Source organism: Neltuma alba, unplaced genomic scaffold (assembly GCF_004799145.2).
Source record: "Neltuma alba isolate B1F8T4 unplaced genomic scaffold, ASM479914v2 tig00012850_pilon, whole genome shotgun sequence".
Classification (NCBI taxonomy): Eukaryota; Viridiplantae; Streptophyta; class Magnoliopsida; order Fabales; family Fabaceae; genus Neltuma; species Neltuma alba.
This window is the reverse complement of record NW_021637236.1, coordinates 1-72089: the sequence shown is the minus strand read 5'-3', so window position 1 is coordinate 72089 and position 72089 is coordinate 1. Positions and strand designations below refer to the sequence as shown.

General features: G+C 31.3%; 2 protein-coding genes and 3 pseudogenes across 2 annotated transcripts; all 5 read right to left on the bottom strand.

Moving 5' to 3' along the window:
* Positions 1–1198: 1198 nt before the first annotated feature.
* Positions 1199–7964, bottom strand: LOC114731848 (GDSL esterase/lipase At1g28600-like). The gene is made up of 5 exons (XM_028919092.1): positions 7555–7964; positions 6930–7160; positions 4407–4555; positions 2330–2603; positions 1199–1611 (listed from the first exon to the last, which is right to left on the bottom strand). Exons 1-5 carry the CDS (start codon positions 7637–7639, stop codon positions 1349–1351), a joined length of 1002 nt encoding a protein of 333 aa, XP_028774925.1. The 5' UTR covers positions 7640–7964; the 3' UTR covers positions 1199–1348.
* Positions 7965–24966: 17002 nt separating this feature from the next.
* LOC114731846 (uncharacterized) lies at positions 24967–27027 on the bottom strand. The gene is made up of 3 exons (XM_028919091.1): positions 26923–27027; positions 25909–26784; positions 24967–25113 (listed from the first exon to the last, which is right to left on the bottom strand). The coding sequence occupies exons 1-3, from the start codon at positions 27025–27027 to the stop codon at positions 24967–24969; spliced, it is 1128 nt and encodes a 375-aa protein (XP_028774924.1).
* An 8347-nt stretch (positions 27028–35374) lies between these two features.
* LOC114731844 (GDSL esterase/lipase At1g31550-like) lies at positions 35375–37421 on the bottom strand (annotated as a pseudogene).
* Positions 37422–39897: 2476 nt separating this feature from the next.
* Positions 39898–47373, bottom strand: LOC114731843 (GDSL esterase/lipase At1g28610-like; annotated as a pseudogene).
* Positions 47374–51566: 4193 nt separating this feature from the next.
* LOC114731847 (GDSL esterase/lipase At1g28570-like) lies at positions 51567–59511 on the bottom strand (annotated as a pseudogene).
* Positions 59512–72089: the final 12578 nt, after the last annotated feature.

Genomic DNA, 72089 nt, shown 5'->3' with positions numbered 1-72089 from the left:
CAATATTTGTTTATTAATTACTCCAGATTCTTTCATTTCCATGTCACGATTATTTCTCTCCCGAGTATTATGAAAAATATATACTAATAAAAAGCCAACAGTAATAATTTAAAAATTCCACTTGTAACTCAAGGAAACTGGAAAATAACTTCACAAGAACAATTTACAAGTATTTTCACTAATTCATGAAATAAAATTAAAGTTCTCCAATCTGAACATAATTCGAATTTTCTATATATGTTTCATTCCAAGCTTTACGAGATAATGATCATTACAGTTGATTATTTTATTCAATAGGTAGACTTGATCAATATCGCAATTACTATATTATAACAGCCTTTTAGAAACTTTTATTTTGAAGAGATAATACGTGATTATTTAAAATAGGCCATAAAACCAAAAAAAAAAAGAACAAAGAAAAAGAAAAGATAGTGTCGGGCATAGTGCTGCGTGCCACATATAGGATTAATCAAACGGTCCATAATTGATGCGAATGCATAGATACAAATAAGATTAACTAGTGCATCACAATATGATATGAATCAAACATATAACCGTGCAATGCAAGAAATCATATATGTGTGTGGGGCAAGAGCGTATTTTTTATCCTTCAATTTTATATAAGATTTTATTTTGATCTCTTAATTTTACAAAATATTTTTCAGTACTCTAACCCCTAATAGAATTAGTTTTTTAAACAAAAAATGCTGATATTAAAATTTCAAATGTTGATAAAATATCCTTAAATACTAATATATTAAATTTGATTTTTTTTAAATAACAATGAGTACAAAGAAAAATCATCATTTGGGATCAATGTTAGCATTATAGGAATGAAAAATATTTTATAAAACTAAAGTATCAAAATAAAATACTCCTCCGGTCCTTAATATAGGACCCAATTCTTGAGTTGGTTTTGGTCCTAAATATAAGATCCATTTATCATATTTATCAATTTTCTTTAAATTACCCCTATAAATACTCTCTCAACCATAATCAAGTAAAAGAGGGAGATGAGGTATTAAGAAAGATGATTGTGGTGTTTTAGGAAAAATGTGTCATATTTCTTATAATTAACTAACTTATCTAACTTCCTTAATCTAATCAAATTAGTTAAATGAGTCTTATATTTAAGGACCGGAGGAGTATTATATAAAGTTAAAGGATGAAAAAGTGCACTATTATCTTTATATATATATATATATATATATATATATATATATAAGCATTTAAAATACAAAGAGCTAAGTGAATTCACTCCCCAATGGGGTTTTTTGCACCCTTTCCCAACGGCACCACTTCACTATTGGTCACCCAAGAGTATTTAGCCTTACAAGGTAGTCAAAAACTAAGCAGATTGATCCATATAGGAAGAACCAGTAGTGATATGATTGTTGAAGTGCAAGGCATCAAATTTAGGAGTAGTCAGGAGTCCATTTACTAAAGCTTTGGCGATGAATCTATATGCGGCTTCAGTCAAATGAACACCATCCCAGCTTATGTACTTAGAAGGATCCTCACAAGCTTTTACTCCTTCATCTCCGCATACTATTGAAGTTTTGAAATTGTATGCACCTCCAATTCCACAACAAGCTTTCAGACTTGTAAAACCTATCATTATTCAATTTATTCCATGAAACTAAACATATGTTAGTGCCAAATTATTCATACGATTTAGATAATGAGTGCTTGGAAAATATGTTTTTTCAATGCATAATATGTAGAGAATCTATAGTAATTAAGTCGTACTATACATAGAAATCATAAATAGATTCTTTTATTACTCAAATTCTATGCAATAAACGGAACCCCTTTAGTTAGAGATCATGTATTTATCAAACTAGACATATATAGACATGGGTCTCTTGTATTGCTCAAAATTCAAAAGTAAATCTCACTATTCATTGTTTGTGAAAAGCAGAGCTTGTAAGAAGTCTTATGTTTTATACTGAGATTGATTATTGATTATTAATTATATTAGTGCCTTAATTACATATTTTTAATGTAAAACTATATATTAAAAAGAGTTAAGTTGTATCCAACACCCTAAAGTATTGTTTTTAATATAGCATTATTCATAACTAATTTTTGGTGTATTTAGCATTATAAAAGATTTTCTCAGTAGCAAAGAGTAATCTAAACTTAGAATACTGAATGTTATTAGAAAAACATTTTAGAATATGGGATGTTACTAAAAGAATACTTTAGGGTTTCGGATTGTCAAAAGTTAGTTTACAACAACGAGTGCTACTAGAAAAATATTTCAAGACGATGGATGCTACTTAATCCTGTAAAAAAGTTGTGAGTAATTTAAAGTGATAAATATTACCAAATTTGCTGGGAGAATGATAGAGTGGCACTGCAGCGTTGTAGTAATCAGCATAAATGATATTGGCATGAGGATAAAGCTGTTGAAGGCGATTCACTTCAGATTGGAGCCTCTTGTTGTAAAACGCTACAAACTTGTTTAACCAAACCAAACAACCTGCTTTGTCATAGTCATTCTTATGATTGCTCTGAAACCTTGTTAAGTAGGATGCACTGCACCCAATTGGAAAATTTCCAGGAACAATAAGCGTTTGAGCTCCTAGATGTATCAACTCCTACAATTTAAAACAACAAATTAATTTACGAAAGAATATATATATCTATATATGTGTATAAACAATGTAAAAGAAAACTGAGTACCATATACAAACTTTTCAAATACTACCTCCACTCCTTAATATAAGATCTAGTTGATTAATTTTGAGTAGATAAAGAAAGTTTGTTAAGTTAGTTACTTATAATAAACCTGTGTTTTCTTTTCTAAAATACCCTTACTAATAATTTGTATTAGCTAGAATTACTATTTGATGAAACTTTTAATATGTTCAACTACTACAATGACTAAGTTTGAAAAAAATAGATAAATATAAGAGATAAAGTGGATTGAGATCTTATGTCTAGAATCAAATTGAAAATCAAACTAACTCTTATATTAATGATCGAAGGTAGTATAAACAATAAGATGTGTTCATAACAAGAAACTGATGAAATTAAAATAAAACAAATCATCATCAGAAGTGATGACTTCTAAATCAAGTTCAATCCATATTGTCATATGCACTCTTATAGATCGATATATTACTACATTTATCGACAAATTATATTCCTGAATTGTTTTTGGAGCATCTTGAAAACGTCCTAGTGAGTTTCAAACCGTAGGCCATCTTGTAGAAGATAGTGCTGAAGTTAGGATTTAATTATATACAACAATGTCTTCATTTTCTAACATAAAAGTTAGATAACTAATTTAAGAATATTAAACAAATTAGTTAAGTTAATTATTTATAATAAATGAGTGTTGTTTTTTCTAAATATACTTATTAATCATGTGTAATGAAACTATTTCTTGATAAAACCTTTTAACACATGTAATTAATAGGAATATTTTGAACTAAAAATTATAAATTTGAGAAAGAAAATGAATTAAAATTTTATATTTAGAACTAAAATAAACTTCTTGTTTAGTTTTTATATTAATGACAGGAGGCAGTATGGAGTTTGCATAAATTGGGAGGGTAAAATTTAGTTTCAATGACAGAAGATAGTGCTGAAGTTAGGATTTAATTATATACAGCAATGTCTTCATTTTCTAACATAAAAGTTAGATAACTAATTTAAGAATATTAAACAAATTAGTTAAGTTAATTATTTATAATAAATGAGTGTTGTTTTTTCTAAATATACTTATTAATCATGTGTATTGAAACTATTTCTTGATAAAACCTTTTAACACATGTAATTAATAGGAATATTTTGAACTAAAAATTATAAATTTGAGAAAGAAAATGAATTAAAATTTTATATTTAGAACTAAAATAAACTTCTTGTTTAGTTTTTATATTAATGACAGGAGGCAGTATGGAGTTTGCATAAAATTTGGGAGGGTAAAAAATATTTAGAACGGGGAGAGCAAATGACATTTAAGGACCTTCTTAGGAATATTAATGACAGTTAAAGAATCTTAAAAAAAAGAAAAAGAAAAGAAAAGACCACAGTTTACAACGTTCAAACATAACAATGAGTAAAGTGAGGCACTCTATAATGTCCAATTGTCCACCAATGAAATTAAGGAACCAAACTTAATTTATTAAAAATTAACATTATTTGTAAAATTATTATAGTTATCAAGAATTAAAAGCTAGCACAGCTTAAAGTTTAGACTTCATGAGTTCATTTTTTCTTTGTTTGGGGGGCAATCATCAGCAGAATAAGGTACGAATTAATGAAGAGTTTATAGTTAATGTAGTACTTTTTTTTTTTTTTAGATGTCAGGGATATTACATGTAACTGAATCATAGTTCATGGGAGTTTTATATAGTTTAGCTTCTTTTTTTTTTCATAAAAGGAAGAAAAATTACCTTGATTGTTGAAGATATCACACTAATCACTGGGCCCACGTAGACTTCCACCTCAGACAGCTTCATTCTTAAAGCAAAAGGATGATTAAAGTCATTCCCTCCTATTTCTCCCACAAGGAATAATGATTTTCCTAAGACTTTCTTGCAACCTGCAACATTATAATTAAGATAATTTTATATTATCAAAGTGAAATTGACAGACTAAGAATATTTTTCTTAAGAAATTTAGATAGTCATTGAAATTTACAACAAAGGGATGCTAAGTGTTTATATCAACGGTTTCACTATTTTAACATTCATGAAAACGTAATTTCGTATGCGAGGATATACTAGAAAAGTGTATTATCCAATTAATAATAGTACCACAATAATAATAAAAAAACAGTTTAGAGTATTTCAGGGAGAATTTTTTTGTGCGTCAAAACATAAATAGTTATGATTATCTTTTTGTAAATAGAAATAAATATATTAACTAAGAAAAAAAACTATTTTATGTAACAACATATCAAAAGGTTTTGTGCTATTTCCACAAAATTATACTCATGAAGCAGATGGGGAGAAAAATATGGCAATGTTGGGAGAATATGAAAATAAGGGAGTAGGGAAAAAAAGAAGAAGATATTAATGGGAAAGGGTGTTAAAGGGAAAGAAGAATGATATAGAAGCTCTTTTTTATTTTTTAATTAAAATCTTATCTAAGTAAAGAGCAATTAAAAAATAGAAAGAAATGAAAATGAAAATGAAAATAAAAATAAAATCATAGAATATATACGACTAGGACTAATAAGGGTTTAAATTAAAATGGAGGCATAACATAGACATTTTCTATGATATCCACACAAATTTTAAAGGCAAAAATGACAAATGGGTTCCGTATAAAAATCTTAATAACAAATAAGTCCCATCATTAATTCTTTCTAGGAGCAAAGTTCTTTGTCTTTTTCCCTTTTCCCCTCCTCTTTTAAATAATTGAGGGGGCCACCTTCAACCAGACCTATACGTAGCTACGTCCAGCGTCCACCCCTGGCCCTCAAAGGGGACCACCTTCCTTTAAGGAACGAAACAAAAGGACAACAGAAAAGTTAAACAATAGACTCCATTCACATCGAGCCAATTAAATAATTCGTAAATGTCAGCAAAATTGTAAAACGTGCGTCAATATGATAAGTAATATAATAGCTAGTATTTGTAAAGTAAATAACAAAAATATAAAAGCATCTCATTAATCAAAGGGAAAATTTCACTGTAGGACCACACAAGACAATTAATCTCAAAGAGCCCCCAAAACTTTCTGAAATATCACTGCAGGACCAAGGGGCCAATTTGATATTAATTCCACAAACGAAATGACGCCACTACCCTTAGCATCAGGTGAACCAGTCCACATGTGAACGGACTAATTCCACGTGTGAATATATGTATTTATTTTGCAAATTGGCTAGTTCCCCTTGCAAATGCGCTCTCCCGCACTTGTTTCCTCACGAACGCATGCATCAGGTGAAGCAGTCCACATGTGAACGGACTGATTCCACATGTGAATATATGTATTTATTCTGCAAATTAGTTAGTTCCCCTTGCAAATGCATTCTCCCGCACTTGTTTCCTCACGGACGCATGCATCAGGTGAACCAGTCCACATGTGAACGGACTGATTTCACGTGTGAATATATGTATTTTATCTGCAAATTAGCTAGTTTCCCTTGCAAATGCGCTCTCCCGCACTTGTTCCCTCACGGACGCATTCATCAGGTGAACCAGTCCACATGTGAACGGACTGATTCCACGTGTGAACATATGTATTTATTCTGCAAATTGGCTAGTTCCCCTTGCAAATGCACTCTCCCGCACTTGTTCCCTTCTACTAGGGGCAGTGTCATCATTTCGTTTGTGGAATTAATATCAGATTGGCCCCTTGGTCCTGCAGTGAAGTTTCAGAAAGTTTTGGGGGCTCTTTGAGATTAATTGTCTTGTGCGGTCCTACAGTGAAATTTTCTCTTAATCAAAAGAACCATGGGTTCCGGGACAACAAATCACCCCTTTTAAACGGTGATTTATTCTAAATTCTTAAGGCATATAATATATATATACTCTTCCGGTTTTAAATATAAAACTCTTATATTAGTGTATATAAGAATCTTATATTTAAGACTAAAAGAATATATAAAAGGTGAAGGTGAAGACTTATGTTAACCTTCCCTTCTTGCTCAACATATTAGACCATCCCACACATCTAATCTATAATCAGGACTCTTTTTACATGGAATTTCAAAATGAATAACTAGGTAATCAATTCATTGTGATCTTAACCAACTAATTTTTCGCCTTAAAATATCATTTTTTTTGATATTATGATATGGTATTCGGTGCTTTTTTTAGATTCTATTACCGGGTGTCCAAGTAATTGACTAATCCAGTTCGGAGTTCGTGGCTTTTTTACCTTACAAAGGTTGAGTTATGCCTTATAATATCATTAAGAGCGCTGATTTAATTAATTAGTGAAAGAATGAATTGGAGGGAACTTACTTGAGGAAGAATTACAGAGAGAAGGCAACAACTCCTTGAACCAACCCAATTGAACTGTGAGGGAATCATTGGTTGGAACAGTAATTCCTCTCTCTTGAAAGAAACTTTGATCCAAAGCCGTTGCTCCTGCAACTGCAAAATTCACTCCCTCTTCCTCTTTGTTCCAATTCTTCACTTGGCCATTCTTGATTCCCAGATATGGTTTCACCCATGGAATCTCCAAGGACTCAGCTGTACGGACACATAACTCAGTCAATTAATCAACAAAGAACAAATTTTTAAGTGGGATGATAAAGAAAAGGATATAGAACACAAAAAAGTATAAAAAGACATTATCTGGTTTGAACAGATAAGACAATAAAAATACCATTTTCATTTCTTTTGTTTTGTTTTTTTTTTTTGGGTGACAAATACCATTTCCTTTATTCTTGTTCAGTAGCTGCTTTCAAAACCAAACATATATAATTTTAGTAAGATTATCTCTTGCTTTTTAACAAAAACAAATCATTTATATAATTTAATTCGATCATCAAACCAGAAAAACACAAATCAAAATCAGAAACTACAAGAGGGAAGGGAAAGCAGAGATTAAAGGACTTATATATGCATATATATAGCTATTTACCAATGAAACGATGATTAGACGGCCGTCGGAGCACCTCCCGACGGGATGGCCAAAGAAGGTTTTGCCGTAGGGATGCCGGAAGCATTTATGGGACGGTGGTGGTTGGGAGCTGAAATACAAGTTTCCAGTATCAGCAATGGAGTCTCCAAAGCCGAAGATAGATGTGAAGCTTCGTCCTTCTGTGGTGGGAATCACTGATACTAATAACAACAATGCAGATCCATATATTATTAGCAACGACACAGTCCTTCGTTGTCGCAGAGACCTAAGTGGAAAAGATGAATCAGAATGAGCCATTGCAGGAGTAAACACAAATGCAGTGCCAAAATACGAAACGGGGGACCCTAAAATAATATATGTGCCAGGGGAGTAAATACTATATGAATAAGCTAATGGCGAAGAGTACGGTGAAGGTTAGAGAAGAAGGGTAGATGAGATATGAAGGCTTTGAAGTTGAAGCGAGTTTATAACTTGTAATTTTAAACAGACCTGTTGTCGGTTCATCCACCGGTCTAAGTTGGCGAAACCTTCAGTGGGTTGGCCTATAAAAATAGCATTTTCAGCCACTTTAAGTAAGGCCAAGGGAATTTTTTTGGGCCTTGGTAGTACATGCTAGCTTCCATCACACCAATTTATTGGAAGCTTGCAAGATTGAAGTAGCGATTTGGACGTAAGAGGTGGAATGGTTTCAGTGTTCATCAATCATCATTAAAGTGATGAATATGGGAACCTGGACAATCCACATTTAATTTCGATGATTTAGATTTGATTTTTTTAAAATTTTCTTACATTTAAAAAAAGTATTTTAATGTGTAAAAAATTTAAAATAAATATAATCATATCTTAACTATTATTTTTTTTAAAATAATTTTTTATTTAAAAATTATTAGTTAAAAATTTTTAATTTAGACTATTGAAATTATATTTAGACGATGGAGATGTCCTCACAATAATAAATATGATGATGCTCATTATTGCAACGAGTAAAAAAAATTGTTTTAAGTTGCTGGTCAAAAAAAAAAAAATTGTTTTACGCGCAAGTGAGGGTGACTGTGTGTGAGTACGCTATTGGTGAAAGCTCATACCTTTAAAGCTGCACCACTGACCTCTCTCATTCAACCCCCGGTAATGCTTCAACGTCATTCATAGATATCAATCAAAGCTTACCTTATTCATCCTGCGACTGGGTTTATTTTCAAATGTTCAAATTTTATTAATATATAAACCCTAATTTATGATTATTGAAAAAATAAATAATAATAATAATAAAGTACATAAAAAGAAGGAGAAATAGCTAAAAAAAAAACTCAATCACGGGAGGCGAGTTGAACTAATGGATGATAGCCTCTAAATTCTAGTTGTATTGTTGGTAGGGACACATTGAGAAGGCAAAAATATTCACAATATCCATCAGTTTGGATATATTGTTAATATCATTTTATGTTTTTTTCTGGCCAAAAATATCCTTTTATATCAATAAGTAGGGTCATTATTTGAATTCAAAACTGGTTTAAATATTTGTCATGTATACTCAATATCTGTTTATTTTGGATTAAATTATGAGTTAATCCATAGATATTATATGCATGTATATATCCATTTAATATATACAGATTATCTGGATAATATAAATTAAATTATATATTTGATTTATATTATATTTAATCAGCTGATTATCCTAATTAATCGACACAGTCAACTGAAATGTATTAATCTTACTTGATTATTCTATTTGATTGAGATATTCTCAAATTTTTCAATAAATAGTTCGGCCCAGACCCGGGTCCACAGTCCAACAATTATTAATTAAATATCAACATGCTGTGGGGGAATTTGAAATAAAGCAACACACCAAACTGCTCACACACCTTTTTTTTTTTTTTTTCTTTTTTTAATTTTGTTCTTATTTATTTACACTCTTATTACATTTTCTCCTATATTCATTTTTATCTTTTTTTTACTTATTATAAGGGTATGTTTGAAAACAAATATATATTTGTTTACCTATTTATTGCTTTTAATTAATTTTAACTGATTTTTCATTAAACATAAATCAACTAATTTTTTTACTTAGATGTAAATTGATTATTTTGAGGCTTATAATAAAGATAGAAGAGAGTATACTGGCTTTTTTTTTTCAAAAATTTTTTCCATACCAACAGTTAGTTTGATTATATTAAACAGCTGTTTAATATTATCCTTATGATTTTCTACACACAATCTCTCTCTCACTTAAAGCAAGAATATCTCATTTTTATTATTTAAACTACCTTGAGTTGTAACAGTTGCAGTAATTTAAAATTATATTTATACTGACAGTAATTATAATTCCAGTAAAATTTATAATTTTATACCAACATTAACCACTCAGTAAAATTTAAATTAAAATGACAAATTGTCTTTCTTTTTTTTTTCCCCCTTTCCGTGGGATATTTCAAACATGGATTGTTTCTTCTTTAAGCCTGATTCAAAAATCAAAAGCACATTATAATTATAATGAATGAATACTTGGCAGTGATTGGACTGATCCTGATCGCATAAACAAACAAATAAAGATGATGATGGATTGATGGACCAGGACGCTCGCTCATTTGTTTTCAAGGCGTTTTTATTTTTTTATTTTTTCATCTTAGCTTGTGTTAAATATTTTATGAATTCTTTAATCAGTAAAAGTATTTTATTTACTAGCCTTCCAATATAGGACGTCTTTTTCCAATATACGCCCTGCGAAAAAATTTAGGTAATTAAGATTTTAATTTTTTAAGTTTATTTTTATTTAATAATACAGGAGGAATGGATATATTAATAAAGCAGAGCAAAATAATTTCAATGTCCTCTAAGAATATTTTAAGCAAAAATATATTAATTATCCTTAAAATTCATAAATGCTTTTTATATATTGAAATATAGGACTTTCAATAAAAACATCATATATTTGAAAGGAAACTAATTCTATATATTTTTTAAATTCTGAACTAAAATTACTTGTGAATTTAATATTTTAAAGTGACTTTCATGTTGTCTACATGTTTATATGTCTACATAGTATAACAAAACGTATCACCGTAGAAATTGTTTATAGAAATACAAATCACCGCGTTTGGATTGTACCTTATACTGACAGTTAATTACAGTTGGTCTTTAATTATCAATGTACTCGTTCATCACGGGGAGCAGAAGGATTGATCCTGGGCCAGATTAAGACAAAAGACTCCTGGTCCTCTTTCTCAAGGATCGAGAAACACGTTTTCAGCTTACTATTGAATTACTATATCTTTTTTTTTTTTACTTTGATTGAATTACTATATCTAAAAATTATAAATTGGGAGAATTATAGTAGAAAAAAAAATAATTACTAAAAAATCTCAATAATAAATTTATCAGCTTATAATGATAAGTTTTAGAGTAGAGAATGATAACCTCTAAAATTTGTTTTGTAATTTTTTTTTTCGAGACTTCATTATAATTCTCGCTTATGAATTTTTATAAAACCAAAATTCAATAATATACCAAATGTTCAATGACATCAAATTGTCCATAGTTTATATATAAATCGATTTGCTCCAAATGTAGTTTAGGATTTCAGCGAAAATTTCTTTACAAGTCCTCTTACAATATTTACAAGTCAAATTGGGAAGTTTACAACTTGTTATATACAATTTATCCATGTAATAATTTAAACTTAATGAATTTATTAGTGATTATTTTTTTAACAAAGGCTTATATGTAATTTATTTTCTTAATTTTAAGTTATAAATAATATAACTTATTCTAAACTCTATACTTTGCAAGAGAGACCAAGGTTGATTGTGTTCTGTTTTTTTTTTTTTTTGGTGTGTTCAAGAACTACTAGTATTATGGTACATGCTAGCTTCCATCACACCAATTTACTGGAAGCTTTTTGTCTACCAATACAAGTGAGCATGAAACCTTCAAGATTGAATTTGAAGTAGCGATTTGGATATAAGAGGTGGAATTGGTTTCAGTGGTCATCAATCATCATTAAGAGTGATGAATATGGGAACCTGGACCATCCACATTTAATTTCGAAGATTTAGATTTGATTTTTTTAAATTTTCTTACATTTTAAAAAATTACTTTAATGTGTAAAAAATTTAAAATAAATATAATCATATCTTAACTATTATTTTTTTAAAAATAATTTTTTATTTGAAAATTATTAGTTAAAAATTTTTAATTTAGACTATTGAAATTATATGTATACGATGGAGATATCATCACAATAATAAATATGACGATGCTCATTGTTGCCATGAGGAAAAAAATTGTCTTAAGCGCAAGTGAGCGTGATTGTGTGTGAGTACGCTATTGGTGAAAGCTCATACCTTTAAAGCTACACCAATAACTGGTAATGCGTCAATGTCATTCATAGATATCAATCAAAGCTTACCTTATTCATCCTGCGACTGGGTTTATTTTCATATGTTCAAATTTTATTAATATAAAAACCCTAATTTAGGATTGTTGAAAAAATAAATAACAATAAAAAAAAGTACGTAAAAAGAAGGAGAAATAGCTAAAAAACTCAATGAGTGGAGGCGAGTTGAAATAGATGATAGCCTCTAAATTCTAATCGTATTGTTGGCAGGGACATATTGAGAAGGTAAACATATTCACGATGTCCATCAGTTTGGATATATTGTTAATATCATTTTTTTTTGCCAAAAATATCCTTTTATATCAATAAGTAGGGTCATTATTTGAATTCAAAACTGGTTTAAATATTTGTCATGTATACTCAATATCTGTTTATTTTGGATTAAATTATGAGTTAATCCATAGATAGTATATGCATATATATATATATCCATTTAATATATACGGATTATCTGGATAATATAAATTAAATTATATATTTGATTTATATTATATTTAATCAGGTGATTATCCTAATTAATCGACACAGTCAACTGAAATGTATTAATCTTACTTGATTATTCCATTGATTGAGATATTCTCAAATTTTTCAATAAATAGTTCGGCCCAGATCTGGGTCCACAGTCCAACAATTATTAATTAAATATCAACGTGCTGTGAGGGAAGTTGAAATAAAGCAACGCACCAAACTGCTCACACGCGCACCGAACTGCTAACACACCTATTTTTTTTTCTTTTTTTAATTTTGTTCTTATTTATTTACACTCTTATTACATTTTCTCATATATTCATTTTTATCTTTTTTTACTTATTATAAGGGTATAATTGAAAACAAAAATATATTTTTTACCTATTTATTGTTTTTAATTAATTTTAACTGATTTTTCATTAAACATAAATCAACTAATTTTTTTACTTAGATGTAAATTGATTATTTTGAGGCTTATAATAAAGATAGAAGAGAGTATACTGGCTTTTTTTTTTCAAAAATTTTTTCTACACCAACAGTTAGTTTGATAATACTCTTCCGGTCCTTAATATAAGACTCCATTTAACTAATTTGATTAGATTAAGGAAATTAGGTAAATTAGTTAATTATAAGAAAAGTGACACATTTTTCCTAAAACATTATAATCATCTTTCTTAATACCCCATCTTTCATTTCTACTTGATTATAGTTGAGGGAGTATTCATAGGGGTAATTTAGAGAAAATTGATAAATATGAGAAATGGATCTTATATTTAGGACCAAAACCAACTTAAGAATTGGGTCCTATATTAAGGACCGGAGGAGTATTAAATAGCTGTTTAATATTATCCTTATGATTTTCTACACACTATCTCTCTCTCACTTAGAGCAAGAACATCTCATTTTTATTATTTAAACTACCTTGAGTTGTAATAGTTGCAGTAATTTAAAATTATATTTATACTGACAATAATTATAATTCCAGTAAAATTTATAATTTTATACCAACATTAACCACTTAGTAAAATTAAAATTAAAATGACAATTGTCTTTTTTTCCCCCCTTTCCGTGGGATATTTCAAACATGGATTCTTTCTTCTTTAAGCCTGATTCAAAAATCAAAAGCACATTATAATTATAATGAATGAATATTTGGTAGTGATTTGATCGCATAAACAAACAAATAAAGACGATGATGGATTGATGGACCAAGACGCTCGCTCATTTGCTTTCATGGCGTTTTTATTTTTTTATTTTTCCATCTTAGCTTGTGTTAAATATTTTATGAATTCTTCAATCAGTAAAAGTATTTTATTTACTAGCCTTCCAATATAGGACATTCTTATCCAATATACGCCCTGGGAAAAAAGGTTAGGTAATTAAGATTTTAATTTTTTATAAGTTTACTTTTATTTAATAATACAGGAGGAATGGATATATTAATAAGGCAGAGCAAAATGATTTCAATGTACTCTAAGAATATTTTAAGCAAAAATATATTAATTATCCTTAAAATTCATGAATGCTTTTTCTATATTGAAATATAGGACTTTCAATAAAAACATCATATATTTGAGAGGAAACTAATTCTATATATTTTTTAAATTCTGAACTAAAATTACTTGTGAATTTAATATTTTAAAGTGACTTTCATGTTGTCTACATGTTTATATATCTACATAGTATAACAAAACGTATCACCATATATTACTTTTTTCTTTGTTACAGAACCAGATATTAATTCTAACTCTTAAATAATATAACTTGTACTGTTTCAAACTCTGTTCTTTGCAAGGGACATAGGATCATGGTTGCTTGCATTGTGTTATCGAGCCATCATGTTTTGAAAACAATTATATATATAAAATCATATAAAAGAACTTAAATATTTTTTTTGAATTTTTATAAACAAGAGCCAGGTCAATTTATATTTCAAACTTGATCCAAATGACTTGTCTTTTTAAATTGTTTCAACTAAATTGTTTACGTGCCATCTCTGCATATTGACCATTTAGGCTGCACCTTTTATCACATATAACCTCAACAAGTTATCACCACTTGGGCTTGTTCTTTCAGTATGGTAGCTAGGTACAACATTCTAGTTTCTAGATTGATCACGACAGCTGGATATATTTCATTATCATTATTAATTTCCCTATAGATGATAGCCACACACAATAACAAATGTTAATGAAAAAGAGAGGAGAAAAATGGACCACATTGTGACAAGCATTTAATTTATCAATTATCAATTTACTTGTTTACCTATCATCAATGAGATATGAAGACGAGCTTGCAGTTGAAGAGTCAATAGATCTGTTGTCGGTTCATCTACTAGTCTATGTACATATCTCTATCTTATTACTATGTATTATCCTTAATATAAGAGCTAGTTTGACATTCAATTTAGTTCTAAGTATGAAACATTAATTCACTTTATCTCTCATATTTATGTATTTTTCTAAAATTGTTCTTATAGTGGTTGCACATGTTAAATGTTTCATTAAATAGTAGTTTTAGCTAATACACATAATTAGCAAGGATAATACATAATTATTACAAATAACTAACTTAATAAAATTTTTTAATCTACTTAATTAGTCAATTAGCTCTTATATTAAGGATAAAATGTAGTATTAGGAAACCTTCGACTAGATGTCCTCTTACGATAGGTAAGTTCGCCTATACAAATAGCATTTTCCAGTCACTTTGAGTAGGGCTAAGGGAATTGCAATCTTACACTTTGATCAATAATCATGCAACGTGGAAGCTTTCTTTCTCTCTCTTTTTTTTCTTTTTGGTATGAGTGATGACACGCATGATCAAATTAGTGATTTAAGCGCAAGAGATTATGATGCTCATCATGGTGATGACTGATGAAAATTGAAATCTGAACTGCTTTGACCTTGGGTGATTCAAATTTAATTTTTTTACTTTTATTTTTTAAAACTATTTTAATCTATAGAGAAGTTAATTAATTAATCTATCTACTGTTAATTTTTTACTTAAAAATTGTTAGTTAAAAATAAATCATTGAATTGTATTGAGACAGCGTAGATCTTATTGCAGCTGTAAGGGTGACTAGCTATGTGTTGTTAGACTACGATATTATCGCACCAACTTCTTCTCTCATTTCACCCCGGCCAATTTATAATCTGTTGCCTCATCTTTTAATTAGTTTTAATCTAATAATAAATGGTCATGCTTCAATGTCATATAGAGATCAAATAAAGTTTCATCTAATTAAACTAAGTTGGTTTTCAAATGTTTGCAAATTTTATAAGTAAACGTCATAATACATGATTATATTACACATGAACGTGTGAGGGAAAACAAAGCATATCAACCTAGGATGTCACTTACATATACATGTATACAAATATACACACACGCACCTCTAAGTGCTCGTTTGCATAGGGAATGGCGTGCGTGTGTGTAAGGAACACAATTATTAAAATGTTATAGTGATAATAGAACAGTTTGTAGTGACAAGTTTTAAAATAGTAAATAACAGCCCCGTACTCACTTATTATTGAGATTTATTAGTAATTATTTTATTTTATTGGGATCTCACTGTAATTCTTCCTTATATATATAGACACACACACTGCCATTCTGATCCTAAATAGAAGTTACTTGCGAGGGGATGTTTTGGTTGTACATATAAGTTACTTATAGTTTATTTATTGTTTGTTCTCTAATTTTACTCTTATTTAATTCTCACTGAAAACTCCAGGTAAAAAAAAAAATCTCATCGAAAAGAGGAGAAGAAAAAAAGAGATATGATTTGTATCGAGAGAGAGAGAGAGAGAGAGTTATAATAAGGGTAAAATTAAAATTGTTTGTCAATTTAATGCATTTTTTACATGAAAATATGATACAAGTGACTTAATTAAAGATCAGAGTGTTGTGTGTGTATTAAGATTTTCCATGCTAATACTTATCTTTGATTATTAAAGGGATGTTTAATAATGTTATCCTGATGATTCTCTCTCACTCACTCACTCGGCGAGAATATCCCACTTTTATTATTTAAACTGCCTTGAGTTGCAAGTTGTAACAGACAGTTTTAGTAATTTAAAGTTAAAGGAGCTAACCATTAATTGTTGGGAAAATTACACTCAGGTCCCATGGAGCACAATTAATATCAACAAAGTCCCTGAAAATCGCAAAATGAATCTGAAGTCCCTAGGGACCTGTGTGTAATTAATTCTAATTGTGAAATTACCTACTTACCCCTGTTAATTTTATTGCAACAATTTATTTACAACCTCAACAGTGGCTGTTGACAACCCGAGAAGAAGTGATTAACAACCTTGACAGTGCTCATGACAACTCACTCTGTGGGATGATTGTTGACAACCCGAGAAGAAGTGATTAACAACCTCGACAGTGCTCCTGACAACTCATTCTGTGGGATGCCAGGAGCGTTGCTGAGATTGTTAACCACCTTTTCTTGGGTTGTTAACAGCCACTATTGAGGTTGTAAATAGGTTCAAATTAATAAGGGTAAGTAGGTAATTTCACAATTAGAATTAATTACACACAGGTCCCTAGGGACTTCAGAATTATTTCGCAATTTTCAGAGACTTTTTTGATATTAATTATGTTATGTGGGACCTAAGTGTAATTTTTCCTTAATTGTTTATAGAAATACAAATCATCGCGTTTGGATTGTACTTGTACTGACAGTTAATTAAAGTAGGTCTTTAATTATCAATGTACTCGTTTATCACAGGGAGCAGAAGCTTTGATCCTGGGCCAGGTTGGGACAAAAAACTCCTGGTCCTCTTTCTCAAGGATCAAGAAACAAGTTTTCAACTTACCATTGAATTACTATATCTTTTTTGGACCTTGATTGAATTACTATATCTAAAGATTAAAAATCGAAGAATTATAGTCGAGCCTAAAAAAAAAAATTATTAAAAAATCTCAATAACAATTTTATCATCTTATAATAATAAGTTTTAAAGTAGAGAATAACAACTTTTAAAATTTGTTTTGTAATTTATTTTCTTTTTTAGACTTCATTATAATTCTTCTTTATAAATTTTTATAAAACTAAAATTCAATAATATACCAAATGTTCAATGACATTAAATTGTTCACAGTTTATATATAAATCGATTTGCTCCAAATGTAGTTTAGGATTTCAGTGAAAATTTCTTTGCAAGTCCTCTTACAGTATTTACAAGTCAAATTGAGAAGTTTACAACTTGTTATATACAATTTATCCATGTAATAATTTAAACTTAATGAATTTATTAGTGATTATTTTTTTAACAGAGGGTTATATGTAATTTATTTTCTTAATTTTAAGTCGTAAATAATATAACTTATTCTAAACTCTATACTTTGCAAGAGAGACCAAGGTTGATTGTGGTCTCTTTTTTTTTTTTTTGGGTGTGTTCAAGAACTACTAGTATTATGTAATAATACAGAACAAAACGGTGTTTTAATTAGACTCAACACAAAACAGAACCTACTTATAATAAAATATGTTTTGTGAACATGCTTTGAAAAAGCAAAAACTTGTTTTGAAAAACGTATTTGGTAAACATGATTGAAGATTAAAGCTTGGTTGATGCCATTTGTTTTGAAAACTATTGTAGAATCAAAATAAAAGAATATAAAGCATTTTTTTTTTGAATTTTTATCAATAATATTAAGCCTATTTACATTAAAAAATTTGATTTTCTTCTACACACAAAATTATGAGAAAATAGCATCTGGAATTAAATTTAGAAAGATTAGAAACCAAACTCAAAAGCTAGAAGTTAATGTAAAGTTAAAGAGGATTAAATATGAATGTATTGATCTGGATTGTGATTAAAAATGCCTTTTTGAATGCTTAATAGGCATTAGGCATTGGTAATAAGAGAGCTTTAAGAGCAAGGAAGAGAGATAAGAATTAAAACTTAGAAAAGATAGCAATAACTAGGAGTGTTCAAAAATAAGTCTTATTTCAGTTTCCACCATACTAAGACGGGACATGACAAAAAATGGGATCGGGACAAAAAGGGACATGAGACTGATCCCGATCCCGTCTTAGTGGTAATTTTTTTTTATTTTTTCTCTTATTAAATGTTTAAGAAATGTGTAATACAAAATATTTATATTATAGCTTTTAGCACCTACGTAGTTGAGTGGTTATTATTTATTCAGAGGAATGATTTTGAACGTTAACCGAACCAGAGGGACCGGTGACCGGAGTCCCAAACGGCTTGTTTTCTTGTTGAAAACTGTTTTAAGAGTTGAGTCGGTTAGACCCAGCAAGAACCGGCTTTTGAGCTGGAAACTGTCATTAAAACGGCAACTGGAGCGGTTTTTGAAAAACTGAACGGAGAAGGAGGAGGAAGACAAGGAAGAAAGGGGAGGAGGAAAAAGCAGCCAGAGATTACCCAGAAATTTTTTTTATAATAATAGAAATAATGAAAAATATTGGCAAAAAAATCAAACGAAACTTGAGCCGTTAAGCTATCCATGCCCGTCGACTATGACTATGCTGGAGTTTGGGATTCGAACAACTGGAGTTAGGACTTCAGATGAAGAAGGAAACAAAAATGACAAAAGGATAGGAGCAAAGAAGCACGTTTTACCGCCCGGTCTGCCCCACTATTTTCTTTTATCAATGTAAATAAATCTGACTTCCCACCCCTCAGGCTATCACTACCACACACATTCACCGAGGCAATTTTTTTATCCTAGTTGCGAATTTTTTTTAGCCTTTTATTGGATACCTTCAGACATCTTTTTAAGTTTGAGATACTTATTTAGAAGAATTATAATCAGATCGTAAAAAAAATAATTATAAAATAAATTTTATGATTTGTTATTTTTTATTTTGAGATTTATCATTGCAAATTATTTAAGTTGTTATTAAAATTTTTTTACTAATTTTTTTTCGTTTTTTGAGAACTCATTATAATCCTCCCTACTTATTTTTCTTCTTTTTTTATATTGGGATAATCAATATATAAGTCCTTATAGTTTCAACTAGTTTTTAATCAGGTCCCTATAATTTTTTTTCTTTTTATCAGATCCTTATACTTTCATATCTTTTTAATCAAGTCCTTATAATTTTTTTTCTTTTTATCAGGTCCTTATTGTTTTACTTTGTTTTTAATTAGGTCCTTCTAGTTTTTATTCTTTATTTTACAAATAATAACATTTTAAAAATAATAAATTATTGTAACAATCTTATGTTAATATTCTTTTAAATTTTTAGTTAAACAAATATATTATTTATTTTCAATTCAAATTTTTATAATTATAAAATTCAAATTATAATAATAAATTTATCTAAAATTAAAATATGATTATAAATAATTTATATTTAAGTATAATTATTATTCTGATTATTTATTAATTACTAAATGATTATATTAATTATTTTGTCCAATTATATAATTATTAATTTAAAAATGAAATTAATTTTAAAGAATAAAGTTAATAAATAATTTTTCAAAAACTACAAAGCACCTAATTAAAAAATAAGTGAAACTATAAGGACCTGATAAAAAGAAAAAAAAATAGAAGGACCTAATTAAAAATACATGAAAGTAAAAGGATCTGATAAAAATAAAAAATTTTATAAGGACCTAATTAAAAATCAGATGAAACTATAAGGACCTGGAGATTAATTATCCCTTTTATATTTTAAATAAATTTCTTAGATCTATTTACAAATTTTTATTTCATTTTAATTTTTATCTAAAATAATTAATATAAATTAAACATGCGTTTTTATTATATTCTTATAATCTAAATTTGTTTAAAGTTTATTTTTAAATTATTTGGTAACTTTATATTTAATTTTTTTAATGCATATATTATTATATAAGTATATACCATTATTTTTATCTAATTATTCCATTACTGATCAGACTCGTATGAACCATGACTCGTTAGTCTTTCTAGTTTAATGTCCTGCCCAGCTTCTAAAACATTGATTTAGAGCTTTATGTTACCAATTATTATTTATTTGAGCTTTTTATTTAAAATGTTTAAGCCCAAAAAAAGTAAAAAAGAAAATAAAAAGATGCTTTCCAAAAGGCTAAACCCAAAAACCTAAAACTAAAACAAAAAAAAAAAATCTATTGCAATAGCCCAATTATAAGGCAAAAATATTTTAAAAAAAAATAAAACAAAACGGGATGTTCCCGTCCCAACTGAGACCAGGTGTTGATGGGAACAACCCTAGCAAGAACCTGTAACCATATATATAATTGGCTTCTTTCTTCGCCAGCTAATTGGAAGATCTTCTTCATCCGGTAGAGATCATAACAGATGGATCCTTCTAATTTTTAATGCCTAATCAAATCCCAACGGATCCATCTCGAGATGTACCCATCATATAAATATCTTGTTTAAATACACATTTTCTTTTGCCTTTCAAATCATATAAATATTCTTTTTAAATTTTTTTTTTTGGCCCACAAGTTCAATATGCATATCATACGAGTATGAATATGATAATTAGTTTATTACCCTTGGTCCTAATATTTCAGCCCGCTAATCAAGTGCTTTAAATGAACAATTTATATTATTATATGTTGTTAGAAGATAGCTGATTGAGCTGTTGAGTTTGGGCGATTCTGGTTTCTTGGAGATGAACATGGTGGCGAGTGAAGTGATGACTGGTTGGAAAGATTATTTTGCTAAGTTTGGTGGCAAGATGCCGATGGAGACTAGCAATAAAAAGATTGAAGGGGATGGCTCAGAGGGAGAAGAAGATGAGGACTCTTAGATGAAAACTGGGAAGTTCTCGTCCATTAAAGTTTTCTGCTGGGGAGTATGCTGTGTGGTGTAAACCTTATATGAACTCTCTTATTGTGAAACTTTTAGGAAAGTCATTCAGGGTGGGCTTTATGAAGCAACGAATGGAGCGCATGTGGAGTAGTCCTCAAAAACTGATCAAGATTATGCCTTTAAATAATGCTTAATTCATTGTTTCTTTTTCTACTGCAGAGGATCGTGATTTTGCCTTATAAGAGGGCCTATGGATGATTGGTGAACATTGCCTTCTTGTTCAATAGTGGCGCCCAAACTTTAATCCCTGGAAAGTTGATCATCATAAATGAATAGCTGTATGGATTCGAATCCCAGACCTTCCGGCTGAGCTATATAATCTTGAATCCTTATATCAGCTTGGTAATCAAGTAAGGAAAACGTTAAAGATAGATAGATAGAACAACGACTTTTTCTGAGAAGGGGGGTTTTGCGCGAATCTACATTGAGGTCAATCTACAGAAACCTCTGCTTCTTCCTTTGAACACTTTGGTGAGAATCACAAGATTGACTATGAAGGTCTGCATCTCATCTGTTTCATTGAGAATAGTATGGCCACCACATGGAGTGATGTCCTTACAAAGTTGAGTCCCAGAAAAAACCTTCCACGACTGAGAATGCCCCCTGCTCTAAGCCAGAGGGTACCCCTAGTTAGACTCCGGTGACGAATGATCCTTATTCGATAAAGAGTAGAGTGATTGAATCTGCAGGAGGGATATTCAGTCCTTACATGATTCTGAATAGAGATTCTAGCAAGAAATCAGTTAAAACATATATGAGGGGATCTCAAGCAGAATCTGGGGGAAAGAAAGGTGTGATTCTATGTGGGAATTCTGTAAAAGGCAATGAGACACGCATCTCAATGGATAAAGAGGAAAAGGTTACTTTTCACCAAAAAAAAAAAAAAAAGAGGAAAAGGTTACCGGTGGTAATAAAGAAGGAAGGATTATGATAGGTATCTCTAGATTTTTTGGAGCAGAAATTAAGGAAAATATTAATATGGAGCAAGCATAGGTCCCCATTGGTGCAAAACGAAAAATAGTCAAGCGAAGAACCCGCGGGAAGGAGAATAATTCTGGATTTGAAATTTATGGTCACCATGAGGGGAAACGAGATCTACAAAATAATGAATTGCATCCTTACCAAAAAAAAAAATAATGAATTGCATGATCCAGTTAATTATTTTAATCCTTTCTCTATACTTATGTCTGGGCCTACAGAAACGGCCCAACAAGTTCAAACTATTCACACCGATTGTACTGTACATAACACACCTGAGATAGAGAAAAAAGGGCAGGAAGGTATGGGTAGTGGTAATGGGTTGACTGAGCTTACAAGCATGAAAACGATTAATGGGTCTGGAAGAATAGAAGTGGGTATAGATCCTTTAATGACAAAAGAATCCTCAGGATGGTCCTCTTACTAATGACGGGAATCTGGGAGTCCCCTCCCAACTGTCCATTGATGGTTCTCAATGAATTTCCATTTTTGGAACTCTAGAGGGACTGGAGCTCGTACCTTTCCCAATCTCATTAAAAAGTTAACTTCATTTTACTCATTAGATTTTGTTGCTTTATTTGAAACTAGAGGCATTGGTAATAAAACTATTGAGATCTCTCATAAATTGGGCTTTTAGTACTCTGAGATTGTGGATGCGGTTGGATTTAGTGGAGGTCTTTGGCGTCTCTAGTCTAATAGAATTAGACAAGTAGAGGTGATGCTAAAGAAGCCTCAATTCATTCCCTTGAAAGTTGGAAATACTGAGGGACAATGTTGGTGGTTAACGGTCATTTATGCTAGCCCCTCATTGCAAAGAAGATAAGATTTGTGGCGTGAGCTTGTTGAGGTACGAAACCAATTTGATGGTCCTTGGTGTCTAGCTGGAGACTTTAATGCGACACTTATATCTGCTGATCGGTCTTTGAATAGTGCCATCTGCAACTCGGACCGAGACTTTTGTTCCTTTGCTCCTAATACGCGACTGAATGACATAGATGTAGTTGGCCCAAGATTCACATGGAAACGGACCAATGTGGAAAAACGGATTGATAAAACTATGGGAGCAAATGACTGCCTTGGATTCTTTTTGGTGCCATTGTTAGACATTTGCCGTTCTATAAATTTGATCATAGACCTTTGCTTCTGAGATTGAACAGCCTTAACAAGCATTGGAGAAGGAATAAACCCTTTCGTTTTCTTGCTGATTGGGTGTTGCATGATCAATTTGTTGAATTTGTGAAAAAATAATTGGTCAACCCAAAAATCCTGGAATACTAATGTACAGAAGTTTTTGGAGGCGTGTGTTACTAGGAACAAGGAAATTTTTGGGCATACTCATACCCAAAAAAAAAAAAAATTATTGCATTGGCTGAAGGGTATTACAAAGGTTGAAGCGAGATGTCCACTAAATCCCAAACTTATGTAGCTCCAACACCAACTTTGGAAAGAGTTAGAGGATGTTCTTCTTCAAGAATTTTTACTTTGGGCACAAAAAGCTAGAAGCGAGTAGCAGATTTCTGGAGATAAAAATACCAAATTTTTTGGTAATCAGGCCAATGGAAGATGAAGAAGAAACTTTATTGGCATAATTCGTAATAGTGATAATGACTGGGTTTATGATGTTGCAGTTATCAAACATTTGGCCACCCAGTTCTTCTCTCAACTGTTCACTGAGAAATCTCATATTAGGGTGCTTGTGTGTTGCACCATTTTTTATCCTAAGATACCTGAAGTTGACCTACTCTGGGTAGGGAGGGAAGTTTGTAATGCTGAGATTAAAGAGGCCCAGTTTAGCATGCGAGCTCTTAAATCTCGTGGTCCAAATAGTCTCAATGCTTTGTTTTACCAAAGCTAGTGGAATCAAGTAGGGAACTTTGTCTGCTCTTTTATCAAACATCTTTGGCAGGAGCCGTCCAATATAATTGACATCAATGGTACCCATATTGTTCTTATTCCAAAAAAGACCATCTGGAAGAACCTAAAGATTTGCGTCCAATTAGGTTGTGTAATGTGATCTTCAAGATCATCACGAAAATTCTTGTTAATTGGGTTCCATTATTAGCCCAAACCAATGCAGCTTTGTCCCTGGGAGGCATAGTTTTAATAATATCATAGTTGCTCAGGAAGTTATTCACTCAATGAGAACTAAACAGGGGAACAAAGGTTTCATGGCCATTAAGATTGACTTAGAGAAAGCATATGATAGAGTCAATTGGAACTTTCTTATGGGTTGTTTAGTTGAGATCAAAATTTTGATGCATATTATTGATATCAGATCTAATTATGTTACCACATCAACCATGCAGCTACTCTGGAATGGGAAGAAGGCAGAAAAATTTATTCCCACCAGAGGTGTTAGACAAAGGAATCCTCTATCCCCGTACTTGTTTGTGATTTGCATAGAGAAACTTGCTCACATGATTCAAGAACAGGTGGCAAAGAAATTATAGCTTCCAATTTCTTTATGTAAGAAAGGACCTTGTCTCTCTCATTTTTTTTTTTTTTGCTGAGGATATCATTCTCTTCGCAGAGGTATCTGTACTTCAGGCCAAAGGTGTACGAAAGTGCCATGATGAGTTTTATGCTTCTTCGGGTTTAAAAGTGAATGCAAGGAAGACTTGGGTTTTCTTTTTACGTAATGTGAATCATACAAGAAGGACAGAGATAAGTACTATTCTGGGATTTCAAATAGCTGTCGACTTAGGCAAATATCTGGAAGTGCCTCTTCATCATAAAAGAGTCTCAAAGGATACTTATCAGGATGTGATTGATAAAGTCAAGCGAAGACTGGCTAGCTGGAAAGCTGATTCCTTATCACTAGCATGTTGATCTACCCTTGTCTCTTCAGTGACCTCTACAATACTTGGGCATTCTATGTAAACAGGGTCTCTGCCTATTTCAACCTGTGAAACTATTGAGAAGAGTAATCATGATTTTATTTGGGGCTCTATGGCTAAGAGGAGCAAGACCCATCTTGTTGCATGGGACACAATTTGTAAAGCTAAGAAAAATAGGGGCCTAGGTCTAAAACACTTGAGATACCAGAATCAAGCCTACATGTCTAAACTCAGCTGGAATCTCATTAATTGACGGGATGATCCTTGGGTTAAAGTAATCAGAAGTAAATATATTTGTGGGAACGATCTTATGCCATGGATTGACTTTGAGAGAGGAGGATCAAACACGTGGTTAGGTATTAAAAAAAAAATCATGGAAACATGTTGAGAAAGGTGTGGAAATAGACTGTGATAAAATATTGGCCAAGTAGAAGTTTAACCACAGTGGGATCTTCTCCATCAGATTGGTATATGATCACATCTCGAATGAACAGGATGTTTCCGATCATATCTAGCAAAAGGTTTGGAAGCTCCTAGTTACGCAAAGGTGCAAGACCTTTCTTTAGTTAGCACTCCATAACGAGCTGCTAACGAATGAAATCAGAGCCAAGAGAGGTATGTGTACGGCTTTGACTTGCACATGGTGTGGAGTAATCTTTGAGAATCTGCTTCATATTCTTAGAGATTGTGAAGATACAAGGAGCCTATGGCTCTGTCTTATTAATCCTACCATCCATAGAGGATTCTTTCAGCTTGATTTATTTGATTGGCTTAAAAGAAGAAAGTGAGGAAACAATTAAGAGATACTGTTAACCGAGAAACAGAGACAATATTAAAAGAGAAATTAGAGAGGAAAAGAACATTGGTGAGAACAAGGGAAGAGGATATGACAACCGTGCCAGATATGGTGGAAACGGCTTGGGTCCCTGTAGGTAAACTAACAGAGACGGGGGAAATGGAATGATATGAAGAAAAAAGATCAAGATTGCTACAGACATGGTCAGTGGCACCTGAATCGATGATCCAGGGAACGGAATGCAAAGAAGAATTGAGTATACCTTTAGGTGACTTGGCGGAAGCGGTGAAATGGTTGACAGAGGCCGAAGGTTGTTGAGGTGTGAGGAGAGTGAGGAGACGTTGGTATTGTTCAGAGGTGAGATGAGGTAAAATGGAAGCCGTGGAAGAGGAAGAAACAGGAAGAGAAGCAGCAGTATGAGTTTCTTGAACATTACCAGAGTCTTGAGTAGTGATACTGTTTACCGTGGCAGGGGAACGAAATTTGAAGCCAGGAGGGAAACCATGTTTCCGGTAGCATATGGCTTCAGTGTGACGAGGTCGACCGCAATAGCTGCACTGTTTGGTGACAGATGCTGTGGGTTTGGGGCCAACCGGAGCAGGACGAGAAGACAGAGGTGGTCCTTTGGTAATTAGAATCTTCGAATCGAGAGGAGTAGTGAGTTCCCGTTCTTGTTGAATCACAAGGGAGAAGACCCGATTAATCGATGGTAGAGGGTCAATCAACATGATTTGAGATTTGATAGAGCCATAAGAATCATTGAGGCCTTTCAAAAATCTGATTATGCGATCTTGTTCACGGTGATGAAGCGCAGTATCGGCGGAAGTGCAGGAACAGGGTTTTAGGGGGCGAATATTGTCCAATTCATCCCACAGGATCTTCAGACGGGTGTAATACTCGCTGACACTAAGACTGCCTTGCCGTAAACTGTAGATGTCCTCCTATAGTTCAGCGATGCGGAATAGATCGGAATGAGAGTAACGCGATCGAAGGTCGCTCTAGATATCCGAAGCTTTGTCAAACCAAAGGATGCTTTTGGCAATAGTTGGAGAAAGGGATTTGATTAACCAGCCTTGAACGAGGTTGTTGCAACGGTCCCAGGCGTGAAACAGAGCATCGTCAGATTTCGGTGGAGTGAGGGAGCCGTCGATGAGCGCGAGCTTGTTTTTGGAGAGCAAAGCCATGCGCATCGCGCGAGCCCAGCTGTGATAGTTAGATCCATCAAGGGGAGGGGAAACCAGAACCAGAGCAGGATTTTCACTAGGGTGAATGTAGTAGGGGCTCTGTAAATCAATGGAGGGAGAAGAAGATGAGTGCGGCCATGGGAGGGTCGGTGAGTTTTCAGAAAAGAAAGGGAAATAGAAAGACGACAAAGAGAGGAAAAAAAATTAAGCTCTTGATACCATGTAACAGTATTTGGTAAAACTAAATGACTTAACTTTTATTAATGAGAGAAACGTATTTATACAGGGGAAATGATGTACAGCAACTTGACACTTAATAAATAACAGAATCAGTTAATATAACAAAATTGTTAACTCTATTCTTCACAAAATTAAACTTGAAAAATCGAGGGCTTCTCTTTGGGGATGGTTGGAGTGAATTCTTTAGTACTATTTGCTGTTTGATTTGGACACGACGTAATGAGCTTATTTTTTATGGCAAGTTTGCATCTAATGATTCGTTATTGGTAAGAACTAAGAGTGTCATCTCGAGTTTAAGGCAAGGCTTATAGAAGCTCAAGGGGATTAATCTTTTTGGTTGGGCAGTTTAAGACCGTGGTGCTAAGTGGAGTCCCCCTCCACAAGGTTGGGTCAAAGTCAATGTTGACGGAGCTTTCTCTCAACCTCAAGGCCCAGGATACGGAGGTTTGATGCGTTCTTGGAATGGCACTTTTCTTGAAGGGTTCTTATTTCGGCCTTTAGAGGGTGATAGCTTAAAAGCTGAATTATGGTCTCTGGTCCTCGGGTTGAAGATGGCTTGGGATAAAGGCAAGAGAGAGGTAATTATTGAATCTGATGCTAAGGAGGTGATCCGGCTGGCTCACCAAGAGGATGTGAGTCGACGTCCAGATGAACATTTGATTTTAGAAGCCTAATCCTTGATTGCATGTTCTTGGGATGTGGAGATTATGCATGTTCCAAGATCAATTAATACTGCTGCTGACTACCTGGCAAAGCAGGCTCTTGATGCTTTACCTGGGCTTTATCCCATCACTCACCCGTCTAATGGGTTGCTATTCTTTACCCAGAAGGACATGGCTACTTCCTCTAATTATGGCTAGTTAGTTTTTTCTTCCCTTGTAATATCCAAAAAAAGAAAAGAAAATAGCTGATTGATTATATATGTTTTAAAATAATCTATTAATTATCAGTTTTCAAAAAATGAAGATTTATTTAAAAAGCATCAGCTAAAATTTTTTTAATTTAGATTATTAAAACTGTATTTATAAGGTGCACGTCTCTTTTGGCAAAGGGGAAAAAAAAAGAATAGAAAAGAAAAGGTGCATGTCTTACCATAGTAATGTTGTGGTGAGTATCAAAACTACTCTGATCACTCCATTTTTTTTTCATATAGGCCACCATCTTTAAGAAATTAATGATCTTAGATGACAAGTTATTTTACAAGGGTTTGAGGAGTATTGATTTCATTATTTTAAAGAGGAAAAATTGCAAACAAAGACCCTTAAAATTATAAAATTATGAAATGGGTATTTGATTTAATAAAATTGCTATGAGAGATCCAGTCCTAAATATGAACTATGAAATGTTAAAAAAAAAAATCAAAATGTTATTCGTTTCTTTTTTTTTTTTGTCACCCCCATCTCTTTCTCTTTCCTTCTTCTCTTTCTTTCCCTCTCTTGGTCCCTTCTCTCTCATCATGACTGGCCTGTCACCACCTCCTGATTAGGGGTGGAAACAGGCCAGCGACCTATGACTTAACTTACATTTAGCTTGGTCTGTCTTGTTTCCAAATAGAAAGCGGCTCAGGCCTTTTTGATAGCCTATTTAGCATAATAGGCCCAGTCTAGGCTTTTTGAAAAGCCTGTTAGGCCTTGTTTGTTTATTTATTTTAATTTTAATTTTAATTTTATACTTTATTTCAAATTTTAATATATAACTATAACTTGTTTTCAATAGTATTAACCGTAATTAAGATTTAAAATATTACTTATGATATTAAAATTTAAATAAAAGATAATAATTAAAAATAATTATTATGTAGTATGTATATTTTACCTTTTTATTAGTCTATATATTTTTTACTATGCATTTTGAAATTTAAAATTATAGGCTTTTTAACATGCTCAGGCTAGACTAAGTCTTTATACAGGTCAGGCTTAGGCTAAAAAAAAAAAAGTCTATAATAGGCCACAAGCTAGGCTTAAGCCAGCTTGTTACTAAATAAGCCTGGCCTGACCTGTTTTCACTCCTGCTGCTCCTAATACAAGCTCTGTTGATTTCACTATGTAGATCAATAACCTCCTTACACCACCTATGGATCCTCTCATTTTCGCCGATGATGACGATACCTTGTCTTCCAAAACATTTCCATACACATTAGATAAAGGGGAATCTTAATTTTTAAGGAAAAAGACACTAAAGTATCCTAAAAAAATGCTAAACAAAAAGACACTCAATGTATTTTTTTTAATTTTTGAAACAAAAGTAGTCAATAGCGAAATTAGAGTAGTCAATAGCTAAACAAAAGTGGTCACCAAAATTTTAAAAGTAAAAGTAGTTAATCACAATACTAGAGTAATCAATAGCTAAATAAGAGTAGTTATCGGAGTTTTAAAAACAAATATAGTCAATAGCTTAAAAAAAAGTAGTCAATACATAAGAAAGAGTAGTCATCAGAGCTCCAATGACTTGTCACGAGGTTATGGCTGCATGTTGTTGGTAGAGTCATCAGCGCTGAAACTATGGAGGTCGAAAACCAGCTAAAGGTGCTGAGGTGGTAATATTTAAAAAAAAAGAAAAAAAATAGTAAAAGACATTTGTGTAATTTTACAAGATTTGAAAATTTCAAAATGATATAAGGGGTGAGACCAAACCATGGTTTTAAAAATGCTTTTACGGTTTATGAAGTAAATTTGTAAAGGAGTTTATCTCGTTTTGCGGAAAAGTGCTTCTTAAAAATACTTTTGAGGGTTGCCAAACACCTCCCGAATTGGGATTTTGAAATTTACTCACACTGATTTGTCCTTTAGCAATGTTTAGGGTATTTTATTGTTTTTTTCCTTAATTTTTAAAAGAGCTGTTAGGAAGTGAGAGAAAAGGATAGATATTCTTACATGGAATATGCAAGTATTTTATCTAAACTAGCCATAGACATGATTAAACATGAATTATATGGAGCAAATATAATACGGCTATGGGTGAACGATCCCCATACTTTGGCAATATGTAGCAATACTTTCGCAATCGTAAAACCCCAGATGAGCGATTAATGCTTTAAGTATGGTTCAAGTAAGGCACACATTGACCTCGGACAGGGAAAGCCATCCGGAGTCCACCAACACTAAATAATGCTACGTGTTAAACCATCACCACACATTAAACCAGTTAATACTGCAACTGGGAAATCTCTGGAAACTTCTCCCCACGCAGTGATAATATAATTGTTAATAACATTGTTGTTATTTCTTAATAAAGACTTGTAATCAGAAACTAAATATTGAAAATTGGTATTAACTTAAGTTTTAGCAGAAATTGGCATTATTTTCACAATTTAGTTACCAATGACAAGTCTAGTATAAAAATTAACAAGTATTGAAAAACTATTCACAACTTAAATTTTAGCATAAATTGTTATTATTTTTACAATTAAATTGCCAATAACAAGTCTAATATGTGAAATAACAAGTATTAAAAAGCTATTCATATTAACTTAAATTTTGATAGAAATTGGTATTATTTCAATAATTTAGTTTTTTTTTGCCAGCCCATCTCTCTCTCTCTCTCTCTCTCTCTCTCTCTCTCAAACACTAATTATTTGCACTAATTAGATGAACTATGAATCTTACCTTCAACTTTACCACCCATACACTAATTGTCTAATTAAATTTGAGCATATGGACTTTCCCTAATAAAAGATTAATACAGATAAAAATTTAAAACTCTGCTCGACCGTTATTGATAATAAAAATTACACATGACAAGATTTGATTGAAAAATATTAAACCTACTAGACATAAGTAAATCTATTTAAGGTCACCATATGTAATAGGAAATTATACTAATGAAGAACTATAAAAATTACACACGACAAGATTTGATTGAAAAACTATAATAAAGAAAAATTGCAATTAGATATATAATTAATTACAAAAAAGTTACAAGCTTGAGTAGAAATTGGAATTATTTTAACAATTTCATATCACTATCTAATAGGAAATTACTAGTCTACAATAATAGGAAATTACAAGTCTAAAACAGAAAATTAAAAGTATAAAATAGAGAATTACAAGTTTGCAGTAGGGAATTACAACTTTGGAATAGAAAATAATAAGTCTGAAATAGGAAATAATAAATTTAAAATAAAAAATTACAAGTCTAAAATAAGAAATTACAAATCTGCAAAAAGAAATAATAAGCCTAAAATAAAAAATTATAAATCTAAAATAGAGAAGTACGAGGCTGAAATAGAAAATTACATATCACCCTTAGTTAGACTTTTGTTTGTTATATCATACAAACCCATGGACTGTGGACATATTGTATTGTATATTGTACTCAGAGGGATGATACTCATGGAACCAAAAGGTTTAAATGCTGTTAGTATGTTCCCCTTCTTAGAAGGAGCCCTTCCTTTATGTCAAGCTATAAGCATTCTGGGTAGACTGCCATTTATTTTGCTGTAATTTATATATTATTTTTTATTCACTTGCGGCCTAAAAGATCCCAATATGATGTTGGTGTCTCATGTCCTAAATTGACAAAGTTAGAGAGATTATGTGGCGATTTCATCTCACATCCACCATGCCGATCGATTCACTGCCTCTTTTTCTTACACAGACAAATGCATATACATATATTAACACCGAACCCACTACTCTCCAACTTCATTTCTTGGCTAGCTATGAGAAATAGCTTCACAAAAACTTGTTCAAAGTGGAAACAATTAGAAAGGGGTTCGTAACAAGAAGAACAGAAGAATCCGCACCACAATAACGCGTTGGGTATTTATATGGAGGAGGACGTAAATCACTCTCATCAGCATTACCATCGCACCATCCTACAAAATCTCCACATTTTTTCCCTTGAAAGAAGAAGCCAATTCCAAACTCAGTAAATAATTGGGAAAACTCACAAGTTTTGCTGACATCTAACGGCTATCATCACCAACTGAAAGGGGAAAACAGTTTGAGATTTATAACACACTCTTCTGATGGGGCAGACATAGTAGCTTTTCCCATAGTTACGATCTAACCTCACAAACCCCATGATGACCACGATAATAAATCTTTCGAATATAAAAAATTTCACCTGTGGGGGCTTTGCATTTGAGAGTTGATAAGGTAGCCACGCATCCAACGATGCTGTTGGCCGCATCAGAAGCCAATATCAGTTTGCATTCTTTGAAGAAGGAAAGAGAAGGAGAGGATAAGATGAAAGAAAAAGAAGAATGGCAATTTTATCTTTTTTCCTAATATTTCATAATTCATATTTAAGACCTAGTCTCTAGCAGCAACTTTGTGAATTAGAGTACCCAAATTGCAATTTTATATATTTCAAGGTTTTTTATTGCAATTTTCACTTTAAATATACCCTTCTCAATTTCTAATGAGTGGACATAGAGCATATGCTTTTCTAATTTATGGTATTTCTTAAAGGTGCAGGTGAAAATCAGAGCAATTTTTACATAATTTAATTTTGTAACTATTTTTTCTTGATTTTAGTGAAATGATTAAAAATAAGATCCCAAATAATATCTTTTTGGTTGGTATTGGTATAACATAATACGTGCTGCGTTTTTTTTAAAAGAAAAAAAAGAAAAAACCAAAGTGAAAAGTGTAAATAGAACTATTGCACTGTATTTGTTCTTTAACCCCAATGAACCTCGGATCCATTTATTATTTTCTTAATTGTTCATTTTTGGAATGATTTGTAATTAAGGATGATTTTCCTCGGGTAGTATCTCAAAAATAATGGTAGAGTATGATTTGTGGACGTTATAACAGACAAAAGCCCCTGTCCTTTTTTTCCCCCTAATCATCAATATATATTACTTACCTTTGGTGTTTAATATAAAATCTAGTTTGTAGTGTAATTTGCACTACAAACTAAATTTTGTATTCTCTCGGTCGTAAATATAAAACCCATTTTGTAATTCAATTTACACTACAAAATGACTCTTATATTTAGAATTGGAGGATATTAAAAATAAGAGGAAGTAATATGAACTCTATCAAACATCTCTTGGTTAAGTGACACCCAAAGAGTTCTTCCACAAAGGATTTTTCTTTTGTTTTTTCCCCCCTAAGCATATGCATCTTTTTATTGAAAACAATTCTGTTCGAGGTATTATTAGACACTAAATATAAGCATTTATCTCAGAAAGATTTAAATATTGGATCATCATGTTGTGTGCACAAAAAATCTTTTACACTTAGCTCTTGGCCACTTCAATAAGATCAACCTCGTCAAAATTTTGCGACACGGGATGAGAAGCAGGCCAAACCGTACACCTATTTCTTTTCCCTATTAGCATGCACATGGTGTCGCTAAGTCACTAATTAATCCCTATTCACTCAAATTACTCAAATCTTCACTTGGTATCACCAAGCCCATTTGAACTCTTACAACGTCCCTGCAGGCCTCCACACACTCTTTGGGATGTGCTTGTTCTGCTTGTGAAAGATGGAAATTTAGGATGTTGCAGATTGCATCAACCTCAGTCTCTCCCAGCCACTGCATTGGTAGATTTTGGGACTTTCAGCCAATAAGTTTCCTTTGCACTTTGTCAATAAGAAATTAGAAGCGGCTCTTATAATTACTTCTACCATGGGTGATGAACGTAGAAAAGTATCTTCCCAAGGCCTCCTTCCTCTCCAACATACATAAATCACAAAGCTCATTTTGTAAACTCTAGGACGAACATTTGTAGAAAAAAAAACATCGTATGTCACCTAAGTAAGGTTGTCAAACTCACAAGTTTAAGCAAACTTCTAGTTAGATGTAAACTCGGATTGTAAAACTTAAATTTCAAACTCATAAAAGTTTACTTTTATTAATAAATTAGTGTTAAAATCATATAATTAAATAATTAAAATATAAAAATCACAATACTTTCATTGGAATACATTTTAAATCCAAATAATTTAAATTAAATTCATTAACGTTTATAATTTACCATATTCAATAAAAAAATTTCTATGAAATTTATGTATAAAGTCACTTTAACATGAATCTAAGAAGGAGTTGATACGATTTTATAAACTAGAAACATAAAAACGGTAAACTTGATGAGTAAACCCGTAAGTTTAACCGGGTATATAGCTAACATGAATTTAAGAATGAGTCAACATAATTTTATAAATTGAAAATGTGAAAAAGTTAAACTTGAAGAATTAACTCAGCATTTTGACAAAAATGCCCCTAAGCATTTACCGTCTGTACGGAAAGCTTTCCCAAAAGCATCTAAACAGACCAGAACACATTGAAATAACTGATCCGCCTCGGTCTCAACTATCGGCAAGAGTGGGTGTGATAAGTGTCCCACTCGTATCCATTATTTTATTTTTATCATCGGAAAATCTCATTTAGGTCTCACAAAGTGGAGTTAATAAATTTTGAATCCCAAGAAAATTTGAAAATGCAAATAAGTCCTACAAAGCTTTCCAAAATGGCGGGGGGCACGTAAGTTTTAATATCTGCGCGATTCCTTCGGAACGTAAATAGGATAATTGAAGTCGTCACCTCCGATTCTCCTACGAAAAATATTGACTTTCCGATTATTTTCTCACAGTCTGGAACATTAAAAATTTAGATGCAAGCTTCATCAGGCATACCTCAGCCAGATGCTGAAGAATTTTTTTGTTTTAACTGTGAAATACTTTTGAAGGAAGCGAGATAAGGGGAAAAATTTATAAAAATCAATATTCAATTTAGCAAGATGTATGAATTCGCTCATATTTCCCACAATATATGAAAAAACATGAAGAACTTGTTTGAAATGTGGATAAGAATGATGGGGAAGAATAATACTTCATTTGTGAATGTTGAATCAAGAATGAGACAACACGCAGAGAAACAATAAACATAAAACTATGTATTCTGTTGAATGTTTGTGTACACTGTATATCCTATATATAATGAAACCTAGCTTCTACTGGGAAGACACGTATAAATGACAAGAAGAAACTAGAGAGACAACAAAATGTCCTACACGCTCGTTGTATGAGTCTAGTGGGCTCTTATTTACACATTGGGCTTCAATATTCCCCCACGAGTTGAGCTGGGCTGGTAGCACAGGGGGGCTCGACTTCAAACTAGTAAATCATGAAGATGTTAAAAGGTTTGGTCAGAATATCTGCAATTTGATCTTGAGAGGAAACATGAAGAATATGAATTAAGCCTGCAACAAGACGTTCACGGACAAAATGGTAATCTAGGGAGATGTGTTTAGCTCTGGAGGGAAAAATAGGATTGGCCACTAGATGAGTAGCTCCTAGATTATCACAGTAGAGAAAGGGGGTGGTAGGGAGGTAAATGTGAAGTTCATGTAAGTGGTTTTGAAGCCAAATGACTTCACTCGTGGCTGTGGCAATGGACTTGACATATACTCCACTTCAGTGCTAGATCGGGCCACTGTGGGTTGCTTCTTAGATCTCCATGCAATTAAATTGGAGCCAAAATAGATAGCAATTGCACTAGTGGATTGAGAGTCATCTGGTTTTCCACCCCAGTCAACATCAGAAAAGGCTGAGTGAGGCTAAAGGCTTGATGTGCAATGCAAAGAGTAGAGTTCCTTCGTAACGTAAAAGGATAATTGAAGTCGTTACCTCCGATTTCTCCTACGAAAAAGATTGACTTTCCAATGATTTTCTCACAACCTGGAACATTAAAAATTTAGATGTAAGTTTCATCTGGCATACCTCAACCAGATGTTGAAGACTTTTGTTTTTGACTGTCAAATATTTTTGAAGGAACTGAAATAGGGAAAAAAAAACATAAAAATCGATGCTAGTAATATTCAACATATATATAACGAGGACTATGCAGAAAGATGTATGAAGTTACTCATATTTCCTGCAATACATGGGGACAAAAAAAAAAACACGAACAACTTGCTTGAAATGTGTATAAGAATGATAGGGAAGAATACTTCATTTGTGAAATGTCAAGAATACCCCTAAAAATAAAAATTCTTCAAAAACGAAGCTTTTAGTATATGAGCATTTTGAAGAATTTTAAGACTTAAAGCAATCAAGAATGAGATTATTGGACGTGGATGTGGATGTGTTAGAGAGAGAGATAATCAAAAAGAGGGGCAGGGAGGAAAAGACAAAAACAATCACATTCATAAAATATTGTAAATAGTTTGTTTCATTTTAAAGCTGAAAATATACAAAAAATGGTGAAATAAACATTTCCATTTTTTGTCATTTTTCACCTAATTGAAAGAACTCACACCATCATATTTATATAAGATCGAACACACAACAGTAAGATCTAAAAAGGTAATTAGTACAAGTTGGGATAAATGACGACATATGATAAATAGTTTGACTCATCTCAAAGAGACAGTGATATATATATATATATATATATATGCACAAAACGAAATATGATTTATTCATTTTCTAGTATTTCATATAATGTTTCATGATTTTAAATAACCAAAAAAAATGGATATAAGAAAAAAATGACAAGAACCAAATAGAGAAAATCAAAATATGATATGTGATACATGTAACGTATTCATACAACAAGGAAAAAGAGGGGAAAACAAAGAACTTACATGAGGAACAATTGCAAAGTGAAGGCAATACTTCTTTAAACCAACCGAATTGAATTGTGAGAGAATCATTGGTTGGACAATTGTAAATACCCTTCTCTTCCAAGAACTTCACATCCAATGCCGTTGCTCATATAACTGCAAAATTCACTCCTTCCTCTTTGTTCCAATTCTTCACCTTTCTATTCTTAATTCCCAGATATGGTTTTACTAATGGAATCCCCATAGACTCAGCTGCACAACCCATAATATTCCAACAACATTTATGCATTGAATAATAGAAAAGCGCATATAAATATAATATGTATATATTCAACAGCAGCCAACAAAGCCCAGAAGTTTTGAGCGATATACCGATGAAATCGATGATAAGACGGCCATCGGAGCACCTGCCAGTGGGGTGACCAAAGTAGGTTTTGCCGTAGGGAGGGCGGAGGCAATGGTGGAGCCGCGGTGGCTGGGAGCTCAAATAAAAGTTTCCGGTATCAGCAAGTGAGTGGCTGAAGCTGAAGATGGATGTGTAGGGGCTTCCTGGAGAACTGGTAATAAATGATAGTAACGCCGTCGTTATATGCAGAGTCCAAAGTGAAGAAGATGAAGGAGAAAAAGCCATTGCAATTGTAGGAATATGACCATTTTGAATTCAAAGTTAATGAGATCTGCCTTGGCTTTTACTTTTGCTACCTTCCACTATGATTATTTAAATCCATATGTTCCTTCATGACTAAACAATTCTCAAATAATTCAGCGGCTACATTATTTTTTAATTCACCATCGTTTCCCTTCACGTTTTCTACGATTCCGTAGGACCTATAAAAGCATTGTTTTATATTCCTTGAATTACGATCTATTCATCTAATTCTATTTATCAAACACTTCTAGTATGTTTTATTGAAACTAAAAGGAATCTTAAATCTTATTAACTTTGTTTTAAACTTTTTTAACTTTTCAACTTTATCCAAAGAATCAATGAGATTTGAAAACTTTAAGAATGATAAGTTAATATTCAAACCGTACATTCATTATATAATAAATTTGATTAGCTGAGTTGTGTTAAGGATTAAAAAAAATAGCCTTCGTCAACCTTATATATAGGATTGAAGGAACATATGCGTCATTAGAATAACTGTTATCATGATATTAGGTAGGAGAAACTAAATTTTATGTATGGTGCGTTAAGCTCCCCTTTTTTCCCGCCAGAGTTGGGTGGTTTGATTGCGATACTAGGTGGGTCCCGTATATTATCGGAATATTATAATTGAGTCATATTATCCAACTTTTATTGATATACATATACTACCTTTGGTTCCTAACACGAGAGATAGATAATTAATTTAGAGATATTAACGAAATTAATTAAGTTTGTTGATTCTAATAGATGTGTTTGACTTCCTTAAATTATTCTTTTCAATCTTATGTATTGGAACTACCCCTTAATATATTTGCTTACAATCAATAGTGATATTTTAGAGAAAACATTATAAATTTAAAAGACAATTGAGACATAGATCTTATATTTAAGAAATTTAATTTCTAGCTACATTTTATATTAAGGACCGTAGCTTGATTGTTATATAATTTTTAAAACTTAGAAAATAGACGCCAGATTTAAAGAAATGGAAAAAAATCAATCGCTTTTTAAAAACAATGACAAAAAAGATTATATGATCTTGAATACAGTTCTCTTGGTACACGGACGCTAATATGTGCATTGGATGCCACACTAGAAGTCGATTTTTCAAATATAAAATCTCAAGCGTGAAATAATTGAATGAGGAAGAATCTCAAAAAAATACTTTTGAATTTCAAAATTTGAAATCAGTTTTGTTTACTACACTTTAATAATAATTAACAATATTTTAAAAACAAATAATAATATATTTTTGTAGTTATTCCTGATTTAAAAATTTAAAATTTTACATGTATTTTTTTGAAATTTTCCCTAAATAAAAATAAGTTTCTTATTCGCCATGCTTTCCCCTCGCCATTTTCTATATTTCGATGGGACCTTTATAGATATCGTCTTCTCCTAAATTGCAATATAGTATTTTGGAGTATCTAATTATTTATAGTGTTCTCTTGAGTCCTTTGTTTAGTTACTTGATTCACCCACCACTGCAGGAAAATCTTTTAACATTTTATCTGAAATGACTCTTTTAAACAAACACCGTAGTTTTGTAAATATATTATGTCGGTCAAAAGAGTGACGTAGAATGTCACTTTTCATATCAATTATACAGTACCACATGCAGTCTTTAATTACAAGAGTTAGTTAACTAATTTGAGTAGATTAAAAAATTAGTTAAGTTAATTATTTGTAATAAATATGTACTGTGTTTCTTAAAATATCTTTGCTAATAATGTTTAAATTTTTAACATGTGTAACGATATTACAAAAACTACCTTAGAAAACATGATTATATATGAGTGACAAAACGGATTGATGTTTTATATTTATGACCCAATTAAATGTCAAACTTATTCTTACATTAAGTACTGGTGATAGTATAAAGTAAGTAGTGAGGATTGAATTTACTTTCGAAATTAACTTAATCTTATAGACTTGATCAAAAAGGTACAGCAAATCCCTAACCACAAAGTGCCGTTTGGATTAGCAGTTAGTAACTGTGATTTTAGATAATCGTGAATTTTATAAGTGACACTGGTTAATCGTGATTTATGTTTGGATATTTTTTTTAATAAGTGATTTTAAGAATTGTGATTATATTTGGTTTTTAGTTATTAAAATAGCTTATGGATGTATAATTACTAAAAAAGACATGAAGTTAATATTTGAGGAGAGATTTTTGGAAGAGTGGGGGAGGGTAGATTGGAGAAAATTTAGTTATTAAAAATTAATCGGGATTTTTCAAACGCATAAGCTGCTCCTTGTTGTTTATCCTAAAAGTGCAGTAGAAGAGTAAAATCACGATTTATCGGGATTTTATAAAAGGTACCCAAATAAGACAAACATGCTTCATAATCACTTATTTGAATTTAAACAGGCTCATTTGAGATCCTACCACTTAACCAAATAGGCTCAAAAGGCTGTTAAAAATTTCAAAGGTATTTTTCTTCAATGACAAAATTTAGGATCCTTTTGACAAATATCTTGCGATCAATTTATTCGCAGCTTCCGTCAAATGAATACCATCCCAACTTATGCACTTGGAAGGATCATCACAAGCTTTCGCTCCTCCATCTCCACATCTTTTTGTAAAATCTACATTATAGGCCCCTCCAGTTCCACAACAAGCTTTAAGACCCGTAAAGCCTGTAATCAATATCATAACATTATCACAAATCAGAATGCTGTCATAGCACCAATCCAATCTACTGAACTATAAACTAGATCTTATATTAATGACAGGAGGTAGCAGTATTGATTAGAAGAATAAAGATTACCAAATTTTGTGGGAGAATGATAGAGAGGCAATGCAGCGTTATAATAATCAGCATATATGATATCGGCATGAGGATGAAGCTCTTTAAGCTGATTTAATTCAGCCCGAAGCTTCGCATTGAATTATTCAATAAACTTGTTTAACCAAATCAAGCAACCATATTCGTCATACTCATTCTTATTGTTGCTCTCAAACATTGTTAAATAGATTGCACCACATACGAGTGGTAAATTTCCAGGAACGATGAGCGTTTGAGCCCCTGCATCTATCAAATCCTGCGACCAAAAATAAAATACTAGGATCCTTGATGAAAATACTAAGATACAACACATATACACACAAACAGACCGATGTGTGTTTGTGTAGTTGAAGTGATTGCATAGTTTTTCAAAAATCTTACACTTATTGTTGAAGAGATTGTTTTAATCATATGAGGCACGTAAGTTTTGATCTCGGCTCAACTTCTTTCCGCCAGAAAAAACCTTTTGAAGTCATTGACTCCAATTTCTCCCACCAGAAATAGTGACTTCTCAAACACTTTCTCGCAGCCTGCAAGATATAAATTAAAACAACATTGTATGTCCCATAGTGGTCGTGTCAAGTATGTCATGGGCAATTTGACGCAAATTAATTGAAGCTACAATTATATGCCAATCATGCTTTATATGTATGTGAATGAAAGTTCTTGACGTGGGAAACATGCTTCAACAATTAATAAAACTAGATATGTATAATACAATAAACATAAACAATATCTAGAAAAGTAAAACTAGGAACTTACGTGAAGAAGAATTACAGATAGAAGGTAACAATTCCTTAAACCAACCCAATTGAACTCTGAGAGAATCATCGTTGGTATTGTCAATAGGAATACCTCTCTCTTCAAGAAACTTACGCTCAGCATAGTTGCTCCAGCAACAGCAAAATTCACTCCCTCCCCTTTCTTCCAATAAAATGCATATTGAGTTACCATCTCAAGAGTTATATTTGAATATTTTATTTTTTTATTAAATTATTTTATCTAAATCATGATCTCAGTGTGAAATCCTGTTGAATCCAATAATTTGAAACACTGACTCTTGAGTTACCATCTCAACAAGTTTAATAATCAGTTCGATTAGGTAAAAGCCACTTATTGTAATTGACTCTTGTAAATTGAAATTAGAGTAGAAGTTAGTTAATATGATCTTATTTATACTTAGATAGACCTTTGCAAGAAAATTAGTTTAAGTAATTGAAATTTGTTTGAATAATTTATTTAAAAAAAACATGTTTCATATAAAATAACATGTTTAGATGTAAAACAATTGAAAAAGATATAAATTTTATTAAATACACACATAATTATATATATAATATGAATATAACGTAATAATTTTAAAAGATATTAAAATTAATGTATTTTAGAAAATTTTAAAAATACTAAAATGCTTAATTAAATAAAATGATATAGTTTGGCTAAAATTAAATAAAATAATATTACTAAAACATTTGTCATTATATTTAACAGCCTTTGGGTTTATACAAATAAGAGGGGGAAAAGCCCATCGGCATTGTAATCTATTAATTTTTTTTTTTTTGCCAATTGTAATCTGTTAATGTTAATTCTCCTATAAGCAAGAAGTTATGAATTCGATCCTAATTCTAATAAGATACTCTTACCCTCTATTTGGATAGAAAGAAAATGAGGGTGGAAAAAAAACTAGGGTGGAAAATGAGAAGAGAAATGAGTTTTTTCTTATTTGGACTAGGAGAGAAAAGTAAGGAAAAGAAAAGTAGGAGAGAAAATGAAGTGTAAGGGCCACGTCATTTTCTCTCTAATTTTTCTCTCCACATATAGAGAGAAAACGAAAAGAAAACTCATATTCCTTTTCTACCCTTCCTTATATTAGGTGAATAAATGCATATTTTGTCTTTAATGCAATTTTTTAACTTTATTTATGGCTATTTTATTATTTAAAAAAATTATCTCATTGTAGCTAAATTCCTGTAATACTCAGAATTCGCACTAACTATACACACACATACACACATCTATATATTTCTCCATCTCTGTCAACTTTTATAATAAATTTTTATTATTTAACAATAATTTTAAATAATATATATTTTATTTATTTTCTTTTATTATATTTAATTTAAAAAATATAATAACATTTTTTTTACTAAACTATTTGATTTTTAAATATAATAATGTGATAATATATTTTTATTTTAAATTATTTGATAATATTAATATTCATATAATTTTTTTTATTGTGATATTTAATTTTGTTTTAAACATAATATATTTTGGCATAGAGATAAGGGTATTTTAGTCATTCATATATTACTCATTTTCTTTTCTCTATATTTTCTCTCCTTCATTCAAACAAAATGGATAATACTATTTTCTCTTTGACTTTCTTCTCTCTCCATTTTCACTCTTTCCATTTTCTTTCCTCCTAACTTTTCTTCATATCCAAACGGAGCATTAGTGTCTACTTATCTAATTAAAAGAAATAGTATATAATATTTGTGGCAATAGCAACCATGAACTATTAGTTCATAAGCTTTGTTTCCAGTTTTTATTCTAAAATCATTTTGATGACCTATGTGTATATCACATACAGAATGAAATGAGATTTTAAAATGATATCTTACAAAGTAATTAATTTTAATAAAACAAAATATCAACTGCATTTACTTAAAACTGAAAAAGGATGATTCAAAGATAACACTAAATATAAAACTAAACCATATTTATAGTCCATTAACTTTATATAATGTTTTTATTTGATGTCTTAATTTTAAAAAATATACTTTTAAAAGTCAAACCACAGTAAAGAAAATGGACGGTAATAACATGACTATTACTTCTGGTCCTTAATATACTTTTCTTGTTTGGATGGAGAGAAAATGAGGGAGGAAAGAAAATTAGAGAAAAAAATGAGAAGAGAAATAAGTTTTTTTTTTGTTTGGATGAGGAGAGAAAAATGAGAGGAAAAAATAGAAGAGAGAATAAGGTGCGACGTCCATGTTATTTTCTCTCCAACTTTTCTTTACGTATATGGAGAAAAATGAGAAGAAAACTCATATTTCTCATATACCCTCCTTCATACTAAGTACATAAACGCATATTTTTCCTTTAATACAATTTTTTTAATTTTATTTATTGTGATTTTATTATTTAGCAAAATTATCTTACTGTAGCCAAATTTTATAATAAATTTTAATTATTTAAAAATAATTTTAAATAATATATATTTTATTTATTTTCTTTTTATTATATTTAATTTAAAAAAGTATCCACTTTTTTTTAATTAAAATAACATTTTTTACTAAACTATTTGATTTTTAAATATAATAATAAGATAATATATTTTTATTAATTAATTTAATTTAAATTATTTGATAATATTAATGTCTATATAATTTTTATTGTGATATTTAATTGGAGAAATTGCAAATAAAGACCCCTAAATATGTAAAATTACAATATGAGACCCTAAATTTGAAATATAGCAAATAAAGACCCGATCTCTTTTGAAAATATGAAATATGGTTGAAATATATGAAATGCCCCTAGTCAAATTGTGATTTGGTCTATTGAAGTTGTCATTCGCTAAAGTGAACTTGTCATTTTCCATAATTAACTTGTCATTTGGCATACCCTTAACCAAGTTGTAATTTGATCTATTGAAGTTGTCATATGCTAAAGTAAACTTGTCATTTCTTATAATTAACTTTTCATTTGGCTGAAGGGTACTTCAAACATTTCACTCACATTTCATATATGCAAAAAGTGAGACCAAGTCTTTATTTTCTATTTTTCAAACTCAGGATCACAAATCACAATTTTACATATTTAGGGGTCTTTGTTTACAATTTTTTTCATTTAATTTGGTTTTAAACATAATATATTTTGGCATATAGATAAGGATATTTTAGTTATTCATATATTTGCTTATTTTCTTTTCTCTATATTTTCTCTCATTCATCCAAACAAAATGGGTAATTGTCTTCTCTAAAATACCATTATTAATAATGTGTATTAGCTAAAACTAAACATTTAACATGTGCATACTTTGTAAAAAATAGATGAATATGATAGATTAAATAGATTTAGGTCTTATATTTAGGATCAAATTGAACATCACACTGACTCTTATATTAAGTATGGGAGGTAGTATTAAGAATCTTTTATTTATTACGTTCAATAATTGCAACAGCGTTGGATTTGAAGTTTTTTTTTTTTTTTTTAATATGAAGATAAGGGTATCCACACAGTTGTCCGACCAATGATTCTCTCGCAATTCAATTGGGTTAGTTTAAAGAAGTATTGCCTTCACTTTGCAACTCTTCCTCGAGTAAGTTATTTTGTTTTCCCTCTTTTTTCTTGTTGTAAGCATTACTTACATGAATAATGCTTACAGCTTAGATAGTTCTTATTATACGTTGAATATTGATTTTATAATTTTCTCCTATTTCCACTTCCTTCAAAAATATTTCAATCAACAACAAAATATTTCAACATCTAATACAGAAACGTTTAATGAAACTTTGGGGGGGGGATGGGGAAGACATTCAGCAACGAGTTTTAGTGGGAATTAAAAATCAGGCAAAAAACAAAATTAGTGGGAACTGAAAAAATCATTGCTGAAAATTAACTTTCTATGACTGCTTTGAAAGTTGTCATAAGAAGCAAGCCCATTAACGACAATTTACAAGTTGTCGTTGAAAAACTAATATTTAGAATAGTTAAAAGTGAGACTTTCTATTTTAAGACTTTTGAGAGTTATTGGTCTTCTTTTTAAAAACTTTTTAACGACTATTGAAAGTGAAACTTTGAGCAAGATCATGAATATTGCTGTTGAAAATCTCCCCTTAAAAGACTTTCAGTATTGGAGGTCATCGTCAAAGCTTCCTTTTAAAGATTTTCGGTGGTGTCTGTCCCCGCAGAAAACCTTACCTTTCAAGACTTTTAGTAGTGGCCTTCAAAGTAAAAAAAATTATTATGAGATCAAAAAAATAATTACTAAAAAATTTTAATACTAATCTAAGTAGTCTGTAATGATCAAAATAAAAAATAAGAACTTCTAAGATTCATTTTGTAATTATTTTTTTTTAAAATAAGAACTTCTATGATGCGCCACCAACTTGCTCTCTCATCATGGTTTCTTTAGTTCTTCTTTAGTCTTTCTTTGGTTTTTTGTTTCATCTTGCGGGACATACGTATTGTATTCTTTTAAAGCACAAGAGGGTCTCCGCCTACTTTAAAAGGAAATAATTGTTCATGCTGTTCTTTTTCTCTTTACTCTTTATTTTTACTTTTTATTGATTGTAAAACATAATTATTTCCTTTTTTTTTTTTTTTAAATCTTGAATCCCTTTTTAGCTTTTATTGTTTGTAATTTATGCTTAGTTTTGTAATATTTTCCTGTTTTAAATAAGACAGAAATATCCTTTTCACAAAAGCCAATAAAATTACTTAAAGTTTGTTAAGCTAATTTATTGTTTGTAATTTATGTATATGTTAAGTTTCTTGTATCTATTATATCAAGTTTTTTAATTACACAAGGTCATGTATTCTTTTTTGTTTCAAGTAAATTAATTATTTAATTAAATGCTAATATTTTAAAAATAGAACACATGATCATATGTATGATTGGAGAACTTGACATAATAGATATAAAAATTTAATATAAATATTGTGGTTTTTCATATTTGACCTTTATTAGCTAATGGTTGAGATTCCACACTATAAATCCCACTTTTTTTTCCTTTTATATTGTGATTAATGGAAAACGTAATAACGGATAACCCAAAAAAATAATTTATATTTGGAAAAATTATTTTTTTCTTTTATATTGTGATTAATGGAAAACGTAATAACGGATAACCCAGGAAAAAAATTTATATTTGGAAAAACTTAGGTCAATTTTTTTTTATATCTATTATATCAAGTTCTTAATCGTACATGCCCACATGTCATTTTTTATTTTATATGAATTTATAATTAAATACTATTAATTGAATATTAATATTTTAAAAATAGGACACATGGTCATATATGACTGAAAAATTTGATATACATGTAAAAAACTTGACCTAAGTATTGTTTTTTGAATCTCCAAAACACCTCCGCAAATGCCCTTGAGATCAAAGGGCGGGGGAAGTATAATAAATAGCTTTCTATTTTATTTTTATTTTTTAACCAAACTTTCTATTTTTATGATATCAGAAAAAAATATTAATTCATTTTTCTCTTTTTTGAGGAAAAAAAAAAGGTTTCAATTAAACTAATATCCAGAAGGGGCTTTGGTCACTGAAGTGCTCGATCTCGAGTTCAATTCTGCATAAACGTAGAAAACTTTCAAAGGCTGTTAAAACTTTCAAAGGCTTTCTTCTTCAAGCACAAATCATCAAATTTAGAAGCAGCGTAGGATCCTTTTAATAAATTTCTTAAGATCATGATAAACTCAATTATTTTTATATATTTTGATATCTTTTATATGGGTTTTGTCAACTTAATTAGTTCTTTTGACCTTAATTGATTGTTAATTGATTTAATATGTTTTATTTTGAATTATTATTTTATAGGGGTAAAATTGTCATATTTTGGTTTAATTGTAACTAATTGATTTTTGAGGACAATTAATGCTATCTTATCCTTAAATTTTGATTGCAAGTTTTTAGAAGATTTAAAAATAAAATTAAAAATTTTGCTCCCCACCCCTCTAATAACCTATTATTCATTATCATCCTCTGGGGGACGCGAGCGAGCGGGCGGCAGAAAAAGAAAACCAGTGCAGAACAGAGGGTGGCAAACACGCTAAGAGGAGAGCGGCGTGAGTAGGACCAGAGGACGCGCTCACGAGCGACGGCGAGCTCCTCTGTTCTGCTGCCTCTGCTCGTGTCTCCATTGCCACCGTCAACTTCACCTTCTTCTCCTGGGCACAACAGGACCAGAGGAGTGGCGGCGAACAGAGACAGAGAGAAGGACCAGGAGCACAAACAGAGTGACGGCACAAGAGAGACGAGCAGAGGCGCTTGACGGCACAAGGGGGAACCATCCATCATCTTCTTCTTCTCCTTCTCGGTGTCAACCGAACCAGTGAGACGCGAACAGAAGGGGGAACTAGGGGCGAGACCATTGACGGCATTCTCTCTGTTCGCCATTCGTCTTCTCTGCATCTTTAAAGCATACGGTGGAGCTTTACTGATCCAGGGGCTTAGCTAAATCCTTTAATTCTCTAGCACAGTATTTATGACTTGAACTTAAAGGGAGTTTCAGCTCTTTCAATCTTTATTTCTTTCATTGTAATTGTAATTTCTAGGTTTTAAAATAAATTTTATAATGTTTGAATATACTGTGATGATTTATATTTGTATTGAGATTGGTTATAGTTACTGGAATCTTTGATTAGCATTTAACATTATGCAGTAATTAGCTTTAATTTCTTTACATTGTACTGTGTCAGACTATGTTTTGAAATTATTGTAAATATTCAGTGGTAATTCAAAGTGGCTTGATTATTACACTAAAAATGTTAATTGCTTTTCCTTGATTCTTTTTGGCTAATTATGCTGAAACAATTTAATTGTGAGTAATTAATATGCAAGGTGGCTTGGTGTTAATTATTCTAATTAAACCGAGTCTAAGGGGTGGCCCTTATAGTCTTTTGAATTTAGCTAACTTCCAAATTAATTGAAGTAATAATAGCCTTAATCATTGTGATAGAAGATTACTTTTCCATTTGCTGTCACTTGTTAATTCTTTTTGTTTCTTTCATTCATATCCATTTTATAAACTAAAAATCCAAAAAATATTTACTCATTTTGCATCCTTTTAAATTTTGCCAATTAGTTAGTTAAAAAGAAAATCAATCCCTTTTCAACTCAATTCTTTATTTTTGATACTTAGTTGTTTAGGATTTTAAATAAAGGCTTCTCAAAGTGCAACAACCCGAGTTTTACGCTATATTGTATTGTTTGGATTTATTTTTGATTGGAAACCCTAAGTCGAACAACAAAGGCTCTCTTCAGATCAATCCATACGCAGCTTCTGTCAAATGAATACCATCCCAACTTTTGTACTTTGAAGGATCGTCACAAACTTTCACTCCTTCATCTCCACATAATTTTGTAAAATCTGCATTGTAAGCGCCTCCAGCTCCACAGCAAGCTTTCAGACCCATAAAACCTGTAATATATAATTTCATAACATTATCACAAATCAGAGAGTTATAATAGCACAGATCAAATTTGTCATTGAGATTTGAGAAGAATCAATATTATTACCAAATTTTTTGGGAGAATGATAGAGTGGTAATGCGGCGTTATAATAATCAGCATATATGATATTGGCATGAGGATGAAGGTCTGAGTTAATTTAATTCAGCCTGAAGCCTCTTATTGAAGTATTCAATGAACTTGTTTAACCATATCAGGCAACCATATTCATCATAGTCCTTCTCATTGTTGCTCTCAAACCTTGTTAAATAGACTGCACCACATCCTGGTGGTGAAATTCCAGGAACGATGTGTTGGAGGCAGCACCTGCAAAATAAATAGCTAATCCGAGTCACGTCTTAAGGACGCTGTCCTTAAGAGCTATTCCGCAACCACCAGTAGATAAGGATGTGGCACTCCCCAAGATTAAACGGATCCCTCTTGTAAAACTTTGTTTTCTTGCCCAGGAACTATACACCCCTCAGGTTGGGTCATGTAAATTTCTTCTTTTAAATCACCATTTAAAAAGGCTGTTTTAACATACATTTGTTGAATAAAAAGCTTGTGGATCGAAGCTAAAGAAATCAGGATTCTGACAGAAGAAATTCTAGTCACGGGAGAAAATGTATCGAAGTAGTCAACGTTTTCTTTTTGAGTAAAACCTTTGGCTACCAATCTAGCTTTATATTTATCAATTGATCCATCTGGAAAATATTTTTTTCTAAAAACCCATTTGCACCCAATAGGTTTTGCTCCTGGAGGAAAGTCAACCAAAACCCATGTTTTATTTTGATTTAAAGAATCTATTTCAGCTTTAATAGCTTCTTTCCAAAATAGAAAATTTGAAGAAATAACTTCATGAAAATTTTTCAGATCACCTTGTACCAAATAAGTATAAAAATCATCTCCAAAAGATGTTTCTTTTCTTTGTCTTTTACTTCTCCTTAAATTCTCACTCAAACCATCGTTTGAAGTTTTTTCAAAAGAGTTTTCAATTCTTTTAAGAACACGCTCAACTTTCAATGGAAACATATGTTCGAAAAATTCTGCATCTTTTGTTTCAACAATCGTATTAGGATCCAAAATATCACTTTTCAAAACTAGAAAACGATAAGCAGCACTTTTTTGAGTGTAACCAATAAACATGCAATCAGAAGTTTTAGAACCAATCTTTCTCCTTTTAGAATCAGGTAATAAAACTTTTGCAAGACACCCCCACACTGTTAAATATTTGAGGTTAGGTACAAATCCTTTCCATAATTCATATGGTGTCTTTTTAGTTTTTCTATGGGGTATTCTATTTTGTAAAAAACAAACAGACAACAAAGCTTCAACCCACAAGTTATCAGGTGCAGCAGAACTCACAAGTAGAGCATTCATCATTTCTTTTAAAGTTCTATTTTTCCTTTCTGCTATACCATTAGATTCAGGCGAATAAGGAGGAGTTACTTCATGGATTATACCCTCTTTTTCACAAAAATAATTTAATAGTAAATATTCTCCTCCTCTATCTGACCTAACTCGTTTAATTTTTTTATTCAATTGATTTTCTACTTCTGCTTTATACAAAAGAAACATTTCAAAAGCTTCATCTTTATTTCTCAATAAATATACTTTAGTATATCTTGAAAAATCATCAATAAAAGTGATATAATATCTTTTGCCTCCTCTAGTTTGAACTTGTTTTAAATCCCCTAAATCAGTATGAATTAAAGATAACAATTCAGTTTCTCTCTGAATAGAAAAATGTGGCTTCTTAGTTCATTTAGTCTCTGCACAAACTTCACATTTGTTAAAATCATTACTTTTAATTCCATGAATTAACCCAAGATTTTGCAATCTCTTTATATATGATTTATGAGCATGTCCTAATCTAGCATGCCATATGTCAAAAGAATCAATCAAGTAAGCAAAAGAAGATGCATTTTCATTAATTTTAGCAACACTTAAAACAAACAGACCCTGATTACAATATCCCTTCCCAATGAGAATATTGTTCTTAGTCATGACAACCTTGTTAGACTCAAACGACACTCTAACCCTAGCTTTCCCAAGCAGCGCCATAGAGACTAAGTTTGGCCTAACATCAGGGACATACAGAATATCATTCAGTGCCAAGGTCTTTCCTGATGTGAGTTTCAGTATCACTTTTCCTTTTCCCTGAACCTTAGCAGTTCGAGAGTTGGCAAGGTAGATGTGGTCTTTCCCTTATTCAAAGGAGGTAAACATCTCTCTATTTGCACAAATGTGCTTAGTGGCTCCTGAATCCACTACCCATTTCTTCACATCAGTCACAATGAGGGCTTGAGAGACCATTACAGCTATGACTTCATCATCACTGCCATCATCTCCTTCAACCAAATTCACATTTGGCTTAGGAGGATTATCACCCTTTTGAGTAGCCCTTTTCCTGCATTGCACCGCATATAGCCCTGGCTTTCCATAGACAAAACAATTGCCTTTCTTTTTGAATTTGGGGTTAGGTCCTTGGATTTGTAATCAGATTTCTTATTTTTATTATTTTTGTTTTTAGGATCATACCTCTTAGAGCGCGGTTTCGATTCCACCAGGTTTGCTTTGGCAGCTATTTCCTTTCCTTTCGCAGCTTGTATAGCCTTTCTATTTGTGTCTTCAATTATTATGTGTGTAATTAGATCTGACAGGGACAACTGCTTCTGTTTGTGCTTTAATTGTTGTTTGTAATCACTCCATGTCTCCAGTAGCTTTTCGATCCGCATGCCTGCTACGAACTCATTTGGTAAGTTAATCTTCTCAACACGAAGCTCCTCCAGCAATTTGTGATACTCGTTGATTTGAAGCTTGATATCTTTCTCTTCAGTCATCTCCCATTTGTAGAAATTCCCCACTACAAATTTCTACTTCCCAGCATCCTCAGCAGTGTACTTGAGGATAAGAGATTCCCATATTTTGTGTGCTTCCTTATAGGCACAGTACACATCAAACAGATCGTTAGATAAAGTGCTAATAAGAGTGTGTCTGCAAACCTTATTAGCATGTGTCCAGATATCTTTTTGGGCCTGATCAGCATCTGGGGTTGGTTCAGAATGAGTAAGAGCAGCAGCTACTCCATGCATGTCAAGGACAGAGTAAACTCGCTCCTACCACCACCTGAAATTCCTTCAATCAAATGTCTCTATTTTTGAAGTGTCAAGGAACGGCCTAGGAATAGGAACTGCTGTTGGAACAACAGTAACTGAGGCAGCATCATGGTCATTCTGAGTAGCAGTGTTGTGGGGTAGTTCCATGATGGGAATAGCTCTTAAGATTGTTGGCGGCAGCACCTGCAAAATAAATAGTTAATCCGAGTCACGTCCTAAGGATGCTGTTCTTAAGAGCTATTCCGCAACCACCAGTAGATAAGGATGCGGCACTCCCCATGATTAAACGGATTCTTCCTGTAAAACAGGGTGAGCAGGACAGCAGAAAATAGTAGTAAACTCAGCAAGTAAGAGAGCACACAAGAGGGGGAAGAAAGGAGCTCGAAAACTCTAGAGCTGTGTGTCCTTTGCACCTTGGCTAAAGCCCCTTATCTAAGCTCCAAACAAAATGAACGTTGGCACCCTTAATGGCATAGAGCATGATATTCAATGGTACGTTTTTCCCATGAATTCAAAAATTAAAACCGAATAAAAGAATTGATGATACATGGTTGAAACGGTGGAATTATATCCCTTCCCATGGACATCCGTTGCAAGTTTTATAATGCATTAAAGTTTATGATTTGACCGTTTTGCAATTTTGAAACCATTGGGTTAAGATATTATGACTAGAAAACCGTATAGAAATAGAGTCTTAAAGCTTTGGGATGACTGAAACAATTTGATTAGAATTTAACAATTTGAAGTTTTTTTTAAAAGAGTTTTCAATTCTTTTAGGAACACGCTCAACTTAATGTGATGCCTTTTCTTTGACACACATACACAAATATCACAACACGATGAGGGTTTGAGCCCCTACATCTGTCAAATCCTGCGACCAAAAATATGATTGAATTCCTTAATGAAAAGTATTACCCCATCTAGTCCTTAAAAAAATTCCCCTTTATCTACACAACCAATGGGGATAGTTTGAAAAAAGAAATTATGAATTTGAAAGACAAAGTGTATTAAAGTTTTATGTTACTTTTAATCCTTAATATAAGAGTAAGTTAAGAATTGAATTTGGTCCCAAATATAAAATCTCAATCCACTTTAATCCCCAAAAATTTATAATGTTTATCATTCAAAAAATATTTATAATGTTTTATCTAGAATATCTTTATTGATTGTAAAGGTTTCCATCAGAAAATAGTTCCACAATATACATAATTAAATAGGTTAATTTAGAAAAAATAACACATTTTTGTTATAGTTAATCGATTTAACTAATTTTTTTAATTTTTCTAAATTAGTTATTTAACTCTTATATTAAAGACTAAGAATAATATTAAGATTAAAGTAAATACCTCAATTAAATCCTATACTCAAGTCAAAAAAAAAAAAAAGTAATATACAATACATACCCAAACAGATCGATATACGTATGTGTGTGTTATGGTAGCTGAAATAATTGCATAGCTTATTCAAAAATCTTACAGTTATTGTTGAAGAGATTGTATTAATCACATGAGGCACGTAAGTTTTGATCTCTGCTAATCTTCTTCCCTCAAAAAAACATGTTTTGAGGTCATTGTCTCCAATTTCTCCCACCAGAAATGGCGGCTTCTCAAACACACACATACGTCTTACAGCCTGCAAGATTAAACCGTATTGGTGTGTCCCATTGTGTTCGTGTCAGATAATATGTCAGGGGAAATTTGACCCACATTAACTAAACTTCCAATTAAATTATGATTTTCATAAAAGATTTTTTATATTAGAGGTGACCATTGAATATTAAAAGAAAAAAGACAAAAGTTTGACCAGAGGTCGTTTTAGTTTTCTGACATTAATATTAGTTTGACAAGAAAAAAATATTAACATTAAAATTTTAAATATTGATAAAATATTCATAAATACTGACATATAAGCTTTATTTTTTTAAAAAAAAATAATAATCAGTACGAAATCTTCATTTTGAGACCAACCCTATTAAGTTTAAAGTACGGAAAGAATATATTATAAAATTAAATAATTAAACTAAATGTTTATGTAAAGTTATCACAGGTGCACTTTTGCCAAAAAAGAAAATTATAGAAAAAAAGTGCTTTATACGCAAAGAGAACACTCTCTATCGGAATTGAGTTGTAATGAGCACCAAATTTAGGTATTTAAAATAATAATAATCTATTAATTATTAGATTTTCAAAAAATAATTTTATTATTTAAAAATAATCACTTAAGAATTTTAAATATCAATTGCATTCATTAAAAACTGAAAAAAAAAAGGATGATTCAAAGATAACACTATAAATAAAACTAAAAGATATTTGTAGTCCATTAACTTTATACAAGGTTTTAATTTGATTCCTTAATTTTAAAAGTTATATTTTTAGAAGTCCCACTGGAGTAAAGAAAATGGGAGCTAATAAGACGATTATTATTTCTGATTTTTAATATTAGAGCTAGTTAATTAATTTGAGTATATTAAAGAAATTAGTTATGTTAGTTATTTATAATAAATAGATATTGTCTTTTCTAAAATATCCTTCCTAATAATATGTATTAGCTAGAACTACTATTTAATGAAACATTTAATATGTGCAACTATTACAAGAACTATTTTAAAAAAGTAGATAAATAAGAGAGACAAAATAGATTGGAATTTTGTATTTAAAAATAAATTGAATGTCAAACTAATTCTTATATTAAATAATGAGAGGTAATATTAAGAATCTGATTTAGTTATTCCGTTCAATAATTGCAACCCCTTGGATTTTATTTTATTTTATTTTTTGCCCCCGACGATAAGGGTATCCACACAATTGTCCAACCAATGATTGTCTCACAAGTCAATTGGGTTGGTTTAAAGAATTATCCCCTTCACTTTGTAACTCTTCCATAAGTAAGTTATTTTGTTTTCCCCTCTTTTTTCTTGTTGTAAGCATTACTTACATGGATAATGCATACAGCTTGGATAGTTCTCACGAATATTGATTTTATAATTTTATCTTATTTCCACTTCCTTTAAAAATATTTCAGTCAACAACAAAAATTTTCAACATCTAGTACGAAAACGCTTGATGAAACTTTGGAAAAAAGGATATTCAGCAACAATTTTTAGTAAGGACAAAAAAATCGTCATTAAAAGTTAATTTTTACTACAACGTTAAAAATCTTCATGAAAACTTTTTATCCGGAATGAATCTAAAAGACCTCAGACTTGCTAAGGATTTATAAGTTGTCGTTGCGAACCTCTTTTTTAGAATAGTTAAAAGTGAGACTTACGATTTTAAAGACTGTTGAGAGTTACTAGTCTTTTTGCCAAAGACATTTAGTCATTATATTAAAAGTGAGACTTACGATTTTAAAGACTGTTGAGAGTTACTAGTCTTTTTGCCAAAGACATTTAGTCATTATATATATATTTTTAGTCACTATAAAAAGTGAGATTTTGAGCAGCGATCATGAATATTGCTTCTGAAAATCTCCTCTTAAAAGACTTTCAGGATTGAAAGTCATAGTCATAGCTTCCTTTTAAGGATTTTCAGTCGTCATTGAAAATCTTATTTTCAAAAAAAAAATGTTTAAATTAGTGGTAGCAAAATGGCCTTTTTAAAGTGTTCTGTGCAAAATTATGTTCGTCGCCTATTTATCCTTTAGTGAACGCAAACACATGGGCAAATGTCTCCAAACCTTGCTCCAGATTTCATCCTCTCTTTAATAGAGAGAGAGAGACGAGCACCTCTCACCTGAAGAAGTGAAGAGCCCATCAAAAGCACGTTTCAATGAACAAATGTTAGGTATTGATTTGACAGGTCATCCCCAACCCAATAATGAAAGATGATATGATACGCCACCAACTTGCTCGCTCATTTGTTTTCTTTAGTTCTTTTTTTAGTGTTTTTTTTTAGTTTTTTATTCCATCTTGTGCGACATACGTATTGCATTCTTTTGAAGTACAAGAGGGTGCGTCTGACCCAAAAAAAAAAAAGTTACAAGAGGGTGTCCCTTACTTTAAAAGGAAATAATTGTTTATGATTTTCTTTTTCTCTTTACTTTTTATTGATTGTAAAACGTAATTATTTCTTTTTTTTTAATCTTGAATCCCTTTTTTACTTTTATTGTTTGTAATTTATGTCCCCCCCCCCCAAATTTTATGCTTAGTTTTGTAATATTTTCTCCCATTTGGAATATAAGCTACAAATATCTTTTTCAGAAAAACCAATAAAATTACTTAAAGTTTGTTAAGCTAATTTATTGATTGTAATTTATATTTATGTTAAGTTTCTTATAATTATATCAAGTTTTTCAAACACACAAGGTCATGTATTGTTTTTTCTTTGGAGTAAATTTTTAATTAAATACTAATATTTTAAAAATAAGACACATGACCATACATGTGATTAAAAAATTTGACATAATACATATAAAAAATTTAATATAAGTATTGTGCTTTCTCATATTTGACTTTTACTAACTAATGGTTGAGATTCCACACTATAAATTCTTTTTTTTTTTTCCTTTCCTATGGTGATTGATGGAAAATGTAATAACGGGTAACCCAAAAAATAATTTATATTTGGAAAAATTTAGGTTAATTTTTTTTATATCTATTATGTCAATTTTCAACCGTACACGTCCATATGTTATTTTTTTTATTTCATATAAATTTATAATTAAATGCTATTAATTAAAAATTAATATTTTAAAAATAAGAGACATGGTCATGACTGAAAAATTGATATAATGGATGTGAAAAACTTGATGTGAGTATTGTTGTTTTTTGAATCTCCAAGACACCTCCACAAGTGCCCTTGACATCAAAGGGCGGGGTGAGTATAATAAATAGCTTTCTATTTTATTTTTAATTTTTTGACCAAACTTTCTATTTTTATGATATCACCAAAAAATATTAATTCATTTTTGTGGAGTGAACAGGTCAATTATCTCTTTTTTGAAAAAAAAAAAAACAAGTATCTAATTAAACTCATATCCAGAAGGGACTTTGGTCACTGAAGTGCGCAATCTCGAGTTTGATTCTGCATAAACGTAGAAAACTTTCAAAGGCTGTTAAAACTTTCAAAGGCTTTCTTCTTCAAGCACAAATCATCAAATTTAGAGGCAGCATCGGATCCTTTTAATAAATCTCCTGCGATCAATCGATATGCAGCTTCTGTCAAATGAATACCATCCCAGCTTATGTACTTTGAAGGATCATCACAAACTTTCACTCCTTCATCTCCACATAATTTTGTAAAATCTACATTGTAGGCCCCCCCATTTCCACAACAAGCTTTCAGACCCATAAAACCTGTAATATATAATTTCATAACATTATCACAAATCAGAGAGTTATAATAGCACAGATCAATTTGTCATTGAGATTTGAGAAGAATCAATATTATTACCAAATTTTTGGGAGAATGATAGAGTGGTAATGCGGCGTTATAATAATCAGCATATATGATATTGGCATGAGGATGAAGCTCTTTGAGTTGATTTAATTCAGCCTGAAGCCTCTTATTGAAGTATTCAATGAACTTGTTTAACCATATCAAGCAACCATATTCATCATAGTCCTTCTCATTGTTGCTCTCAAACCTTGTTAAATAGATTGCACCACATCCTAGTGGTAAAATTCCAGGAACGATGAGCGTTTGAGCCCCTACATCTGTCAAATCCTGCGGCCAAAAATATGTTGAATTCCTTAATTTGTGGGCATTAATAAAATTTGTTAATTTAGTTAACTATTATAAATGTGTGTTGATTTTTCTAAAAACCCCTTTTTATTATACACAACCCATGGGGATAGTTTGAAAAACAAAATTATGAATTTGAAAGACAAATTGTGTATTAAAGTCTTATGCTACCTTTTTTCCTTAATATAAGAGTAAGTTAGAAATTAAATTTGATTCCAAATATAAAATTTTAATCCACTTTAACCCCTCAAAAATTTGTAATGTTCTATCTAAAATATCCTTATTAATTGTAAGGGTTTCCATCAGAAAATAGTTTCAATGCATATAATTAAATAAGATAATTTATAAAATCAACACATATTTGTTATAATTAACCGACTTAACTAATTTTTATAATTTTTTCAAATTATTTATTTAGTTCTTATATTAAAGACTAAAGGTAGTATTTAAGATTAAAGTAAATACCTCAATTAAATCTTATACTCAAGACCAAAAAAAAAAAAGTAAGATACAATACATACTCAAACAGATATACGTATGTGTGTGTTATGTAAGCTGAAACAATTGCATAGCTTATTCAAAAATCTTACAGTTACTGTTGAAGAGATCATATTAATCACATGAGGCACGTAAGTTTTGATCTCTGCTAATCTTCTTCCCTCAAAAAAACACGTTTTGAAGTCATTGACTCCAATTTCTCCCACCAGAAATAGTGACTTCTCAAACACTGTCTTGCAGCCTGCACGATTAAAACGTGTTGTGTGTCCCATAGTGCCCGTGTCAGATAATATGTCAGGGGAAATTTGACCCACATTAACTAAACTTCCAATTAAATTATAATTTTGGCAAAAGAAATTTAATTATAATTTGTATAAAAGATTTTTATATTAGAGGTGACAATTGAAGATTAAAAGGAAAAAGACAAAAGTACTCATTTGTCAGCGCAAGATTTTTTTTTCTCCTTAATTTTATAAGATGTCAATTTAGTTTTCTGACATTAATTTTAGTTTCACTAAAAAAAATTAACATTAAAATTTTAAATATTGATAAAATATTCATAAATACTGACATATAAGCTTAATTTTTTTTAAAAATAATAGTTAGTACGAAATCTTTTTTTTGAAACCAACCCTATTAAGGTTAAAGTACTGAAAGAATATATTATAAAATTAAATAACTAAACTAAATCTTTTTGTAGAGTGATCACAGGTGCACTTTTGCCAAAAAAAATTATAGAAAAAAATGTGCTTTATAAGTAAAGAGGACACTCTGATCTCCATCGGAATTGAGTTGTGATGAGCACCGAATTTATGTTTTCTTTATTTCTACTTTTTGAAAAAAAAAATATTTTAGTGAATATAGATTTTAAAATAATAATAATAATAATCTCTTAATTATTAGTTTTTTTTAAAAAATTATTATTTAAAAATCATCACTTAAAAATTTTAAATATGAACAGTTGCAATTGTTTTTGGTTGGTGAAAATTCTCACCATAACGATGAGCATTCAAACCATCTCATCGTGTATTTAACTGGCTATTCCATTCTTTATCCATATACAGATTACAGGGAAATTAGTAAATTACATGCTTTATATACATATATGTGAATGAAAAATTAGGAACTTACTTGAGGAAGAATTGCAGATAGAAGGCAACAATTCCTTGAACCATCCCAATTGAACTCTGAGAGAATCATTGGTAAAGCCATAATGAATACCTATCTCTTCAAAGAAACCTGCATTCAACGCAGTTGCTCCAGAAACAGCAAATTCACTCCCTCCTCTTTCTTCCAATTTCTTGCTTCACCATTCTTAATTCTCTCATATGGTTTCACTAATGGAATACTTAATGACTCAGCTGCATAGCAAGAACAATTTCGATGTAAGAGCACATATTAAGGGGAAAAAAATAGTTGAAATAGATAATGTTTGTAGTCTCACAAGTGAGAGGATAGTAAGTTAAAGTAGTAAACGTATATATAAAATGAACGATCAAGTCCAAAATACCGATGAAGTCAATGATAAGACGGCCATCGGAGGATCTTCCGGTGGGGTGGCCGAAGTAGGATGCTCCGTAGGGAGGAGAGCAGCTGCGCCTGAGTGGGAAGCTGAAACACAGGTTTCCGGTATCGGTAATTGAATCGCCGAAGCTGAAGATGGTGGTGTAGGGGCACCCTGCAGAATTGGCAATGAATGATGAAAGCGTCGCTGTATATAGTATTAGGGCTACTTTCTTTTGTTGTTGCAGAGTCCAAAGTGGAGAAGAAGACGGAGAAGAAGCCATTAATGATAAGGTAGGAATAGTTAATGTCCACTGCGACCAAAAGCAGATTTTAAGGGAACAATTTTACCCCGACAAATAAAAAAGATTTTTTTTTTTAAAATTCATAATCATAAGGCATTGAAATCGTGTAGTTTCCAAAATTAAACAACCCTGAAATAATTGAATGATAACTTGCTTCGGCAGACTCTATCAAAAAAAAAAACTTGCTTCGGCTGAAACTTATGGCCATGGGTTTGAGCTGGTACGACCAATAGAAATGTCATTCCAAAAAATTGAATGACAGCTAAGTTGCTTTTCTGAGTGGGAGATTTTTATTAAAAAACCTGACACGTTTACAAATTAGGACGGGAAAATCACTAATAGGTCCCACAGAAAGCAATTTATTACTCTGAGGTCTCACGAAATGTCAAAATCACTGACAGGTCCCAAGGGACCTCAGAGTAATATTTTCGTTTTGTAAAATGACATTACTGCCCCTCATATTCCAGATTCACATTTGCTCTGTCATTACGATTTACAACCTCAGCAGCGACTATTAACAACCTAATGAGAGGGCGTTAACAACCCTAGCAGTATCCGTTAACAACTTACTTTATAGAATTATATAACCTCTACATAAGAGTAAATTATAACCAAATAATATAATACAACAACTTTAACACTAAAATGGGAAGCTTTTTGATATCATTAAGAATTTTAACTAGATTCAATAGGATTATAGTAATATTTTAATGCGAATATCCATTTACAATCTCAACAGCGAATATTAACAACCGAATGAGAGGGCATTAACAACATAAGCAATAGCCGTTAACAACTTACTTTATAGAATTATATAACCTCGGCATAAGAGTAAATTATAACCAAATAGTATAATACAACAACTTTAACACTAAAATGGGAAGCTTTTGATATCATTAAGAATTTTAACTAAATCCAATAGGATTATAGTAATATTTTAATGCGAAGATCCATTTACAACCTCAATAGCGACTATTAACAACTTAATGAGAAGGCATTAACAACCTAAGCAGTATCCGTTAACAACTTACTCTATAGAATTATATAACCTCCGCGTAAGAGTAAATTATAACCAAATAGTATAATACAACAACTTTAACACTAAAATGGGAAGCTTTTTGATATTATTAAGAATTTTAACCAAACCCAATAGGATTATAGCAACATTTTAATGCGAAAATCCATTTACAACCTCAACAGTAAGTATTAATAACCTAAGGAGAATTGTTAACAACCTTAGCAGTGTCTGTTAATAACTAACTTTATCGGATAATATAACTTCTAACTATAACTAACTAAACTATAACTAAATAGTCTTAAAGTTAATCTTATATAGTTGTTAGAGGTTATATTATCCTATAAAGTCAATTGTTAATAGATACTGCCTAGATTGTCAACAGCTCTCTTTGGGTTATAATACTCACCATTGAGGTTGTAAATGGATCTTCGCATTAAAATGTTGCTATAATCCTATTGGGTTTAGTTAAAATTCTTAATGATATCAAAAAGCTTCCCATTTTAGTATTAAAGTTGTTGTATTATACTATTTGGTTATAATTTACTCTTATGCGAAGGTTATATAATTCTATAAAGTAAGTTGTTAACGGCTACTGCTTAGGTTGTTAATGTCCTCTCATTCGGTTGTTAATAATCGCTGTTGAGATTGTAAATGGATATTCGCATTAAAATATTACTATAATCCTATTGGATCTAGTTAAAATTCTTAATGATATCAAAAAGCTTCCCATTTTAGTGTTAAAGTTGTGTATTATATTATTTGGTTATAATTTACTCTTATGTAGAGGTTATATAATCTATAAAGTAAGTTGTTAACGGATACTGTTAGGGTTGTTAACGCCCTCTCATTAGGTGTTAATAGTCGCTGTTGAGGTTGTAAATCGTAATGACAGAGCAAATGTGAATCTGGAATATGAGGGGCAGTAATGTCATTTTACAAAACAAAATATTACTCTGAGGTCCCTTGGGACTTGTCAGTGATTTTGACATTTTGTGGGACCTCAAAGTAATAAATTGCCTTCTGTGGGACCTGTTAGTGATTTTCCCAATTAGGACCCCAAAAGTTGACAGCTAAAGATTGCCTATGTGTAGTGTATTTGGATCACCGTTGTTGAAAATGCCTTTTATTTTAGTTGACTTTTGTAAATTAAAATTAAGTCAGTTAATATAATGAAATTAATGTTCCTATAGATTTTTACAAGAAAATAAGTTTATATGTAAAATAATTGAAAAACATGACTTTTATTAAATATACATATTACTTCCAACCTTTAATATAAAATTTAATTTGTATTTTAAATCAAACTATAAACTACATTTTATACTAATGAACAAATAATATATATATTAGAATTTGCTGTAGGGAGGGCAGAAGCATTCGTGCGGTGGGATTGGTTAATTAGGAGCACAAATACAAATTTTCGGTAATATCCATATATGAAATCTCTTTTTGTTTTTACGGAGGGAAAATGAGTAACGAAAGCAGAGTGGGAAGAAAAATAAAAAGAAAAGTGAATTTTTTTGTTTGGATGGAAGAAAAAATAAAGAGAAACTCATTTCCTTTTCTTGTCGTCTATCTTTGGTTTTTATATATATTTTTAGCATATATTAATAATGAAAAATGATCTATAATTTATTTATTTTTATTATATATAATTTCAAAAAATTATTCATTTTTTCCGCCTTGAAGATTAACATTGTTGTTTTGAAATATAGTAACGAATACATACTTTTATCAAATAATTTGACTTTAAATTATTTGATGATAATAATATTAATATATTTTTTATTTTGATATTTAATTTGATTTTAAATTTGATATATTTTTATATTTATATTTTTATATTTTTATATTTTTCTCTTTCTTTTTTCCTTACTCTCCTTCTATTTTCCTTCGTCTCGACTTCTCATCCCATACCAACGGAGCATAAAACTGAACATAGATGTGTAGGTGCGTCCTGTGGGAGTGAGAATGACTGGCAGTAATATAATAATGATAACAATAGGAGTAGTGGTTCAGTCCTCTGCTGTTGGAGATTGCCAGGGGAATTGAGCCTGGCGCGCTAGTTTGAGTTACAGCGGACTAGTTTTTATAAACGTAGTGAATCAAAATTTAAATTATTATTAAAAGATATATGTATATTTAATACAAACAAATTATTTTTAATAAAAAAAATACTTGCGTCCGCTTAAGAAAAAGAGAGACCTAACTGTAGGAGATGAATCACAACGAGCCGTTAGAAAGGACAAAGGCCACTGATCACTCATCAGTCTATGGGAGCAAGCCATGTGCCTTCACCTCGTTATCAAAAGTACATAACAGTAACTGCGCTCTCATACAGTTTATATTCATTGTGTTAAATTTATAATAATATTTAATATTCTTTCCGTCCTTAATATAGGATCTAATTATTGAGCTAATTTTAATTCTAAATATAAAACTTATTTTTCATATTTATCAGTTTTTCTTAAATTATCACTTTAGATATTCTCTCAACCATAATCAAATAAAAGAGGGAGGGAGAATATTAAAGAAGATGATTATGGTGTTTTAGAAAAAAACATGTTATATTTCTTATAATTAATTAACTTACTTAAATTTTTAATCTAATCAAATTAGTTAATAGATTTTATATTGAGAACCAAAGATGTAATATTTAATTATAAATTTATATGAAAAAAATGAAAGGATATATGACTATGTGTTATTGGAAAACTTTACGTAATAGATAAAAAAAATTGATTTATTTTTTTTCATTTTTATTAAATTTTTTAACCAGATTCTTTATTAACCCTTTGAATTTTACGAGACGAATATGAGGTTTTAAAAATAAGGCCAAAATACACACCCTCAACTTTGGGTAAGTAGCATAAAATCCCCTCAACTTTAAAAGTTTAAATTCTACACCCTCAACTTTCAGATTGTGACCATGAGGTTCCTACCGTTAAAATAGCCTTAAATCTAACAGAGTGAATGACATGTCAGCTTATTAAAATTTATGTGTCAAATGACATGTAGTTTTTATTATTATTTTTATTTATTTTGAGTTAAAACTCATAATTATAAAAGAGGGCATTTTAGTGATTTAACCTATAATAATCCTTGGTGTTTAGATCCATCATTGTCTCCCTTTCTCAACCTCTCCTAATTCTGCAAACTGGTAAGTCCTCTCCCTTCCCAACCTTTGATCCATTCTCTAACCGTCTTTATTGTTTCAAAAATCATCTTCATTACCTTTTTCCTTCCGGAATTTTTTCCCCCAATTTTGAACTTTTTTGTTTAATGATTGCATTATCTTCTCTTTTGTCTTGCAAGTCCGCCTCCTTGTTGGCACTGTTCCTCAAATTTTCTGATCTTCTTTCTCATTCCAAAATTCATCATTATTTTTCCTATCTTCATCACATTATTCGTTTAAATTTAGAACTTGTATTTCAACAAATGCGAGAGGGCGCCTTGCATCGAAGTGAAAGATAGGAACTACTATTGTGCACTTTTTTTAACAGAGGGTGAAGCAACCAAAAAAGAGAGAGATGAGATGCTCAGATTTGAAGAAAATTGATAGTGGTGTCCGCTGCTAATTAACAATGTAGAGAAATTTAGTTCGAACTTATTAAACTTGTCCTGTGCATTGTTGACACTTTTATATTTAGTGTTTACATAACTTAAACGAATGAATTCACCTTGGGGTTGTTAATGATGTCTAATGCGCACTTGTCTATCACTTGTTCATTTGACTGATATTATTGACAATCGACATATGGGATATTAGTTGCTAGCCTAAATTGCTTGTATATTTTGTTGTGACAAAATCTAATTGAAATGTGATTATATCAGTTGCAATCCTCAATCGATTGGTATGTTTATTTATATAATTATATAATAATATCAGACTCAATATTCAGATATAGAGATGAGAAAATAATATTTTATGAGATCACGTCTTCTGGTTATAAACAAAAATGGGTGCAAAACAATAAAGAACTATGAGTTATGTTCTACCACAATTGAAAACAAGAGTCAATGTACTAGATGATGGTGCTAAGATTCATAATGAAGACTCCATTCTTATCAAGAATGAAAGTGAAATTATTTAAGGACCTGAAAGACGTGTAGATGTTCACAGTGCAAAATGCATCATCTACTTGAACATAAGGTATGAATATGTTACTGTTACTCCATGCCTTCATTATTTGTTATGCATAAAATCAGGTTTAAGACTTGTATTTAATTTCTTAGAATAAACAAGAAAAAGTAACGAAATAAAATTATAGCAACCAAATTAAACAAATACAAATTGATCACATTGAACAAGAATAACCTCTAGTTTGGGTGTTTAACTCGTACCCTCTAACTCTTTGTTCCTCCTCATGTTTGGATCCTCTTGTAAATTAACCATATTCATTTCATAGTTGTTCTTAATATCCCAATAACCAAACATAAATAAAATATATATATATATTAAAAGAAAATCTCATATCAAATAAAGAAGCAAAAGATAAGTCAATATAATTAAAAAAAAAGTGGGCATAAATTCCCTCTTGTGAGCGTTAATGGCTAGTCTTGTATGAAAATTTTCCTTGTTTTCTTCGTCATTTACCACTATTATCACATGCTTAATTTGATCTAATAAACATCATTTGTCTAGCATATTTACTATTTGATTAACTATATTTGTAATATTCTAGATGCACTCATCTTGTTGGAAATTTTTTAGATTCGTGTAGTTATATTGCTCAAGTGTCAGACACACACACACACACTTACACTTGTTTACATAGACAGAAAATCATGCAAATTCTCTACCGAGTACAATCAAATATGGACAAGGTACAGGGCATGATTTCCAAGTTAGTCAAGGGCAATGAAAAAGTTTTAATGGGATTTATTTAATTATTTAATTGTATAATAGATAAGATACATTATTATTTTTCAAAATAGAACATCACAGTAAAAAAAAAAAGACTGCAAATAATTCATTACCTAAAATTTTAGAGACACACATCACTATGCCTTCTTTATAGTTTATTCAAGAGAAAAACGATCCGTGAGAGCAATAAGAACACAAAAGCAATCAAAGCATTGGTGAAGTTAAAAATTATCAAGCTCAACCACAGCACAAAGGACCTACAAAACAAATTGCAAATAATAGCCAAATATAAGGGAGTGCTTACCAATGCTTTTGTTGAATGAGTTCGGCCTAAAGATGATTCTTTGCAAAAGTGCTGTAGAAAATATGATGTTGGGTTTTCCAATTAACATTGTTTTGTAGGAAGTTGATAGGAAAATATTCTTATTTCTGCAATTGTCATGAAAATGATGCATTTGTGCGAAAATCTCCAGATTATGTAGATGATGAGGGATCTGTTCTGAAACGATGCCGTTTAAGCTAGAAAATCAATGTTAGAATACCGATACTGATTGCAGGAAAATCAAATGGCAGACGCGATGACTATAATGCTCTCAGCAATGGAGTTGGATTCCAAAACATTGGCTTGGAGTCAATCCAGGAGTTTATCAGAGAGCTTCTAAAAACATAGTAGTGCACTAGTGCTATTTTCTTGTCCCTTGTATCAAAAAAAAAAACAGAAAGAAAGAAAAGAACACCATTACCAGGATTAATTAAGAAGATAATAGAATGGGATGCATGAGGATAAATTTAAATGAAGATCATGGTTAGAAGATGAAGTGAGCATCGTTGATAGAGTAGATATGGTATAAAAGATTTGCAAGTAGTAGGAGGCTGTTAGAGCAAGACGACTAATGAATTTGGGAGAGTTGTGCTAGGGATTAATATCATGTTGAACGGCAAAAATACCGTTTACTACAATTTTTGGCTCTAACCTAAAATAAATAAATAAGATAATAAAAATTACATCTCATTTGCTATATAATTTTTAATAAGTTGACATGGCATTCACATTTAACGGCCATTTTAACAATAGAGGGCTTGTAGTCACAATATGAAAGTTGAGGGTGTAACCTTTTGAAGTTGAGGGGGTTTTATGCAATTCACCTAAAGTTGAGGGAATTATGTGTATTTTGGCCTAAAAATAATAACGAGAATCAATCTCGTTGTTATTTTTCATTGCACTTATAAAATTTGTTAACAAATACATTTTTCAATACCACAAGGTATTTTTCCTTTTTTAAATTAAAAATGTTTTTGTTGTAAAATGTTAAAATCAATTTTTGACCCATCTATGTAGTTTTTCATCTTTGGCCCCTCTATGTTAATCTCTATGAAATCATTTATGTTCATTGTTTAAGGATGGCAGATTTATAAAATTACTCTAAATGACGAAAACCCATCTCTAAAAAAATAAAAGAAATAAATTTCATGACCACATTATCTTTGCTATTAAATTTAAGATTAAAGGTCAATTTTTTCTCAGAAATTTTTACGAAAGAGCTGTAGGTATTAGAAATTTCTTGTTTTTTGAGAGTGTCGCATAAGTTGCAAAATCGTACCAATGTCAACGAGCTTTTTAATGGTCAATGTTGTTAATCTAATTATGCTGAGGTGATTATGCCATGTATTATGCCACATCGTAGTCATCATCTTCACTCACCGCTCATATCATCATCATCCTCGCAACCAGGGATTGAAGAATAAAGAGAAGGTTTTGTCTGGCATTTCATCGGCTTCTTGCTAGCTAACACAAGAAAATCAATAACAAGGCTGAGGTTTGGATATCAAAATCCCAGCAGCACCAAAACGATTGCTCACAAACAATTGGTGTTAACAGTAACAGAGAACAAAAGCAACATTAAGAACAATAAAATAATCTTGACATCAAGATTTGAAGCAAAAACAGTGAAGAAATCCCATGGTCACGCTTCAAGAATTCAACGAGAAAAGCGAGAAAATCCATATGAGAGACTTTTCCAATCCTCAAATAATTTGAATTTAATATCTGTTTCATTATAAAGTTTACAAGAAGATTATGGTCATTACACATTTAATTATTTTATTTAATTAAGTAGGCTTATACACTATCAGTAATTACAAAGTTAAAACAGCCTTTTAAGAAATGGAAGCATTTCACGTAACCTGCACAGTGTGCGATTTTATTTCAAATAAGAATTAGAAGATTTTGAAATTACACTGCAATACCAAAAGATTTCTAACCCGCACTACAAAAAAAAGACTTTAGGCGACAACTTTCGGCAGCAGCAAAAGTGTCGCCGCTGAAGGTGGACTTTTTTAGTCGCCGCTGAAAGTTCACCGTTGAAACTAAGACTTTCAGCGGTGTCTTTTTTTTGTCGCCGTTAAAAGTATACTTTTGAGAATCATTAGATTCACTTTCAGCGGCAACGTTCTATTGTTGCCGCTAAAAGTCTATCAGTGTTGCTGCTAAAGGTCTGATTTTTAGCGGTGACTTTATAATGTCACCGCTGAAAGTATAATATAATAATATATATTTTATTTTACAATATTAATAAATAAATTCAATCTGGCTCAGCGGCAAGAAGATTGGATACGAAAGGAGGTGGTCACGAGTTCGAACCTTGAAGAAGACACATTTAAGGTGAAAATATTTGGATGATGATGTGGCAGCCGGCGGTGATGATATGGCGTTGGTAAAGCCAATTCTTCTTAGGCATTACTTTCAGGGGTGACAAAAAAGTCACCGTTGAACATCCCCTTTGGCGGCGACAAATTGTTGCCGCTGAAAAGTCTTTTAGCGGCGACAAGAATGTCGCCACTAAAAGCGTCTTTCAGTGGCAATGTTCTTGTCGCCGCTGAAACTTTTAAAAGTCGTCACTGAAGGATACTTCAACGGCAACCTTTTTAGTCGTCGCTAAAAGTTTTCAACCACGGCTGCTACGGTAATGACTTTTTAAACTTTAGCGGCGACTTTTATACATGTCGCCGCTGAAAGTTAATTTTTTGTAGTGCCGGCCACTATATGCAGGGTCCACTGTGAAGAAAGGAGATTAAGGAGAAACGTCCATTGCAAGTGTAAATTTATGTGTTCCTTCATGATTAAACAATTCTCAAAATAATTAAACGACTAAATTATTTTTTTAATTCACCATGTTTTTGCTTCTCATTTTCTATGGCTCCGTGGTATTTTCAAAAGTTTTAGAATACTCCAGTCATAGTACTTCCTTATATACTTATTATAAAGGGTTAACAAGCTAATTCACAGAGATCAAGTAATAATAGTTATATCATTAAATATGCTCCAACAAAAATTTCCAAACTTACCATTATAGGAATTTCGAGGAGCTAGTGAAAAGTTAGTTACATGGGTAATAATAATTTGTGACTGCGGGTAAGCTAGGAAAAAATTCAATGATTCTATTTAATAAGAATCAAAATTTCTTCCAGACAACCCCTTATAATGAAGACCAGAGAAAGTATAAGACATTCTAACCAATTTATCGACATCAAAAAATGATAGTTAACTTGTTAAATATGTTTCAAATTAATTTTTTTTTCTTTTTACTGAAGGTAGGCACTAACAGCCAGTTACAAACAAGATCAAATCCATGATCTCTCATTCATAGGAGGGCTTTCATGCCTTGAACTACAATGCCATTGGCTCACCCCTTCCCTCCCCCTATTTGTATAATTCAGGCTGTTAAAAACTTCGGAAGGCTTTATTCTTCAAGCACAAATCATCAAATTTAGTAGCAGCGTAGGATCCTTTTAACAAATATCTTGCGATCAGTTTATTCGCTGCTCCTGTCAAATGAACACCATCCCAGCTTATGTACTTTGAAGGATCTTCACAAACTTTCACTCCTTCAACTCCGCATATTTTTGTAATATCTACATTGTAGGCTCCTCCAGTTCCACAAAGTACAAGCATTCAGACCCATAAAACCTGTTGCATATAATTTTATAAGATTATCACAAATCAGAATGTTATATAATAACAAAATCAAATCTGCCATTATATTGTGAAAAATTATCGTAGTATTGACATTTGAGAAGGATCGTTATATTACCAAATTTTGTGGGAGAATGATAGAGTGGCAACGCAGCGTTATAATAATCAGCATATATGATATTGGCATGAGGATGAAGCTCCTTAAGATGATTCAATTCAGCTTGAAACCTCTTACTGAAGTATTCAATAAACTTGTTTAACCAAATCAAGCGGCCATATTCATTATAGTCTTCTTCTCATCGTCGCTCTCAAACTTTGTTAAATATGCCGCACCACATCCTAGTGGTAAATTTCCAGGAACAATGAGCGTTTGAGCCCCTACATCTAGCAAATCCTGCGACCAAAAGTACAACTTAAATCCTTGATGAAAAGTATTTCTCTGCCATGCATGTCTTGAACATATGAGCTAAATAGCTAATGTTCAAATATTAAAAAATTAATTAAGTTAATTATTTGTAATAAATATGTGTGATTTTTTTAAAATACCCCTTTGATCATTATCCCATTGATGAAAACACCCTTTTCACATATATGATTTATACGGATAATTTGAGAAAAGATTTATAATTTTGGATGATGAAGTAAGGTTTTATAGAAAAACAAACATTCTAACTAGCTCGTATATTAATAGCGAGATGTTATGAGTCCCATATAGGAAAATCTTACCAATGTTGTGAAGTTTATAAATTCAAGAGATTTTCTCCTAATTTTTGAGATTGAGCTCTCATTTTGTATATACATGTGTGTATAGATTGTCCAGCTGAAATTAAATAATGGCATGACCTTTTCAAAAATCTCACCGTTATTGTTGAAGAGATTGTATTAACGACATAAGGCACGTAAGTTTTGATCTCAGCTAATCTTCTTCCCCCAAACAAACATCTTTTGAAGTCATTGACTCCAATTTCTCCCACCAGAAAAAAGTGACTTCTCAAACACTTTCTTACAGCCTGCAAGATTAAACAATATTGTGTGCCCATAGCGTCCGTGTCAAATATGTCATGGGAAATTTGACGCACATTAACTAATAAACGTCCAATTATATTATGATTCGTATATTTTTCAAATTAGGGGTGGCAGTTGAAAATTAAAAAGAAAACAATATATTATGAGATTTTGTTTTTGATCTCTTAATTTTATAAAGTGTCTTTTTAATCTTCTAAAACCCTTACATGTATAAGTTTATGTTTTAAAAAATCAATTATTGACACAAAATTATCATTTGAAACTAATTATGTTAAGTTACAAGACTAAAAGAATACTTAAAAAATTAAAGAACCAAACTAAAATCTAGTATAAAGTTTAAAAAAAAATCTGCACTTTCATAAAACAAAAATACAGAAAGGAATGTGCTTTTTAAATATAGAAAATTACATGAAATAAGATCCCATGATAATATATCATAATGCAACATGCTTTATACGTATGTGAATGAAAGTTCTTGATTGATATGCGAAACATCCTTCAACAAATATAAATGAAGTGATAAGTAAAACTAGGAACTTACTTGAGGAAAAATTGCAAAGAGAAGGCAACAATTCCTTGAACCAACCCAATTGATCTTTTGAGAGAATCATTGGTATAGCCAGTATGGATACCTCTCTCTTCAAAGAAGCTTACACTCAAAGCCGTTGCTCCAAAAACAGCAAAATTACTCCCTCCTCTTTGTTCCAATTTCTTACTTGGCCATTCTTAATTCCCAGATATGGTTTCAATAATGGAATGCTTAAAGACTCAGCTGCATAACAAAAACAATTTCATGTGAGAATATATATTAGGAAAAAGTTGAAATAGACAATATTTTAATTCTCAGAAGTGCAAGGATAGTAAAGAGAATGGAACGAATGATCAAGTCCAAAATCTAAACGTTAGCGATGAAATCAATTATAAGACAGCCATCGAAGAAGCTGCCCCGGGGGGGGGGGGTGACCAAAGTAGGTTTCGCCATAGGGAGGAGAACAGCTGCGCCTGAACTGCGGTGGTCGTGGAGGGGAGCTGAACACAAGTTTCCAGTATCGGTAATTGAATCACGGAAGCTGAAGATGGTGGCGTAGGGCATCCTATAGAATTGGGCATGAATGATAAAAACCTCGCTATATATAGTATCAAAGCTACTATCTTTGTTGTTGCAGAGTCTGAAATGGAGAAGATGAAGGAGAAGAAGCCATTAATTGTTGTGTAGAATAATTAATAACCACTTCAACCAAAAGAAGATCTTAAAGGAACCAATGTTATTGAAGACTTCCACCGTAGTCAAACGCAGCGTATTGGAAAACTGGGAATTCTCATTACTAAATGGACAATTACACTGCCATTGGACTCACACACAAAATACCCAGGTCCAGCACCTATTTATAAGCCCAGACTAAAACAACAAAATAAAGAAAGAAAACAAGAATAAAAATAATTAACTAACAGAAAGGGCCTACATGTATCAAGCAATACAACCCAGCCCAACTAACACTAAACATGTACAAAATTAATTCCCTATTTCTCATACTCTCCCTCAAGTTTGGGGCTGTACATATCCTAACTTGGTTAACAATTTCCTTGAATTTCTCCCGAAATAGCCTAAGTGAGACTATCTACCTGTTGCTCACACGATCTTGCTGTCTCAAATCTATCAGCTTTGATTCCCA

What these genes read in the sequence shown, in the direction of transcription:
- LOC114731848 (XM_028919092.1), bottom strand. Translation starts at nt 7,639, where the DNA reads ATGCTTCCGGCATCCCTACGGCAAAACCTTCTTTGGCCATCCCGTCGG. An exon ending in TGATATCTTCAACAATCAAG is followed by an intron (nt 2,604 to 4,406) that starts GTAATTTTTCTT and finishes TTTAAATTGTAG; the next exon opens with GAGTTGATACATCTAGGAGC. An exon ending in TCATTCTCCCAGCAAATTTG is followed by an intron (nt 1,612 to 2,329) that starts GTAATATTTATC and finishes GAATAATGATAG; the next exon opens with GTTTTACAAGTCTGAAAGCT.
- LOC114731846 (XM_028919091.1), bottom strand. Translation starts at nt 27,027, where the DNA reads ATGGCTTTGCTCTCCAAAAACAAGCTCGCGCTCATCGACGGCTCCCTC. An exon ending in GGGACCGTTGCAACAACCTC is followed by an intron (nt 26,785 to 26,922) that starts GTTCAAGGCTGG and finishes GCTGAACTATAG; the next exon opens with GAGGACATCTACAGTTTACG. An exon ending in CTTCCCTTGTTCTCACCAAT is followed by an intron (nt 25,114 to 25,908) that starts GTTCTTTTCCTC and finishes ATAGTTTCACAG; the next exon opens with GTTGAAATAGGCAGAGACCC.